Here is a 65,282-nt window from a genome sequence, read left to right as displayed (position 1 = left end):
ACAGGTGGATAATTGAGGCCTCTCTGTTTTCCCTTTGCTCACCATCTGTGGGCTCTGTCCTGGACTGGCCTGTGGAGGGGAGAGCATGCTACCCCAGCATCTCCCTCTCCTGGGTCCATCCTGGCAGGGGTAAAGGTCAGCCTGGCCCCATTTTATCTGCCCCTCTGCCAGCACGCTTGGACCTTCCATCTGTGCCAACGTGTCCAAGGGCACTGCCCAGCAGGGGTTCCCAGTGTTGATGGTGCCCGGAACCACTGGGACCCTCAAATGGTTATTCCAGCAAGAAGGAGCCCGAGAAGGGGCCAGCCACTCCCCATCATGGAAGTTCTCTTCTTAACGTTCTGGCCTCACCAGGAGAAGTGAAACATGTACAAATTCAGAACCTGACTCAAGTGCTCTACGCCTCTTTCTACTTGCTCAAAATCCCAGCGCTCATTGGCTCCGTGCTGGGGGCAAGTCACCTCACCTCTCAGTGCTTTGGTTCTCCTGTATGTAAAATGGGGCTGATAATGGCACCAGCCCCAGAGCATTCTTTGAAGATTACATGAATTACTTGCTAGAACGTGCGGTATAAATGCTAGCTCTTGTTCCACCAAGCCCTACGCATCTCCAGGGCTTGAAGAGCGTTTGCAGGCAAAAAGCTCATGGTCTCAAGAAGGAAACAGGGTGGGTTGGCTCTCTGAGCCCGAGGACATGCCTTCTCCTGGGGGTCTTACCCTCCCACGGCCCACACAGTTTGCTCAGGAGGTGGGCGTGGCAATCCCCAATCCCTCTGCACGCCTGAGAGCCTGGCGTCTCGCCAGCAGGGTCTTGGGTCCTGAGCTCTGGCGTGGGAGGCTGTGGCGCCAGAAGGCAGGTGTGTGGGGGGCTGTGGTGCCGGAAGGCAGATATAGAGGGTAGGGGCGGGGGTGAAGAAAAGAGAATGTCTTAGTGAAGGCTTTCAGTTGCAAGTAATAGGAACCACTGAAGCCAGTGTAAGCCAAAAAGTGACTGTGTGGGGGCACCTGGGTGGCTCAATCGGTTAAGCATCTGACTCTTGATTTCAGCTCAGGTCATGATCTTGAGGTTCGTGGGATTGAGCCCCATGTCGGGCTCTGCGCTGATGGCATAGAGCCTGCTTGGGATTCTTTCTTTGCCTCTCTCTGCCCCTCCCTGGCTTGTGCATGCACGCTCTCTCTCTCAAAAATAAATAAACATTAAAAAAAAAAGTGACTTTGTGGGAAGGATACAAGGGATGTCATGTAGCTCAGGATGGCTGAGGCTCTAGTCCTGGGACTCTAGTGGGAAAGGCACTGAGGGCCAGGGCCCATCAGACCCTCCCTCCTCTCTGCTTCTCTCTGTTGTCCCCCTGCAGCTCTGCCCTCTTTGCTTTATCACACTCAGTTAGGTCGGCCCTCAGGCAGAGAGGTTCACTGTAGTTTTGGAGCCCCTGCTAGATTCCTGAGAGAATGAATCGGCTTGACCCGGCTTGGGCCAGGCATCCACCCCAGGCCCTATCAGGTGTGGCTAATTGTGGCTGCCCAGCCACGCCCTGGGAAGGGGACACCATTCTCAGACACGGGGTATGTGATCCGAGCTATGCCCACTCCTGGGAGACCACACTGGAGGAACAGAAGCACACCGGTGTGGCAGAAACAAGCCCAGGGGAGGCAGGTTAAACCCAAGGACGAGACAGAGGCTCTCAGAGACGTACAATATTCACTTAACAAATGATAACACAGCTCCATTTCTGGGCCAGTCTTGGACACAGCCAGGCTTCAGAGAACTCAATGTTTGGTGATTTTCCTTCCAGGACTTGGCCAAGCATCCTGGTTATGAGTGGATGCCAGGGCTGTGGAACACTCCAGGTGTCCTCTTGAGCCATCCCCAGATGCCTGACCATGTCTAAACCCCCCTCGCAATGACAACAAAGCTCTGGACTCTGAATCTGGACCCTCCGGGGCCCTAGCACCACTCAGTGCTGTCCGAGGTGGATAGTGAGCTGAGGCCTGGCTGGCAGGCCCAAGGGATCTCCAGTCTTTGTGTTTAAGAGAAACGGCTACATCCTGTCCCCTAGCTTGAGCTGTTCTCCTGGCCAAGCCAGGCCCAGTTGCTCCCTGGGTCCTATAGCAACATCCAGAATCTATCCCTAAACCCACCAGGAAGGGGCTGCCTCTTGCCTGGACATGGACTTTTAAACCACCTTTTTCTGAGCTGCCTCAAAACAAAGCAAGGCATCTTGGTGGAGGGTAGCATCGTCTGGGTACCCTAGAAGCACCTACGGTCTTTACATTCTGTAGGCTAGGGCTTCGGAGGCTGGGCCTCGGTGTTGAGCCTTCTCTTCCTGCTGCTGTCTGCCATCTGCTCTCAGGCTTCTGAGCTGGAAGGTTGGCCCCTGCTGGGCAAAACACCTTCTTTTCCGAGCCTGGCTCTGTGCAGGAGGTGGGTTATTGTGCTTTAGTGATCTTCCTTAGGGCTTGGGCACCTGCTGCTAGTTCCCCGGACTCTGCTGGGTGCATCTGGGCTCCAGAACTGTGGCAGGGACCCGGGCACGTGGTCAGTGCTGGGGCTGTGGCTGTGGACTCCGGCCTGGATCAGCTGGGTGCCCCAGATGTCATGGCAACCCCTATCTTGAGATGCCCGTGCTGCTGGCGGGCAGAGGAGGTTTGCCAGCTGTAGAATGGCTGTGAAGCCTTGCCTGGGGCATTCGTCCAGCTTCAGCAAAGGATCCAGAGGGTGTGGGAGGTGTGGGATAATTGACCTAAGCTGGGGACCCACCAGGTCAAGGGCTGCTTGGGCTGTGCCAATGGGGCAGGTGCTCCTAGGGGTCACGGCTACGTCCTCTGGCAGCCTCGTCCTCCACTTGGCAGAGAGGAACGACCCTTGCCCTACCCCTGGCTCTGGAGACTCTGCTTTGAGGCTGAGCTCCCCATACAGGTAACACCCCAGTGGGGTCATAGCAGTGTGGGGCAGGCGACACTATTGGCTGTGTGACATTGCACAAGCTGCCTAGCCTCTCTGTGCCTAATTTCTTTTTCTGTATAGTGGAGATAGTAATCCTAATTTCAGTTTCATAGGGTGTGTGCGGGTCAAGGGAAACGATACATGTGAAGGCAGTTTGTGAACAACTTTCAGGAGAACAAGGTCATTGGCAGCACGTTGAAATCATGCTGCCTGAAGCTGCCTTTTGCTGCAGCAACTCGGCCTGGCAAGATGCAGCCTAAGGGCAGAGAGGAAGCGGGTGGCCAGGAAGTGAATCTCAAGGACCCTCCCCTGAGCTTTGCATGCCTCGTGGCCCCTCCCTCTCCCAAGGTCTGGATGGGGCAGCGAGAGAGGCTGAATGACCGTGTAATGGCCATATCTGTCAGCACTGGCCAAATGGTTTTTCCAGGAGTCAGCGAGCTAATGGCCCCGCAGCCTGGAGAGAGTTTCTCCTAAGTGGATCACTTTATCTACCGGGGAACATAAGAGCAGCATGGCCCCAGGCCGCCGGGATTCGGAGAACAGCTGCTCCTCTGGCAGCCTTGAATTAGCGCCCTGTCCCCACCGGCTTGTCTCGCACCTGCTGCCACATGCCAGCCTGCAGGTGGCAGCTGAGGTGGCCAGTAGGGGGGCATGGGAACCCAACTGGGGGTGTCATCAGACCTGTCCTTGAATCCAAACCACGGCCGGCTTTGGGACCTTGGCAAGTCCCTTGTCCCCCCCCCCCCCCACCAAGCCTCAGTTTCCTCATCTAAAAAGCAGAGACAGTGAAGATTAGGCGGGATGAGAAGATGCTGGGCACTATGTCTGGCACTTGGGGGTTACTGCTGCAAAGGGGGACCATAAGCTCTTCTAGGTGATGATGATGATGAAGAGATTCAGACTGAAGAGGGAGAAGGACCCTGTGGTCTGAGGGAGAAGCCCTGGTAGGTGGAAGGGGATGCAAGAGTGCCGTGAACCTGGGGCGCCAAGAATGCTGTGTCGACAGGCCTTGATTTCTCCCCGAGTGCACCTCAGAGGGCACGAACGTCCTGCAGACAGAGGTCAATGGCCACTTACACCTTATAGAATGGGCTCTGTCTCCAGAGACCTACATGGTATCACAAATTCTTCAAATATTGGGTGCATATTTTTGAAAAAGTCCTTTTACTGTAAAATAATTTCAGATTTGCATGCAAGTTGCAAAACCAGTAGAGTTCCCATGTACCTGTCACCCATTTTACCCCAAAGCCACAGTTCACATAACCTTAGTGATCAAAACCAGGACATTGACATTGGTGCAATATTATAAACTACAGGCCTGACCTGGATTTCCTCAGGTTTTCCATGTGCTAATTTTTTTTGGGGGGGGGGGGAGGGTGGATATTGAAATCTGATCTATATCTCCCTATAACCATACTACAGTCAGGGTACAGAACTGCTTCACTCCAGAGATTGTCCCCCTACCCCCGACCCCACCCCTAACCCCTGCAACCACGGATGTTTGCTATCGCTATATTTTTCTCATTTCAAAACCTCTACACAACATAGAATCACAGAGCGAGTGCATGTGTTTTAAAAAGGGAGTGTGAAACACGATGCGGTATTCATGATGATTTAAAACATTACATAGAGAGTAAACATTAACTATATACAACGTGACTTCTAAGGGGCTCTGTCAGATAACATGTGGTGACATTTATGAGACGGAGGAAATTTATTTTTATTAACTTACTTTTCATTGTGGTTAAATACACGTTAACGTAAAATTTATCGTCTTAACCACTTTTAAGCGCACAGTTCAATCGTTGTAAGCATATTCACATATTCTTAACATATCGTTGTGCGAACCATCACCAGAAGTGTTTCATTTTGCACAGCTGAAGCTCTATGCCCGTTAAGCAACCACCTCCCATATCCCCCCTTCCCTCAGCCCCTGGCACCCACCAGTCTATTTTCTGTTTCTGAGTCTGACTACTCTGGGTATTTCGTATAAGTGGAGGCATGTGGTATTTACCCCTTTGTGGCCAGCTTACTTCACTTAATACCCTCAAGGTTCATCCATATTGTAGATGTAGCAGTATGTATCAGAATTTCCTCCCCTTGAAGGCTGAATAATATTCCATGGTAGGCATCCATCACATTTTACCCATCGATCGATGGACACTTGGGTTGCTTCCACTTTTTGGCAACCATTATGGTGACTAATGCTGCTATGAATACGGCTGTTCAAATATCTTAGCAGGACCCTGCTTGCAATTTATTTATTTATTTATTTATTTGGGCTCCACGCCCAGTGCGGGACTTGAACTCACAGCCCCAATTTCAAGAGTTGCATATTCTACCCAACTAAGCCAGCCAGGCGGCTCTCAATCCTTTTACATGTACATCCAGAATGGGATGTTGGATCATAGGGTAGTTCCAGGTTGAACTTTTTGAGGAGCTTCCGTATCGTTTTCCACAGCGGCTCCTCCATTTTGCATTCCCTCCACCAGTGCGCAGGGGTTGCAATTTCTCCAGGGCGTCGCCAACACTTGTTAATTTGTTTAATTGATGGTGGCCATCCTAACAGGTGTGAGCTGGTATCTCATTGTGGTTTGGATTTGCATTTCCCTAATGACCAGTGATCTGGAGCATCTTTTCATGTGCTTGCTGGAGGAAATTATCTTTAATGTGAAAAAGGCTTCCTTGCTGATAGGGATCCTGAAAAGGATTGAGCAGGAGAATGTGAAGTTGACTTTGGTGATGTTTTATTAACTTCTCGGAATGATTGTCCAGAGAAGATGGAATGCCAGCCTGTTTGTCTTGACCGAGGAATCTGTAAGCTGTAAACATATGGATGCATGGATCTTTTCTGCATTTGGATCGTTATATTACAACCTACAATCACATGGTAAAAGAAAAAGGAAGTGAGGTAAATTATACTTTCTCCCCATTGCTGACTTTTCCTCTTCAGTTTGTCTCTCTAGAGATGCCCACTGCTACCTGGCTCTGTGTATCCATCCAGAGATGTGCATGTACTTCTTTTCACATAAATGGTTGTGTATCACACACACACTGTTAATCTGTGCATTTTTTTCCTCTTAAATGCATATTTTGGGGAGGGTGTTATATTAGTGTATATGGTTCTGCTTGTGGAATGCTCTTCCGAAGATAATTCTTAACCCGCATGTCTGCCTTCCCTCCATCTATGTTTCCTTCCCGAGGCTGGCCAGTAATCTTCTACTGGTTTATTCCTGGCACAGATGGACACCCACAGCCTAGACCTGCTTGATGAACATCCATATGAAAGTAGAGTTTTGTTGGTAGCATCTGATTTGGATCTTACCCTGTTCTGTTTTAATTCCAGTGAGAAACTTGATTTCTCCCCTTTACACCTTGTCTTTTTGAGGCTAAGGGCCAGTATTCCAGGATAATACAAATACTGCTATATTGATAAATATGTTGATACCCAATTACTGGCTATTTAGATTAAAATATCCATTCATCAACTGATGGTCCAAAGCCCTACGTTCGGCAGGAGAAAGTTGATTTGGAGGTTGCAATATAATGTCTGAAAATTCTGCTTATGGGAGAGTTGAGGTATTCTTGTCAAGAATCAATGTAGTCCCAAGAGAGAAGAGCAAAGCCAGGAAGGACTGGGGTGTTGGGAGAGGAGCAGAGAACACAGGCTGGGGGCCGACTGGACAGGCCTTGTGAGACAGGATCAGCTTTACCCTGGCAGGGATGCAGGGAAGTCTTGGCATCTGAATGGTTGTTGGGTTGACTTTGTCTTTTATTTTATTTATTTATTTATTTATTTATTTATTTATTTATTTATTTATTTTTAAAGTTTATCTGTTTATTTTTTTTTGGGGGGGAGAGAGAGAGAGAGCAAGTGTATGTCAGCAGGAGGGGGACAGAGAGAGAGAGAGAGAGAGAGAGAGGAGAGAAAGAGAATCCCAAGCAGGCTCTGCACTGTCAGTGCAGAGCCTGATGCGGGGCTTGAACCCACAAACTGTGAGATCATGACCTGAGCCGAAGGAAGCTTAACCAACGGAGCCACCCAGGCACCCCTGTCTTTTATTTTAAAAATAACGATTGCTGATGGATACCATCTCTGGGCCAGGCGTTCTACCAGATGCTCCTCACGTATTATTTCTAATGCTCGCATGAATTCATGAGGCTGGTTTGTTCTTCTCACTTTATATCTGGAAAAAGCAAGGCTGGGAGGGTTTAAGTGACATCTCCAGTGTCAAAGAGCTCGTGATTGGTGGAGTCAGATTTTTCACGTGGGGTCATCGACGCCAAAGCCCTGGCTTTTTACCTTTCGCCGCACTTCCTTTCCTACTCTTGCTGTCTCAAAGTGAAGGCATGTTCCGTGGTGAACACCAAGCTGTTATGAGCCCTCCTGTCTGGTTGGAGGCAGGAGAGTGTCCTGCTGACTGCAGTGCTGGCCAGTGGATTGGGTGGTGCACTTTCCCTTGGCTTCCAAATAGAGGCGGGCCCTCAGCCCCTGTCCACTTCAAGGCAGAGAGCTTGATTCCCTGTCTTCGGGCAGAGTAACCAGGCATCCCACTTCCCATCCCTCCAAGGCTGCTGTGGGGCTCATGCCCTCCCTGTGAGCAAGCTGCGTGTCCCAAGCATGGAGCTGGAGAGAGCTTCCCAGAGTGTGGGCATTGCACACGGACCCCAGCCTGTGAGGCAGCCAGACACCTCTGCACAGCCATCAGATCTGCCTGGCTGGCTCAGCCCCTGGTCACCAGAGCATTCCTCCCCTCTGTCCAGTTATCACTCCTGCCTTATCTCCACCAGCTCCCAGCTCTTGGCAGATTCTAGCCCATCTCTAGCAGTCAGGGTCCAGCAGGCACCCTCCCATGGGTGATGGAGGAGATCTTAAGAGATGGACTGTTTTCAGGGATGTAGGTGGGGTAAAGATGGTAAAGCCCCGAAGGATTGGTAATGGTGGGAGCCATTCCCATCCCTGAACCCGATGGGAGGGCACTAGAACCAGTAGGCTCTGTCCCTTGGAGAGGGACATCAGGGAGAGGAATCTAGACACTTCCAGCCCTCAGCCTTCCACCAAGAGAGTCAGGGGAGTACATATTCTTGACCCACTTTCCTCCTGCCCTAATTCCTGACAGTTGTCCATTGGTCAAACAGAAGCCAGAGGGCAAGGAAGCTCCTTGATGCAGCTGAGTGGGCAGAGGGGACATGGGGAGGGATTGGAGGCCAGCTACACACCATCGCTCCGGTGCCTTTGGGACATGAGTCTGATTCAGTCTTCCACTGTCCTGGCTGGGCCTCCTGCCGTTCCCCCACCACAGTGAGGAAAACTTGACCCTACTCTGCCCTTCCCCGGGCTTCCTGGGAGGTGCGTGAGTAGGTAGCAGAATGAGGACAAGACGTGGAAGAAAATGTGAGAGTCCTTAGGAGGTCCTGAACAGAGTAACAAGGGCCTTTGGGGCCCCTCTGTCCTGTCTCGGGGAGCACACTGAGGCTGTCCACCACCCTGGCTCTGTTGGTTTCCGGAGCTCCAGCTCTGCCCTTCCTGACAGTTTAAGTGGTCATCAATTACTCATGGAAATGGATGGCATGGCTACTCTCTCACTTTCATTAATGTCTATATCTCTTTCTCCAGATGTCTGTTCAGAGCTGACTCCTCACTGGCAGTCCTGGGCCAGACGCCCATGTTCCTTCTGAGCTCCTTCCTCCCAGGAACCAGGTGGAGCCACAGCCCCTCTGGGGTGAGCCAGTGAGCGGGAGCCCTGAGGACGGAGGGGACCCCAGATGCCATATGAGTTGGGCTAGCTCATCATTGTACTGAAAAGGTGGTGTGTTTCTTGGTTCCTACTTCTCTATGGGCCACCCTCTCTTGTGGGTGCAGGAGGAGTGGGCATGGGTGGAGGGGTCCTGGGAGAGAAGAGGGTGGGTGTGGACCAGCAGGCCTGGGCTGCTGGCCACACCCACTGCCCCATTTTCTCCAAGGATCCCCTTTACTCTCTGTTATTTGGAATCTGCATCAGCATGTTTATGGGGGAATTAAGGAGCAGATGTGGGGTTAACACAAATCTTAAATTCCTTGTTACTTTCATTACATCTTGTACCGCTGGGGGAAATGTAACACAACTTGGGGAGAAAATATCACATCTTGTATGAACTTCCTCCACCTCCCTCCCTGTCTCCCTCCTTCTTTCCCTGCCTCCCTCCCTCCATTCTTCCTTCTCTCCCTCTCCTTTACCTACTTTGGCTCTCTGGCTTCCTCTCAGCCGGCAGGCTCCTCTGACCATCAGCCCCATCTTTTCACCCCACTCACCCACATGTAGTGAGTGTGGCATGCAGCTTCTAAAATGACCCCCGATGATGCCCACCTCCCATTTAATCCCCTTCCCTTGAGCAGGGTCTGGATTTTGTAACTCATTTCTTTTTTTTAAAGTATTTAAAATATATATATATTTATTATTTATTTATTTATATATAATTTATTATTATGTTTATTTAATATTTATTTATTTTTGAGAGAGAGACAGAGTGAGAACAGGGAAGGAGCAGAGAGAGAGAGAGGGAGACACAGCATCTGAAGCAGGCTCCAGGCTCCGAGCTGTCAGCACAATGCCCGACGTGGGGCTCAAACCCACGAACTGTGAGATCATGACCCGAGCTGAAGTCGGATGCTCAACTGACTGAGCCAGCCAGGCGCCCCTAACTCACTTCTAATGAATAGAAGTTATGGGATGCGTTTTGGTTTGTGTCTTTTTTCCCGCATTGTTCACTCGTTTTGTTTCTCAAATTCCACGTATGAGTGTAGTCATGTGGTATTTGTGTTTATCTGACTGACTTATTTCACTTTGCATATACTCTCTATTTCCATCCATGTTGTTGCAAATGGCAAGGCTTCATTCTGTTTTATGACTGAATAATATTCCTGTGTGTGTGTGTGTGTGTGTGTGTGTGTATCTCACATCTTCTTTATTCATTCATCTATCGATGGACACTTGGGCTGGGATGTGGCTTCTCAGATTTGGCTATGAAAAGACGGTGGTTTCCATCTCGGGGACCGCTCACTCAGGGTTTGTGTGTGTGTAAGGAAGCCAGATGATGAGTCATGAAGCCATCCTGTGGAGAGGCCACATGAAAAGACATTGAGGGAGGCCTCAAGTGAGCAGCTTCAAGGATCAGAAGCCCGTCATGTCAGCTTGCAAAAACCCTTCCCCAGAAGTCTTCAGATAAGACCGCAGCCCGGCGAACAGCTTGGTGGCAACCTCATGAGACACCCTGAGCCAGATATCGGCCAAGCCATGCCCAATTCCTGACGCACAGAACTGTGAGACAGTAAATGTTTTGAACTGTTGAGTTTTGGGATAATTTGTTGTGCAAATAGTTGGGAGGCTCATTAAAGCATGGCAAGGAGGGGCTGGACCCAAATGTAAGTTGACAGTGGGATCGTGCGAGTCCTGCCTGCTCTCAGGAGCAGGAGAAAGGGAGCTGGGTGTCTCTCCATGGCTGTGGCATCGTCTGACAGCCTCACCAGTCTTGGAGCTGATATCAGCTAGAGCTCAATGCCAAGGTTGAGGGACAGTGGGTGACTTTATTGGGGTGGGGAAGGCTGGGGTTCCTTTCCTTTTATTATTGACGGAGCTCAGTGTCTATTTTATTAACAATACGTGACTTGTGGTGATGCCTGTGAATGAATGTTTGTCTCCCACATCTAATTGTTCTGTCGGGCGTCCCTCCTGTAGATTTGTCATTCAGTCTTTTCTTTATTCGGTAGTTTTCTTGCCAGTGACTAGTAATGGCAGCAGTTGGAGTCCCTCTTTATGGGAAAGAGTCATCTCTGTTTACTAATGGGATGAACCTGGAACGAGGAGGCCAGGGGGCCTTGAGTCATAACACCCCTGAGCTCCCCTTCCTGCCCCTCCCTCAGCACCATCTTGTAACATCACACTCTCGGCAGACTTTTCGAGCTGGAGAGATGTCCCTGCTGCAGACCTGGAGGTGTGGGCCACTCACTGCCGCCACCAGACAGTGTGAGATCCCCCTACTGCCGGACCCACTATTGCTGTCTGACATAGGTTGCTACGTGCCAGGATGGAGCTTTCTAACTTTGAGTGAACTTGACCTTCTGTTGCAGTGCCCTTGATGGCAACCATGCCTCCAGGCATGGCCCCAAACCTGCAGGACTCAAGGCCAGGGTTTAAGTGAGGTTCTCATTCCTGGTATGACCTGCCTATGTACGATGCATCTTTCCTGCTGCACCTGTTCCCTGTCTGATTTCTGAGAGCTAAATGGGCTATGAAGTGAACCTCTTCTGCGTTTATGGAGAAGGTGGAGAGCTGCAGGGGTGAAGCAGTTGACAGTGAGAGGTTTGTCGGGAGCCATCCATTTCTGTGGATGGATGTAGTTATGCCTCGTGAGGAAAGTGGCTCCAGCCGTTGTGCAGCGCACTGACCTCTCCGAGGCTGGCTCCTCCCAGGGCGTCCAGTTGCCCTTTCAAGGCTCCTTCTGATCCCCTCCTGCACTGGTTTGGGCTGCACAGCATGGCTGGGCTCTTCCTTGCAGAGACACGGAGTTGGCGGAGCAGGTCTGGCTCGCAGTTGGACAAACCTGGGGTTTGGATCCCAGCTCAGCTCCGTGCATGCACTGAACTGTTTGGACCTTAGATTTTTCTTCATCAAAATGTAGAGAATAACAGCTTACCTGTAAAGGAGCTCCCCAGGCTCCTATAGGGTGAGCCGTGCTCCTTGAGGAAAGGAGGGGTGGCTGGCTAGAGCTTATAGCCTGAATGTCTGCCTTGGAGATTTCCCTTGCTGCTGTGGTACTGACCAGCTGCCTCCCCCATGCTGGCTAAGGGATGCGTCTCCTTTAACCCAGTCACAGATACCCCATCTTTCCCTATTTTCTATTCCTTCCTTCCCTTCTTCCTTCCTCCCTTCCTTCTTCCCTTCTGTCTTCAACACATACTCACATATACTATGCATTCAGGCATCTACTGTGTTTTAGCTTCTTTGGATACAGATAGAGATCCCTGTTCTGTGGGTTATCTTATCACAGAGGGCAAAGAGACAATAAGGAATAGGCATGATTCAATCCTAAATTATGTAGTATGTTAGCAGGTGATGTGCATGTGGAAAAAGTACCAAAGAGGAATAAGGGAGGGGAGCCTGGCATGAGGTGGGCAGTGGGTAGGTTTTGGCAGTCAGAGTAGGCCTGATCCAGAAGATGAAGCCTTGAAGGAAGGGAATGAAAGAGCCAGGGGACAGTCTGGGGAAGACCATTCATAGCAAAGGAAACAGCCACTGCGGCCAGTGCAAAGGCCCTGGGGCTGCAGCATTAGAGGAGCAACAAGAGGTCAGAGTGGCTAGGGAGACTGTAGAAGTGCAAGGAGACAAGGTTAGAGAGTGACATCAAGGACTGAGGAGCCCTTGTGGGTGGGGTGGGGGGGCTGGTGGGAGCCTAAATCCTTCTGGCATCTGGCTTTTCTCACACCAGGCACTGCAAAGTCCAGGGCCTGCCCCAGGAGCTCCGTGCAGCGTATCAGCCTTCCTTCCTCAGTGAACACTTCTCAGAGGGAGCTCAAGGGAGTTCTCTGCCTGGGGTCCGAGTTCGAGCCCAGGACACCGTCCCAGAAGAGCTCTGGCCGGGCCACAGATCAGACAGTGTCTCCGATTCTGCCTCAGGAGCAAGGCCGCTCTGGGAGGCCGTGGCCGCTCCTGCCATGCTTGCTTCTCAGATTCTGGTCCTGGGGTCGGCCCGAGGAAGGAGGGAGTAACTTTTTTCCAATTAAGCCGCGTCCGCTTTGTCATCTGAATCCAATTCCCCTTCAGTCTCTCAGTCCAGGAATTATCCTTTATTAAACCCGGGCCTTTCCTGCGTGTGCAAGGCTCCAGCTGCCACCGCAGCAGAATCCAGAGCGGTCCCCCAGGTGCCGCGGGGCCCTGCACTCCTGGAGGTTTGCCTCTCGCCGCTTTTCCAGGCCTGCTTGGTGGAAGGAAGCCAGCGGATGAATGAGCTCAGCGTCCCGGAATGGGCGCTGTGGCTGGGGCAGGCAGGACCTAGCCCCTGGCCCCGTCCGGAGGGGTCGTCTGTAGCCAGGCTGCCACCAGACTGTGAGGCGTCTGCTGAGCGGTGAGGGGTTACGGCGGAGGGAACCAGACGGATGAGCACGTCGTGGGTGTTGGGCACTGGGCTGAGTGCTTTGCAGACACTCACTCACCTAATCCTTACTGCCGTCACATAAGGCTGGGGTTAGAATGATCTCTGTCTTACGGATGAAGACATCGAGGGTCAGAGTGACCGGCTCAGTCACTGAGGAAGTGGTCCAGTAGGGATGCGAACCCAGGCAGCCTGATTCCAGGCCTGGGCCTGAGCTCCTTACAGGTGGGGCGTCTTCTCTGATGTCCAACTAAGGGTCGGGTCACTGCTTTCACTGCAGGTCTTCAGGCTTCCCTTCTGGGGCGGGGAGAGACCTCTACCTCCCCTCAGACTCCTCGGCTCAGGAAGGCCAGATGAACGTAGCCCTAACAGACATCCCGACTCACTTGCAGGAGAGGCCTGCGGCTAAGCCACGTCTTAGCTCCCGCACGCGTGACCCATGGTATTCAGTGTGAACACAAACCTTTGTGGTTTTAAGCCACGAAGGCTGGTGGTATTTCATCCCACATCAACAGGTAACTGACAGTGTGTGTACGAGTTTGCATTCTCACAAGCAGCCTGTGGGACCTGCCATTGTTCTGTGTCCTTGCCAACACTTGGGATTGCTGGAATTTATTATTCTGCCGATCCTGTGGGGAGGGGATGCTAGTTCACCGTGACTTCAATTTGCTTCATTTACTTTAGAGTGCTGTTATTAGATGCAGGCCCATTTGGGATTGTGATGTCTTCCTGATTAATGGGCCCCTTTATGATGACGAAAGGGTCCCTATTTATTCCTCATTCTAGAATCTGCTCCGATTGGTATGAATATTACCACTCCAGTTTTCTTTTTCTTTTTTTTTTTTTTTTACATTTTTTATTCTTCTGCCACTTTGAGTTTATGCCTGTGAACGTTAAATCAGTAAGCCGTCCGTGTTTCTGTGTGTAATTTAAATCTGTTCACGTTTCTTGCCACGTGATATTCATTCATCTTACTCTGCTATTGGCTTCTTAACTATATCTCCTTTGATTTTTAGTGGCTGCTTGAAGGTTTGCGGTTCAGACTCTAACTTGTAATAATAAGATTATCCTGCTTTTTCCATAGCTATGCTATAGAGCCTGACAACAGCTTTCTTTCTTTCTTTCACCTTTCTCCATCCTCTGCTTTATTGTGGACATATATTTTACTTCTGCTTATGCTCTGCACCCCACCCCACATTGCCACTATTTTTGCTTTAAACAAGTACCTCTTAAATCTATTAATTACAAGGAAAAGTCTTTTAAATTTACCCACATAGTTATCATTTTTAGGGCTCACAACTCTTCAGTGGAAACCCAGATTCCCAGATTTCCATCTGGCATCATTTTCCTCCTGCTTAAAGAACTAGGATTTTTATGTTAAAGTTTATTTAATTATTTTGAGAGAGACAGAGCGAGAGGAAGAGAGAGTCCCAGGCAGGCTCCACATGCTCAGTGCAGAGCTCCAGAGCCCGATGCGGGGCTCGAACTCACGAACCGTGAGATCATGACCTGACCTGAAATCAAGAGTCAGATAACTTAACCGACGGAGCCACCCAGGTGTCCCAGACTCTTAACTATGGAGAAGAAAGTGATGATTAACAGAGGGGACGTGGGCGGGGGATGGGTGAAATAGGTGATGGGGATTAAGGAATGCGCTTGCTGTGATGAGCACGGGGTAATGTGTGGAAGTGTTGAATCACTACATTGTACACCTGAAACTAATGTTACACTGTATGTTAACTATACTGGAATTAGAATAAAAAAAAAAAAAACCTTGGTTGGCATGGTTTTCTTTCTACTAATTCTACTTGAGATTTGTTGAATCTATTGGATCTTTGGGCTTACAATTATTACCAAATTTGGAATAAAGAAGTCATTATTCCTTTAATGCTTTTCTCCCCCGTCTTCTCTTTTTTAAAAAAATTCACTTAAATGTATCGTAAACCTCTTGATACTGTCCCACAAGTTGCCGATGCCCTGTTAATTTTTTAAAGTCTTTTTATGTGTCTTATTTTGTAGTTTCTATTGCTGTATCTTCTAGTGCAGTAATATTTTCTTCTGGTTATACAATCTGCTTTTCATCTCATCCAGTGTACTTTTCATTTGAACTACTGTATTTTTATCAGAATTTTTTTTCTTTCATTTGTTTATTTTTGATAGAGACAGAACACAAGTTGGGGAGGGGCAGAGAGAGAAGGAGACACAGAATCAGAAGCAGGCTCCAGGCTTCTAGCACAGAGCCCGACGCGGGGCTTGAACCCACAAACCATGAGATCATGACCTGAGCCGAAGTCGTACACTTAACCGGCTGAACCACCCAGGTGCCCCTGAGCTACTGTATTTTTAAACCCTAGAAGATCCATTGGGTAATTTTTTACATCTGACATCTCCTTCCCCATTACGCTCATGTTTTCCTCTGCATTCTGGAGTACACTTAATATATTTAGAATAGCTGCTTTAGCTCCTCATCTGCTCATCCATTCCTCCTTTTATTTCAGAGACTGTTTCTAGTGAATGGTCCCCCACCCCTGACACCCCTGTAATGAATCTTATCTTCTTGCTGTTTTGCATGCCTGGTAATATATGATTGGCTGGTGAACATTGTGATTTTTATATTGCTGGTTGCCTGGATTTTATTGCATTCCTTTAAGTGGAGTTGGGTTTTGTCTGATAAGCAACTCAGTTACTTGGAATCTGTTGGATCCTTTAGAACTTGATGAGGAAACGTTCTAGAATCTGTGCTGTTCAAAATGGTAGGCACTACTTACATGTGGCTCTTGAGCACTTAAATGGCTCATGCATAGTATTGAATAGCCATGTTTGGCAGTGGCTACCATATTGGACACTGGAGCTTTAGAGGCTTGAGCTTGCCTTCCAGCTTTTTAAAGGCAGATGTAGTGAATTTTTTTAAGTTTATTTATTTTGAGAGAGACAGAGAGAGCGGGGGAGGGGCAGATGGTCGGGGTAGAGAGAGAATCCCAAGCAGGCTCCACACTATCAATGTGGAGCTCGATGTGGGGCTTGAACTCATGAACCATGAGATCGTGATCTGAGCTGAAACCAAGACACTTAACCGACTGAGCCACTCAGGTGCCCCAGAGCTTTTATTCTAAGATTTATTTAGCTCCACTACTAAGGGGATGGTTAGTAGTGGAGATTCTACCTAATTCCCTGTGTCTTAGGAGGCATTTAAATCCTAATTAGTGGGAGATGAACTATTCTCAACTTTGTAATAGCCTGCAAATTGTTCCATCTATGCATTTTCTGGTGATTTTTTTCCCCAGCATTGGTGGTTTCCTCTCAAACATATGCATATTTATACTTGGCCAAAGACTCGAGGGGATCCCTTTTCCAAATTTCCAGAGCTCACCTTCTGTAAAACCCCTCATCTCTAATACTGTGCCCTGAAAATTCTGGTATTCTTGGCCTCTTGAAATTCTAATCTCTGTATCTACAAAGCCAGACTGCTGGGCTCTGTTTGGGTTCCCCTCCCTGGACGGTGGCCTGGAAATTGCCTCCAGACAATAAGCTGGTGAAATCATGGGGCTCACCTTATCTGCTTTCCTTCTCTTCAGGATCACAGTTCTATGCTGCTTGTTGTCCAGTGTCTAAAACTTGTTTAATGTGTAAGAAGCCAAGAGGGGAAGCAGAAGAAGCAATGCTTTCACCACATGTAGTTAAGTAGTGATAAAGGTTAATTTCAATGTTTGGTAAATTCAGTTAGGAGATCATTCATGAAATATGATAAAATTTATTATTATTATTATTTTAAATTTTGGAGAGAGAGCAAGCAGAGGATAGGGGCAGAGGGGGAGAGAGAGAGAGAGAGAGAGAGAGAGAGAGAGAGAGAGAGAATCTTAAGCAGGCTCCATGCTCAGTGTGGACCCCAATGCAGGGCTCGATCCCATGACCCTGAGCCAAAATGAAGAGTTCGATGCTCAACTGACTGGGCCACCCAGGCACCCTGATAAAATTATTATCTTTTCTTTTTTAAAAAATGTTTATTTATTTTTGAGAGAAAGGGAGAGTGAGACACGGAGCATGAGCTAGAGGGGGCAGAGAGCGAGACGCAGAATCTGAAACAGGCTCCAGGCTCTGGGCTGTCAGCACAGAGCCTGACTCAGGGCTGGAACTCACAAACTGAGATCATGACTTGAGCTGAAGTTGGACGCTTAACCAACTGAGTCACCCAAGCGCCCCCTGATAAAATTATTTTTTAAGACAATTTCTGTTGATACCGAGTTTCCATGAAAAATCCCAAAGACTCTTAAATAAAAATGGCCAAATTGGATGGGCCTACTGATGTCACCTTGGAGGGACAGATCTCTTCTGGTTTTCTGGAGTCCCTGCTCAGGTGACAGAGAGAAGGGAGTTGCCCTGAGTGTATTTTGGACCTAGCAAATCTTCTCCAGGGCCAGCAACAACGGACTCAGAGTTACTTAGAAAAACCCTTTCTCTTAGCATTTTCTGCCAAAGCTTGGAGGATTCAGATTAGATTCAAATATGTTATGGGAATTTTTGGAGGGGAGAGCATGTCTTTTCCTTTCCTTCCTCCTGCTTTTGGTGGCTTCTGCCCTGTTCCCTCCCTCACTGCTATGCAGAGCGCAGATTCGGGGGAAAGATCTCTCCCTGGGCTGGGTGGGCCGGCCCTGTTAGCATGAAACATGCTCTGGGAAGATGGTGTGGTCAGGGGTCCTTTAACAAATGTTCTTAGCTGCGGTCTTCTAATTTTAAGTTCTTGAAGACTCCTCAAGAACACACTCAAAGGGAGCGGTTGGAACTTTTAGGGACATCTTAGTGGCTGATTTGACTTCCCAAGAAACTTGAGAATCACGCGGTCTCAAAAACTCATAGAGAAGCTGAGATGTGAAGATGTCAAGCAGTGTCTCCTCTTGGACTTTCTAAAGCTCTTCCATGCTTGATAATATTCAAATACTACCTACAGAGTTAAACTAGATGTGTGGCCCCCTGAGGTAGTGATGCTGTTTATCTTTTAAAGCCATTTTCCCCTGTAATAATATTTATTTCTCCATCCGTGGAACTCAAATCTGGCAGTATCATTGGATTGAGGGGAAGCGAGGAGAGGACGACAGCTAAATTTACCCTCCTTATCCCGAAAGAGAGCAGCCTTAATTTTCTTTGGGTGACCTAAGAGTTAAACCCCATCTGTACCAGCCTGGCCTTCCCACCTGGTAGCCAAACATGATGAAATGCTTTGGAAGACAGCGGTCTGATGCCAAGCCCTCCCATGGCAAGAAACACAGAATTCAGGTTCATTCGCAACTTTCACCTAATACAATTTGTCTAACGTCCTCATTATTTCCCTCATCGCCAAACCAAATAACTCATTTCTAATTTGGGTTTTGCACATCGTTGTGAGTGCGGGGCAAGTCTTTGGCCTCCTTTGGTCGGCAGGTGTGAGTTTCTCAGCAAAGAACATTAGATAAATGTGAATGCTGACTTATGGGGTCCACTGTGGGACATCTGTTCCTGGGCCTCAGGTCCCTGAGACCCCATGTGTGGGGCCACAGCCTGCCTGGCTGCCCATGATACAGGGGCAGGGGAGCGGAGTGCCTGCTCTGGTTAGGGATGGGGTTGACTCATCTACATGCTGGCAACAGCTAGGTGGGAAAATGAGGAAATAAGGTCAAAATGGCGTTAGTCGCTTTCCCAAAATATCCCTTTTACTGGCTTCAACTCTTCCATTTAAAGTAAGAATCCCACTGAATTCAATGATGTTTGCCTGTTGCCCACCTTGGATCTTGCACTGTGCTAGCCACTGGGGATGCAGCGATTATGTGGACAGGCAAGATGCCTCTTTCCCAAACTGGCCATTGAGTAGGTGAGGGAGACAGTTAAATAGGCAGTTAAAATATGTGCTGTGATGGCAGGAGCACACATCATGGCGGACGTGAGGTGCATGGTCAGGAGCATGGCGTCTAAGCTGGGGCATCTTAGGGTAACAGGAGTTAGACAAGAGGAGGGTGGCAGGGAGAGGGTGAGAGTTGACAGGGAATGGAGGCTGACAGAAAGAGAGAGCTCTGGTCACCTCTTGCTCTGTCACCAGCTACTCTGAAGCTTAATGGCTTAAAATAACAGCAACCGCTTTATTATCTCTCACGGTTTTATGGGGCAAGAATCTGGGAATGGCTTGGTGAGGTGGTTCTGGCTCAGGAGCAGGAGCCAGAAGCAGGAGCTGGAACGGGAGGACCATGGTCTCTCCCTTTCCATATGGTCTCAGGGCCTCTCCAGACCATTTGAATATGGGCCTGTGTTGGTTTCTTTACAGCAGAGTGAGCCAGGGTACATGGATGGCTCCGTGGCAGCTGGGGACTTGAGGAGTGTATTTTCCAGGGACTGGTGATTGTGGCATGGAGTTTTTTGACCTGACCTTGGCACACCAACTCTATCCTGTTGGGCACACACCAGTGGCCAAGGAGGCACAGGCCCAACCTCCTGTGGAGGGGTCAAAGAATGTGGAGGGGGTCAAAGAATGTGCAAAGGGCTGGAAATGGCCCATTTGGTCAACTCAAAGACGCCCAGGACAACTGAATTCTAAGGAGGCAGGTGATGAGGCCATTGAGATCCAAGGTCCCAGTGTGTGGAGGCATGTCTTCCTCTGGAGCTGGCTCTTTGCTGAGGTGAGCAGGAAGTCCAGGAAGATTCTGGATCAGGGTGGGGCATTAGGTCTTTGGATTCCCTGTGGGGAGGGTGGTTTGGAAGGGGTTTGTGTGAGGAGTGGGGGCAGAGAGGGGGCTCTAATAGCAGTCAGGGTGAGGGGTAGTGGTGGGGCGCTGACAAATGGTGCATATTGACAGAGGCCTGGAGATAGAGTGGATGGGTTTGAGGTCTGACTGAATTGGGGGCAGGAGATTGGGAGCAGTGAGGATGGGGCCTGTGGCTTGGGCCACCAGGAAGTCGGCAATGTGGCTCTAAGCTGGGGAGGCAGGAATGGGGAGAGCCCTGGAGTTTTTTCTTCATCCATTTTTCTCTTTGGAGTCAGGGATAGTTGCACTGCTATCGTCAGAGTGTGGGTCTGAGTGGGCTCCCATCCTTTCAAGATTTGGGCCACAGTCCCAAATTCTGCCTTCTCTGGTCCTGTGCCTTTGTCTCCAGGAGAAGGTGGAGCCCAGTCTGTTCTTGTCCCCATGAGGGGCATGGTTTCCTTTAAATTCCATCGCTGTTCTGGGGCCTCAAGGTGAATGGGATGTCTGTGCTGGTCAAGAGGCTTTATGTTTTTGTTCTGTTCTTTAATCCATGACAAAATATACACACCATCACATTTACCATTTTAACCATTTTTAAGTGTACATTTAAGTACATTCACCACCAACCATCTCCAGACCTTTTTGATCCTCCCCAGCTGGAACTCTGCAGCCAATAAACATCAACTCCCCATCCTCCCTCCCCCAGCTCCTGGCAACCGCCATGCTACTTTCTGCCTCTATGAATTTGATTATTCAGGGGCCTCATAAAAGTGGAATCATACAGTATTTGTCCATTTGTGACTGGCTTCTTACACTTGCATAATGTCTTCAAGGTTCATCCTTATAGGCTGTATCAGAATTTCTTTCCTTTTTAAGGCTGAATAATATTCCATTGTATGGATATACTACATTTTGTCCATCTGTTGACTGACATTTGGGTTGCTTCTAGCTTTCGGCTATTGTGAATAAAGCTGCTATGAACATGAGTATGCAAATATCTGTTTGTGTCCTTGCTTTCAATTCTTTTGTGCATATGCCTGAGAGTGGAATTTCTAGATCATCTGGTAATTCTATGTTTAGCTTTTTGAGTAACCTTCATTCTGTTTTGTTTTGTGTTTTACTGGGGCCACGCCATTTTACATTCCTACAAGCAATGGACAAGGGTTCCAATTTTTCCACAGCCTTGCCAATGCCTTTTTTTTTTTAATATTAGCAATCCTAAGGGATATGATGTGATACCTCTTTGTAGTTTTGATTTACACTTTCCTCAAGAATAGTGATGTTGAGCATTGGTCAAAAGATTTCCATCAGAAGGTATCCACGTTCTGGGAAATCAGCAAACTTGGCAGAAGAGATATGGTGGATGTATGGGGGTCACGACAGGTGGGGAGGCCATGGAAATCACATTGCCTGGTGCAGTGACTGTCTGGCTGGACAGAGGGCCCTCCATATACTCCTAACACAGCACACAACTGGCTAGCAGCTCAAGGAAGAGCAAGATGGGGGCTCCACTAATGGCAGTGTTGACTAAGAGTCTCTGCTAGAAGCAGACCATTTGGTTAGTTCTTGACTTGGCTTGCTGGCACTTTCCATTTTGATCAGCAGGGAAGAAAGAGCTGCTGAACGCACAGCAATGCAGAGTGAGACTGACCATGTCATCTAGAGTTTGTAAATGTGAAAGAAGAGTACATCAGCCCCAAATTTTCCAAATCCAGAGGAAAATATAGGACTGACCACAGAAGACAGGATGGCAGGCACCAACAATGTCACTTGGCAAATTATGAAGGGGGGGAGTGGTGAGAGGGCTCTAAAGAGAGCAAGGGGCATCTCCGAGCTCAGGAAGATTGGCAACGAGAGATGGAGGTCAGGGCTGGGACCCAGGAGGAGCTTGAGAACAATGTTGGGACAGTGAAAGGGCTTACAGATGAAACTGCATTTGGATGAATGATGAACACAGCAAGGCTGGCTTTGCTTGGGGGTGATAATGTGCATAGCGCCTTAATCCTCCATTATCTCCTTGTGTAGTGAGGTCTCTGGCTCCACCATGCTGGAAGGGAGCCCTCGCTCCCCACAATGCCCCTCTTCCTCTCTTCTGAGCAGATCAGTCCATGGCTGCCTTTCAGAGCTTCAGGGCTGGGCCTGGCTCTGGGCAGGGCTGGTGGCTGCATGGACAGTGCTAGAACCGGCTGTGTCTTTGCCTGTCCGGAGTTTTCCACTTGGAGGAGTGTCTCTGTGTCCTCCCTGCCCATAGGCAAACCCAGATGTGTCCTTCCTCCTCAGATTCCTCCACTGAAGGGTCTCCACTGGCTGGAACTCTGGGCCTGGGCAGCTCCAGGCCATTCGTGTGGGAAACCTGCGTTTATAAATCAGGGTATAGCAGAATCTCCTGGGGAGCTTCTCCATTTACAACTGTCCTTTTCCCACACGTAGAGTGTCCGATGAGGGGAGTCAGCAGTGGAGCCGGAACTGTCTGGCTAACGGCTGCCTGGGTGATGGAAAAGCCCAGACAGGCTTAGGCTTCCTTCCTGAGAGCCGGCAGGTGAGGGAGAGAAGCACTACCAGAATGCAGTGATGGATCCATGTGGAGTCCCAGTGCAGGGAGGAGGCCTCTGCTCGGATGGCCCTGCTACGGTGGTACTAAGGACAGGTAAGCAGATGGTGACAGGCTCCGGTGACACGGCCCGGAGCTCTCTCTGCTTAACTGGGACTACATATCCGCATGGTGTAGAAGGTCCACGCAAGACAACTGTGTGTAACATTGTGGTGTTATCTGGGCCAAAGCGCTTTCCACATGCGTAGAATTTGGGTTTCGCCTACAGCTCCTCTTGCAAATGCCAAAGTCTCACTCATATCTTTCCCTCCTGGGGGCACCCCCTGTTTAGACTTTAGACTCATGACATTGTTATACGGGAGCCCCACATGCAGCCTGCGGTCTCAAAAGATGTCGTTAGGACCCGTCTGACATTGAATCCATCCCTGTCTTAGAAAAGGGTTCGCTAGCTTCTGTGGCACATTTCCGGTGACGGGGGGGCTTTGTGCCCCCCAAGCCACTCTAACCATGTGGAGGCTGTAGTTAGGAGACATGCCCTTCATGTAGTGGGTGTGAACCAGCCTCCCTGCAACTCTCCCACCTGACGTGTAAGGCTCTCTTCCCGTGCCCATGGCAAAGTTGTAGATATGAGGGCCTGGATGCATGTCCCTGAAATCTTTCCTTTCTGGGCCAGAGGCTCCTAGCACTTTTCAAATTTTAATGTGCAAATGAATAACCGGGGAATCTCGTGGAAATGCAGACCGAGATTCTGGGTTTCTAACAAGCTCCCTGGTAATGTGGAGACTGCCAATCCATTGGCCACACTTAGAGAAGCGTGAGTGGGGTGTCCACTCAGTGAGAGTGAGAGTGACCTGAGTTCCTGGCTTGGCTCCCTCCCTCAGTGACTGTGTGACTTTGGGAAGTTACTCAACATCTCAGTGCCTTTGCTTCCTTTATGGTAATATGAGGTTAATGAGGGTACCTCTTCTAGGTCTGTTGAGGATGAAGGCCAGTCTCAAAGCTCCTGGCTCCAGGGCTGGCACATGCCATGTGGTTGACAATGTGAACCCTTGGTCACTTTCCACTGAGTAGCCCCAGGACCTTTGATTGTTCCCTTGAGGTACTCTATATCTGTGTACCTTTACCAGAAACACGTAGAGGGGCCAAAACTCAAAGGAGGGCCCATGCACTAAATAGAAGATGTAAGCATGGCCTTGACCCACAAGTTCTACAAATAATATGTTTTCACAGTTCTCACCACTGCTCTATTAAACACAGTGGTAGAAATAATGGTTTTTCTGGGCAACTCAGAGGAGTGAAATATTAATTCAGAAGCTGAAGGGACATATCAACAAAGGTCTATCCTCTGAGGCTACACTGGTTTCATTCCCATGTTGGTTAAAAATGCTAAGTAACAATTAGCTAAATCATTGTACGTTGGTGTGGTAAGGCAAATCTATTAGTATTTAACAAATGTCATCTTTGTTTGCTAGATAACAACTGGGAAGTTCTGGTGTCTTCAAAAGCTGATGTATTACTTGGTGTTTCCTAACTCAGTGTAGGTGCCGTTTCCTGTAGGAAACCCCTTTTCTTCCCAGGCTGAGTTAAGTGCTCCTCAGACCACCTTATTAAATTACTTACCACACTGGACTATAATTATCTTTCTTCTCTGTTAGATTTTACCAGATCTTATTACCATGGTATATCTTTAGTGTCCAGTGAAGTGCCTGGCATAGGGTGGGAACTCTAAAAATGTCTGTAAAAGGGGGGCGGGAGGAAAATAGAAAGAGAGATAGAGAAAAGGAAGGAAGGGAGGAAGAGAGGGGAAAAGAAAGGAAGAGAGGGAAGGAGGGAGGGAGGAAGGAAAGAGGAGAATGGCATTTACAACTGAGTTGGTCTTCATTGACTTTTGTCCCTCGGAAGCATTACCTGCTTCTTAGCAATATAGGCACCTTGCTGTAAGTGATGGAGGCCCTCCTTCTGGCTGACCTGCTGGGGAGCCAGGTGTCCAAGGAACCCCTGCTCTCTGTGTGCATGTTGCATGCTGCCGGACGCCCTGTTCCTTTTGTGCATTCATAGGGAAGTTGACCTTGATCTCTAAATATCTACCTTTATGCTTTTAGCTCCATCAGTAGCTCTGCTTATATTGTTTCTAAGACAGAAGATGGCTGCCTCGCCAAACATAAGCTCCCCTTGAGAAAAGTATGTTTTTCCTTGTGGGGACGTCGTTACTACCACTATGGTTGTTTTTTAATTAAGGGACTCTACTTTTTGGGGCAATTCTTTCCCTGGACCCTGAGAATTCTAAGATGAGGCATCACTTTCCAGGTTTGAGTAAGAGGAAAGCAAGGTGAGGGGATGCTTGGCCCTGGTGCAGAGCCAAGACTGCAGCTCATTCTTCTCACTGGCATCCCAGTGGGTGACTCCTGGGAACCACACTTCTCGGACAGCGGCCTGCCTGTGTCCCTGCCTAAGCATCTGGTTGACTCACCGCGGCCCTGAGCTGGGGGACTTGTGTAGTATTTGCCCAGTGAAATTAAGGTGTGGCCGTACTTATTGGGAAAACAAACGGGTATAATAAGATCCCGAGTCCAAATCGTGATCAGGAATATGCTCAGGGTCCTTGTATCTGTGCGAGTCCGGGACTTGGTGAGTTCTGCGCCTTCCCGTCTGTTTCCAGCCCGGAAACAGCTATCTTTGCCAAAAGAACCAGGATGATGCGTTTTGTGGGGTCCCCTGGGACGTGGGCAGCATAGTCCCGACAGCTGCCTCGACAGCTGTCCTTTCTAAACAGAGAGGGAGACGTGTTTGCTCCCGTATTTCCCATAGCACAAGAATTACATTGCTTCAGCAGATGCCCTGGGTGGAAGCCTGTGGGGACAGGCCTGCTTTCCTTCTTAGTACAGTTGCCCGCAGTGGGCATCGGCTCACAGACTCTCTCTATTCTCAGAAGTACAGAGACGGTTATTGTATTTTGCTCCCCTGACCTGATTCACATACTTCCCTCCACATCCCCAAAGGCCAGGGAGTCGGGAAAATGCAATTTCCTTTTGAGTACAGGGCACAGGCACTGGTCACTAGATTGGGACAGCTAGGGCCTGACTCAGTTCCTTGGGCCAGCCTTGATGGTGGGCTTGGGTCTTCCTCCTCTTTGTCTCCCAACAGGAATGGAGAGCCTGGCCCCGAGACGGCATGGACAGGTGCTGAGGGCTCAAGGAGAGACACCGGGACCGTGGTGGGTGCCAGGGCTGCTCTGTTCAGACACGAAGCCCCTGCATCCCAGTGGTGATGGAAGGCCTGGAAGACACTTTACTCACCGGTGGAGACCCACCCGGACCCAGAGAAGAGAGACAGGAGTCCAGGACAGAATCACATCTGCAAACGTGTTTCACTTTTTAAAAGGTAGCCTTTTGTCGATCAGAAAATAGCCTTCAGAGGAAAGCTTCCTCAGTAAAGAAAACCCATTCTATCCAGATAAACATTTCTGCAAGATTGCCTTGGGTCAGTCCTCAGCCATCTCTGCCTGCCGTGAGCTGGAAATGGCTGCTGCGTTGGAGCGAGGGTGGAGTTGTCGTCTATACCACGCTGGACCTGGAGGGGCTGGGCTGGGTGGTCTGCTTGCGGGCAGGGCTCAGCTCAGCGCAGTGCAGCGATTCTGGGGGCCTGGGGAGTTTGCTCACTGCATGAGCCAGCCCTTGAGAAGAAGAAGGTGGGCAGCTGGGGCAGAGCAGCCATTAGGAGTCCTCTGATCCCGCCCCAGGGGCATAGCCAGAGGAGGCCAGGGAGTAAGGGAGGGGAAGAGAGAGGGGGTCAGTGGAGCAGATCCAGGATCTGGGAAGGGGCTTGGGAGGGACCCGGTCATGCAAATAGCACCTTCCCAGGGAGAGAAGCCCTTCAAGTGGGGTTTTCTCAGAATTCCTACTTCCTTTGGGAATTTAGGGATCTCACATGGCTAAGTATGTGTTGGTGTGTGTGTGTGTGTGTGTGTGTGTGTGTGTGTATTGTTTTGGGGAAAGGGGAAGTAAGTTCTTCTGGGTTTATCTGGGGGCGGGGAGGTTAATCAGACGCAATTCTCAAGAAATGCCTTCTGTGGCGAAGTCCTCTAGGTCGTTGGTGGAGATGATGCCCAGGCGTGGGGCATCTCCCCCCTCTTCCCCCAGGCTTGGGGAAGGAGCATCAGGGCGCTGGCCTGCGGAGTGCCGGGTGGGGTCGCCTCGAGCCCTAGGGCCCAGCTGGAGCTGCAGGCTGGCCTCGCGGGCCCTCCGGGGCCCGGGCCCAGCTGCCTCGGGGGTGTGAGGGCCCTGACTTAGGAAGGTGGGGGCAGACAGCTGAGAGGAGCAGCGCAGAGGCATCAAGGCCGTCACGGGCAGGGGCCGGAAGTGGGGGTACAGCATGTAGGGAGCATCCGGAGTATCTGGCGGGGGTGGCTCCGGGGAGCCCCCCTCCGAGGTTGGGATGGAGACCTTGACGTATTTGCCCGTCTCGGGGTCATAGAAGGTCTTGATTCTCACCTGGAGTGGCAGATCGAAGACAAAGTACTCTCCAGATTGGGGGTCTTGGAGAACCTTCTGGGTGGCAGGGTAAGGGGGCAGGGGAGTAAGGGACTGGGATCCCCCAGGCTGCCTCCTGATGGGCTCTGAGAAGGCAGACACTGAGTGGCGGTGGATGGGAGGGGGCAGGGAGCGGACCCCGGGGCACCTGGGTCGGGGCCTCTCTCCAGGGGCTGGTGGCCCTCGTTCAAGGTCCTCCAGGCACGGCTTTTCTTCCAGGGGTTCTCCATGCTTTTCTTGCAGTTGGTCGGTCTTCCTCCTCTTGCTGGCCAGCTTTTTTGCCCGCCGCAGGGCCTTCTCTGTTTTGGGTGGGACTGCAGGAGGCTTGCTGGCGGCCCTCTCCAGCGGGGCGGGAAGTTCTGGTTTCTCAGGGAGGCCTGCTGAGCCGGCGGCCGCGTCCAGCACCAAGCCTCTTGGAGAAAGTGTCCTGAGGTCTTCTGCAGGTGGCTCAAGTTGGGGGTCCGAGCCAGCCTCCCACGTGAGGGCGTGGGTCAGGTCCTCCCTGCGGGCCACCCTGGCAGAGTAGGGGCTGGCCCAGGGACTGGTGTGGGGAGGCTCCCCCGGCAGCAGGCCCGGCTCGCTGGGGGCCTGGGAGGCATCGTCCCAGACGCTGCTGGCGGCAGGGGAGCACGCGCTGCTCTCATCCGGGGAGCTGGCATTGGGGGAAGTTGCCATCTCACCGGGGACCAGTCTTCTCCCCGGGGGCCCCGCTCGGGGTGTAGACAATAAGTGACTTTTGAAATCTTGTGTGTGCTCTTCCCAGCAGGTTCCCGGCTGCGGTGGGGGTGGCTGGTCTTCCGGGTCGCCCTCAGGCAAAGCGATGGTGGGGATGCACCTTGGAGCATCTAGCTTCCCCTGGACTGTGCAGCTGTTCTTGCCATTGTTTGCCACAACTCGACGTGCAGCCTCTGGGGGTGGCTTCAGCCCTTCAGCCTCCGCCACGAGTGGAGGAGATGCGATGTTCCCCGTCGGGGCTGGCACCTGCCCGTGGTCCTCTGTGCTCTCCCAGGCCATGTGCTTCAAGTGTGTGCCCTGCGTGTTAGCGGCTGTAGGCGTGTTGGCCACTTCCTGGCTCGCAGGGCCACAAAGACCAGCCTCTTCTCCCCAGCCTGGCTTTGGCAGGTCTTCCTCTTTGTGGCCGCTGCCCAGAGGGTCCTCTGATGACATGGCCCTCAGGAGGGGCAACATGATGGGTTTTATCACGGGGGTGGCCCTGAGGGTGTTGTCTTTAATTGCAAACAGTTTGTGCTTGTTCATAGTGGAAGATGGCGAGGGGGTAGGGTCTCTGGTTGTATCCTTACTTCCCGCGATCCAAGTGCCTCTGAAGTTAGCTTCCTCTCTCGATGCCTTCCTGGGTCTACATCCAGACGAGCTTTCCCCTTCTCCTTGCGACGATGCCCCCTGGCTGTGCTCCTGCACGCACACCTGCCCGTTACTTAAGGCACCGTGCTGTGTCTCATCTTTCCCTATTGCTTTCTCCTTCTCGTCCTTCTGACTGTCACCTGCACTTACGTCATTCCTCCTGTCTTCCTGCTGGCTCTCCATGAACCACGTCTTCTGCTGGTCCTCAAAGGAGGCAAAGGACTGGTCTGAAGAGCTGGTGCTGAATTTGGCCTTACTTTTGAAGCATGGCATGAAATCCGATTGGCTGTCACTGTAAAACACATCTTCTTCCTCGGGAGAGAGAGGCCCTGGGGAGAATTTCTGGTTGAAGTTTGGATTCTGAAGTCCTGCCTCTCTCTCGGGTTCTGTCTCTTGAGACACGGATCTCAAGAACCCCTTTTCTAGGCTGGGGGTCTTTGGTTTCTCTGCAGCCTTCCCTGCCTCAGGCTCTCTACTGCAAAGCCGCAGAGACAGGTGCTTCCTGGGGCACTGTTCCCTGGACTCTGGACACTTCCCAGACCTGGTGGTGCCCATTTCCGGTTCTCCATCGTCCTTCTCATAGCTGTTTCTGTCAGCTCCCTCCCCATTGACGGAGAAGGGGGCTTGGGTGATGGCTGGAGGTGAGTTAAGAGTTAGATAGTTGTCCACAGAGGCTGTACCAGGGTCCGCTTTAGGGTCCATCTGGGGACTGATGTGTGACACAGAAGGGGCATCAGCTGCCCTTTCCTTAGAAAGCTCATTTGGAGGGCTCTCCTCAAGCCCATTGGGAAGGATGATCCCATTGCTCACGGGTTCTTGCTTGCCCCTGGTTTTCTCCTCGAGGCTTTTCGAGAGAGGTGAGGGACTATATGTGCTCTTGACACGCTTCCGTACATCCTTCAGGTTGAACAGCAGGCTAGGGGCTTTGGATTTGTAGCTGTCCCGAGACTGACATTCACTGGGTTCCTTCTCTTGGTACCCGTTTAGCTGTCCTGAGGGTGATGGGGTTATCTCCACCGGCTGGCTGTCAGATGGCTCCAGGATATTCTTGGTGGGTATGATGGGGGTCAGAAGCTTACTGATGTTGAAAGGAGGGCTGTAATGCTCGTTGGGGTCCATGGGCATGTCGAGAGCCTCGTTTTCTGGAAACTGTCCCTGGGGATTGTGCTTTGTGTACAAGGCTGGGCCTCTTCTGGTGGCCTGCTTCTTCTCTTCCGATGCATCTTGTAGACTTTCCTTCTTTCCTTTGCTGGACTTTGGTTTCCTCCATGGTGGCTGGGTGGGCTTCCCCTGAAGGTCGGGCTGGGAGCTAGAATTTCCCTCTGTACTGAATACCTGGGGCCCCGAATCCCGAGGTCCCCAGGGTCCCGATGCAGAGAGAGCTCCTGCTGCCAGCCTGCTCTCCTCCTGACTGCAGCTGGCCCGGGCCTGGCAGGGGGAGACTTTGTGCTCAGAGGCCGGGGGCTCTTTTAACAAGGGCGTGTTCTCGTAACGCTTGGGGGCTTTGCTTTCTGGGACAGGGTCAGCAGCCTCCTTTCTCTCGGGCAGCCGCGGTTGGTGGGCATTCCACGACTCAAAAGCACTGTTTTCACTATGAAGAAAGGTCCCTTTGCGAGGCCACTCCTTACCTCTTCCAGACTCGCCCTTGGATGGCTTGTGGGGAGGAGAGGGGAACTTTGACTCGAACGCCTTGGCCGTGTTTTCAGGTGTTGGGAGGAAGCTGCTGGAGCTGTGACAGGCCATCTCGGGGTTCTTGGGGGACTCCTGCTCTCCGTGCTTCTTGCCAGGCTGGTGGCTACTCTGATGGGCTCCAGAGACTTCAGCGGGCACCCTCCTGACAGTCAGAAAGGCAGAATCGAAGCAGAAGTTGACGCCACTTTCTGGAAGAGGAGCAAATTTGGGGGGGTTCTTGAGAGCCGGGGGCTTACTGGTTGGGGGCCTGCTGTCACAGCGTTGGCTCTCAGTCCTGTCAAAGGATTTAATTAGCGATGACACTTTAGAAACAGGCTTGTTGCTGCTCCTCAGGCCGGAAACTGGCACCTCCAGTCTCCTCTGGGCTGGCGTCAGTGGGGGGCTGCTTTTGGGATACTTCTCCTCCCCTTGAACGTACTTGGGTAGCTGCTGGAACGTGGCTGCCCAGCCCGCATGCTCGGTGCCTTGTGACGGTAACTGGCTCCAAATACCGCTTTTCCTGTGGGTGTGGCTCACCGTTCCCTGGTGAAGACTCCCAAACACCTGGCGGGTGATATCCGGGGACAGGGTCAGGTCGGAGTCGTGGAAGGATGTGTCCTCTGAGATGCACAAGCTTCGGAACGCCCGGTCTGTGAGGCTGCTCACCTCCCTGTCTGCATCGTCCAGCACACTGCCGATGCTCGAGGAGTCGCTGAACCCGTCCGTGCACTTCTTATTCCCCTGCATCGTCCGCCAGCTAGGAAGACTGTCCCCGGGTCAGCCAGCGGGTGCCTCTGGGTGACGGTTCTAGAGGGGTTAGATGCAGCCCTCTTTCCACAAAACTAGAGCTTCCTGGTGACCAGACGCAAATTGCAAAGTGGGATTTTTTTTTTTTTTTCCTCTGCAAAAGAAAGACGTGCAGGGTGTGAACAGGCTATCCGATTTAGCGGCTCCCTGTGAGAGCTACACACTGGTCCAGATGGGTAATGGTGCTTGTGGTGGTTAATTTTATGTGTCATCTTGGCTGGGCCCTTGTGCCCAGTTTTTGGTTAAACACATCTAGATGTTGCTATGAAAGTAATTTTAAGATGTAATTAACATTTAAATCAATAGACCTTAGGAAAGGCAGATTACTTACTCTCCATGCTGCGGGTGAGCGGCATCTCAAAGACTGAGCTCCCCAGAGGAAGGGAGGATTCAGCCCCCAGTCCTTGGACTGCAGCTGCAACACTGACTCCCCCCTGGGTCTCCAGCCTGCCCCGCAGATGTCAGACCTGCCAGCCCCCATCACTGCAAGAGCCAGGTCCTTAAAATAAATCTCTTTCTGGATGTGCACATCCTATTGGTTCCGCTCCTCTGGGGAACCCTGCCCAAGACAATGTCTAAAGTTAAGATGGGTCATTTTTGCAGAGAGGTCTTCCCTGACATTCCATGGGGGTGTCCCCTCCCCACTTTCTCCCACTGTACCTGGTTCATCCTCTTGGTGGTATTGAGCATAATCTAAAGTTAAGTTGCCCATCCCATCATTATACTGTAAGAGCCAGGAGCTCAGGAGTCGCTAGACTGTCTGTCTGCTCATTGAACTTGTCCTGGAGCCACCCCAAGAGGGCACAATCCCCAAGAGCCTGCATCACCTGGGCCCCTCAACTCTCTAAATTGCCCTTGGGTGTGACCATTGGGAGATGCTGGGTGCAGCCTGGAAAGACCTAGAATCCCTGGCATTTCTCCCCGATCCCTGATTCTGGCTACGGTGTGGGGTCTTGGCAATTCTTGGCCCTTGCTATGGCCCCTCCCCTGGCCTCAGTCTCTTTCTGGGCCCAGCAACACTGCTCCCCTTCTCCCTGGGGGCTCCCGGGGGCGGGGGGGGGATGTCTCCCATTCCTCCTGAATAGCTCCACGTGCTGGGGTCTCCCGAATTCTTATGGCCCGTTATGGTCCCTTCATTAGATTTTTCTTCTTTTTTAAAAAAAATTGTGGTGAAATATACAGGACATAAAATTTATCAACGTAAGCACTCTAAGTGCACAGTTCAGTAGTATTAAGTACGTTCATACTGGTGCAACCACCATTCCTCTCCAGAACTTTTTACAACATCCCAGACTGAAACTCTGTACCCGTTAAACACCAACTCCACTCCCCACTCCCCCCTACTGCCGACCTCAGCCCTGGCAGCCACTGTCTACTTTCTATGAATTCGATTACTCTAGGCACCTCATACGAGTGGAATCACACCATATTTGGTTTTTTATGGCTGGCTGATTCACTTAGCAGAATGTCCTCAAGGATCATCCATTTCCATCCTGTTTCCCTGCCTTTTTAAGGCTGAATAGTATTCCCGTGTCATCACATCCTTGCCAGCACTTGTTATTTTCTGTCTCTCTCTCTCTCTCTCTTTTTTTTTTGTAGTAGCCATCCTAATGGGTGTGGGGCTGTACCTTGCATTTCCTTCTGGGTCCTGTCTGAGATGCTGCTTCCGCTGGGGACCCTGGCTGCTTCTCCCGAGGTACTTACGCTGCCTGGAACAGGCCTGGCCCAGGCAGGAGAAAAGTCAAGGAGCACATGACAAGTCAGCTAAAGTAGCAAGTGTAGACCCTAGCATGGGCCCAAGTGGTGGGCGTTTGGGGCGGTGAACATCTGGCAGGGTGCTCTGAGTCAGCTGACAGATGACACTATCACACAGTGGCTTCCTTCCCATCGGCAGTAGAAGATGGCAAGGCTGAATTCTTCCCTCCTTGGCTGGCTGGTCCGAAGGATAACACTGCCAGGGCTTTAGGGGACGGAACATGAAGATGCTTCCATCAGGGAGGTAGGGTCTGCACACCTTGTGTCCCTGTCCTGTCCTGGCCCCACATGGGGGACAGCGCACGAGGTGTCCTGCCCAGGCCTGAGGCCGCTGGGCCAGCAGCATTGTGTTTCAGTCCTGGAGGCCAGCCTTCTTTGGGGCTTTTTGTTTCCTGTGTCTCGACCACAGCCCTCCGGTGGGTTTCCAGTGTTGACTCATTGGCAGGCAGACCTGGTTTTATGAATGGGAGAACAGAGCGGGCTGTGCTGGAGAGAGGAAGGACCACAGATTTTAGCAAACCCCCAATGCACTCTGCAAAAGCCTCTAATGACGTGCTCCTCAGCCCTGCCCTGAAAATCAGGGCTGCTTCTCCCAGAAAGCATATTACAGGCCTTTTAGGGGGCAGAGGACATCAGCTTCAGCCCTCGGGCCCTGCTGGCTGGCCAGCCTCACTCCCTTCCTCACGGGCTTCCCCTTCTAGGCGCCACGCCTCTGGTCACAGGGGTGGGAGCATTTGGATGTCAGGGAAAGTTCTGGCCTTTCTGATCAAAGGAACAATCCCTGTGGTCTCCGCCCTGTTGACGCCCTCTCTTCCTGCTTCGCACGGGGACACAAATCCTGGAATGGAGTGTGTTTGTTTGCTAGAGCTGACACAACGAAGTACCACAAAGTGCTGGCTTACACAACAGAAAGTATCTCCTGGTGCTAGAGGCTGGAAGTCCCAGATCGAGGTGTCAGTCGGGTTAAGTCCTTTTGCAGGCTGCAAGGAAAGGGTCTGTTCCAAGCCGTTCTTCTTGGTTTGTAGATGCCCATCTTCTGTGTCTTCTCACCGTCTTTCCTGTGTTTCTCTCTGTCCAAACTTCCCCTTTGTATAAAAGCATCAATCCTTTAGGATTAGAGCCCACCCTAATGATCTCATCTTAACTAATTACAGCTGCCATGACCCTATTTCCAAGTAAGATCTCATTCTGAGGTCCTGGGGGTTAGGACTTCAACATGTGAAAATTTGGGGAATACAACTCAGCTCACAACACCGAGGCCTTCAGTTTGCAATCTTGAGGAACGAGCAATGACAATTAAAGACCAATATGCTGAGGACGACCTGGTGGGCAGGACAGTCCTGGGTCATCAATGACATGGCTGAGCGGTGAGTCTGTGCCAGAACTACCTGCTCTGGATTTGTGTGATTGGGGTGGGGCGGGGGACTTTAGTGGCTTCGACCACGGTGGGTCAAGTTTTCTGGATCTTGAGGTCCTGCCAATACAGTCAGGGAGGCTTCTGGCATCCTGAATGCTGGGGTCTTGGTCTTGGCAATGGCTGTGCTCCGTAATGGTAATACTGGGGTTTCCATACTTCCACATTTACGTGAAAATAGGACAGTAGAGATTTAAATTTAGAGTCTTAAAGTAAGCAACTCCCAGCCAATTAAATACCACCCCCATTAGCAGATATTTGTTATTTTTTGAACACTCAGCTTCCATCCATCTCCTCTGAGTAAAAGCACTTGATAACTTTGGGACAATTTCCTGTCTCCGCTGGGTTACTCTTGGTGGGATTGAAAGTTCAAGGTGCCTGCCGAGATCTCCCCGGGTCCAGAGCAGACGTGAGACCCAGGCCAGGTCCTTTGTACTGTTTCTTCTAAAGTGATGCCAGGATGGAAATGTGCTCGAACGTTCTTTCCAGCGGCAGAGCTGTCTGCTCACTCTTGCCCAGGCTGGGACTTCACCATTCACCTGGAGTCTGCAAGGGCTCCATTTTCCTTTTAATACTCATCTATTTCAGCTGAATTTGCCCAGTTTCTGTTTCTGTTGTGCATGGCCAAAGAACTCTAATTGATTTTGGGTTGTGTCGTAATTCCACACACTAATAAAAGATGTTCACTGATATTTGGAGTATTCAGAAAATACAGTAGTTTCCCCTTATCCATGAGGGATACATTCCAAGACCCCCAGTGGATGGCTGAAAACTGTGGGTGGTAATATCGAACCCTGTCCATACTATGTTTAACCTATGATAAAGCTTACTTTATAAATCAGATGCAGGAAGAGATGAACAACAATACAATAGTATACAATAGTAAATAGAACAATTATCACAATACAATAGTATACAATAATAAGTAGAACAATTATCACAATATACTATAATAGAAGTTATGTGAATGTGGTCTCTCTCTCTCAAAATCTGACTGTACTGTACTTACCTTTCTCGTGATGATGTGAGATGATAAAATGTCTATGTGAGGAGATGGCAGGGAGTGAATGACGTGGGCACCGTGAAGTAGGGTTAGGCTATTACTGACCTTCTGACTGTATGTCAGAAAGAAGGACCATACATGCTTCCAGACCGTGGTTGACTGCAGGTGACTGAAATCGCAAAAAAGCAAAACCATGGATAAGGGGGAGCTACTGTAACCACATTTCTCCTGCGTTGGGAAGAAGAGAGGCCTTTATTCAGATAACTTCTTCAATTCTGATTTGATTTCCCTGGCTTCAGATGGGACAGTCATAAATTTGGTTTCACCCTCCACCTCTCCCTCTCGTCTCCCGATGTCCAGTGGAGCCAGCACAGCGGCTGACAACCGAAAGTGTTTCCTTGGGTTGGTTCCATACCTGTTATGGCAGTGGGGACTGCAGGTGCCTGCCTCGCTGGGTTTTAGGGTCTGTAGTTTTAAAACTTCTTCTCATGCTTGCATTCACTGTTATCATTGCCCCATCTAGAAAGAAGAAAAATAATATTAGTGGACCCAACTGACCAACTGGTCAAGCACATACTGGGTGCAAAAGATGTCTTTAAATGTCAGTAAGACACTTGGCTTTGAAAGCGAACTGTCTTACTGACATTTAAAGACATATATATATATATATATATTATATATGTCTATATAACATATGCATATATATGTGTATATATATACTATACATGTCATAATTATATTATATATTATATAATTATATATATAATATATTATATAATATCTAAATATATTATAATTATATTATATAATATATTATATAATATATATGTATATATATAAATACACATGTATACGTATATATTTAATCTGAACTTGAGATTAAATATTATATATTATAAAATATTATATTATAATATATAATATAAATGTATTATATATTATTATATATTATAATTATAATATACAATATATATATGCATATATATGTATATATATAAATACACATATATATGTATATATTTAATCTACACTGGAGCTCAACAAAATTCCAGACATAGGCATTTTTGGTGAAAAACAATATAGGGCCAGTATCTATACCTTCCAATATTCATTAATTCATCTCTGGTCCAAGGAATCTTCAGGAACCTGTACTAAGCTGTTGGGATTTCTAATATGATTGGCGCAGTCGTGAATTATTTTTTGCTAGTCATATCTGACCAAAGGCCCTTTCCCATGTGGATTCATAACTCAGGTTTTGCAGTAAAGAGAATTGGAGTAGTAGAACTTGAATCCACTCAGCAAGCTGTAGCACAGTGTTCGATTTATTGTTGGCAGGAGGCTTGAGTATCTATTTTGACAGCTAAAAGAACCAAAAAGCTGCCCAGGAGAATTCGAAGAGTGTACAGAATAAAGTGTAAGCTAATTAAAATAAATCCATTATGCAAATTTTAAATGCAGACCATTGGGGCTTCCTCAAGACCTTCCACACCTCACAGCTCCTGGATAATTGATCTGGTCCGTGGTAGTTTATTAATAATATTAATAATCATACTAACTCAGATTTGTGGAGTACATTTCTTTGGAGGCTCACAGAGGGCTTTGTGTCTACCACCATCTGTCTGGCCTCATCCCTGACTCCTAGGCTGTCCTTTGTCCTCACACCACGCCGGGTTCCCTATTTCAAGCTCATGCCGTATTGTCACAGGTCACATATCATAAGCCACATATCCCGGGAATTGATGGTAGCTTCATTTTCTTCTCAACTAGAAAGAAAATCCCCTGAACCCAGAAAAGAAATCTTACTTGCCTTTGTGGACTGAGCTTGTCAACATGGAAGCAATGCTCAAACTAGGCATAGAAAAGAAGGAATAAGAATGAAGGAGACATTCCCCTGGAATGGAGAAGGACTGCTGACCTTGGATATTAAGACCATCTGAAAAATTCAGATTGACCCTTTTGTGTCACTAGATAGTTGGTCCATTTCATTGCCTGCCACTCCACTGAGATGCAGCTCAGAGATAAGGACGAAATCAGTCCATGTGGCATGTGGCCGAGACGTAGATGTAGAAGGATGTGGTGACGTTTATTTTGTGAACATTTAGGGACACTATCACTCTGTGCTTGGATTCATGGACTCACTGTCATTGCTGCTGAAACACACTCTTTAGAGGCTGACAAATCTGCCCCACTCACTGCTTTGGGGACTCCCTTGGGCTAGGCAACATTCATTCTCAGCACCGCATTCAGGAACAGCTTGTAAAACTCAGATCTGTTCATGTCAGCCTCTTTATTAGAACCCCTCAATGGTTTCCCAGTTTTCAAGAGTGAAAATCGGCCTCCTTAACAAAAAGCCTTCCTTTCCATCTTCCTCTTGAACTATTTCCCCCCCTTGGCTTTCCAGAGTGTGCCTCAGAGCCTTTGCACACATTGTTCCCTCTCCCTGGAATAATTTACTTTCACCTTTTCCCTATTACCTGCTTAACTCTTACATATGCTTCCGAACCCAGCTCACGGGACCCTTCAATAAGGCAGCTTCTTCAGGCTATTTTAAGTCTCCCTGTTATACGCTTTCATATCTGGCCATACCCACTCCTTTGCACTAGTTAATATAATTGTACTTAAGTAGTTACCTGGGCGATTATTATTTAATGTTTGTCTTTACTGATAACCTGGGCGCTTCTCTGTGGCTGTGTCCCTGTCTGGCTGGCTCTCCAGGCTACCCTCAGGGAGCATAGCGCACAGCGCAGGAAACATCTGGTAAATGAGTGAGCAAATCATTTTACCTCTGTCATATTATTCACACTGCTGACTGGCTCAGCAGGACTTATTTCATGGGAAGTCAATTATAATTTGATTAATTCCAGAATTATCACAAATCTCAAATTAGTGAATTTGAATTCAAGTGGACTTAATTTACTTTTCGATTCCCAGCCCTAAAATATGTAAAGTCTGCCTGTGGTAAGAGGTGGGAACAGGTGGAAGAGCTGCCTTAGAGACGGCTCCCAGGCTGGCACGCTGGAAGGCGTCCATTTGCACCATGGCATATACCATTTAAGTTAGGATTGAGTTTCAGGTTAATCCGGGAGAAGTAAAGAAGCAACTTCATGACCTCTCCATTTTCCCATTTGTCTTGTTAATTGCACTCAGGGCTCCAGTTGGGGGATGACTTTGATTCCCTCCGGAGGGCCAGCATCCAGTAAATATTTGTTGAGCACATTAACTGGGGTGTTGTTTACGGTCACATCACAAATAGTCATTAACTGATACATTATCTAAATCGTGGGTGCCAGCCGATGACATGTTGGCCTCTGCCCTGTGTTGTACAGGCCATCCTGGAGAACACCCACAGCACTCTGTTTTCTGGTCCTCCCGACACTCCGCCTGCTGATGCCAGATGCTGGGAAAGCTGGCATCGGGTAGAGTGGGTTCTGCAAAGCATCAGGATGCACAAGGGGTTTGGGATACCCCGGCAGGAAGTAGTGGACTAGACTTTCCCGTTCAGCCGCTGGGGTGGGGTAAAGGGGCTGGTGACACATCCATCTTGAAGACTTGCTTGGTGGGGGAACTGGGGGCATGTCTGCACCCCTGTGGCCTTCAGCCTGGGAGAGTTAACACTTGAGGATGTATTTTGTTTTTTCCTTATTGCCAGGGTCATCTTTTGGGGTCAGAATACCTATCAGACAAACCACATCTGAGTGTGCATCCTCACGAATCAGCTTTTTATCCTGACGTGCAGCTAAATGCCCTCTGCACAGTCATCACTAGGTTCTGTCTCTTCTGAAATGTTTTCTCGTGTGGTGCTGTTTTCTGTGCCACACTGCAGGATGCTGTCGAACCATCGTGCACTGGAATATGCCGACTTCTGCAGATACAGTTTCCTCTCTTCTGGTCCCTTACAAATGCCTCTGCGTGACCCCAAAGGCCCTCTTGGTGGCAGAGCTGGGGCTCTCCCCATGCTCGCCTCTCTCCAGGCCTGCGGTGCACTGATGAAGGAGCAGTAGGCCCAGGTGGCTCTTGGCTTGGCTCCTTGGAGTCCTACCCTCGCTGCTGGCCATGTCTGTTTGTGTCCCCCGGCCACCGACTGCTGACTGCTTCCTCCTCAGCTCTCCTCTTCCTTGTAGAGTTTTTTTTGTTTTTTTAACGGCTTTATTCCACTGTATCTGCTGTAAATCCATCTTTCCAACAAGGTCTTGAGCTCCTTGGAGTGAGAGCCCCGACCTGCTTCGTCTTTGACCGAGAGGATCGCCGGTGCATGGTGGTCACTCGGCACTGTTTTCAGCTGCTGCAGCTGAACGCGCTCCCTGGCTCGTAAGGGTGTGAGGACCGAGGCTTGCTGCAAGTGTGTGGTGTGGTCGCAGGAGGGCCGAAAGCTCTGCCACCCCGCGGTCTCCTCGCCTCCCACCGGGCTCCTGGCTGGAGCCCGCCCAGGCCTGAGACGACACGCAGCCCGACTTCTGCTGGTCTGTCCCAGGCACTGTGGACAGGAGGTGGCTGGAGGAGGGGACTCGTACCCCTCGCCCTCTGCACGCCCTTCTCCAGACGCCCTACATACCGCTACTCATCCCAGCCCCGCGGCTGAAGAAGTGTGACAGGCCCCCAGAACCGGGGCCCTGCTCGGAGGCCCCAGCTCCAGCACCAGACTCGTCCGGGTGGCTGTGTGCCATCGGCTTCGTTTCCGAGATGAGACCATGGAGCCTCAGAGAGGTGAAGCGAATATTCCCTGCCACACGGCTGGTGAGCGACAGAGCTGGGCGTAGGACCCAGGCCTGTGTGTTCCTAGAGTCGGACACAGAAAGGGAGGGAGGAACTGCCAGTTTGTCATGGCTGGGTTGCCAGACTGAGCTGATTAAAAATACAGGACACCCAGGGAATTTGAATTCCAGGTAAACAACCGGCTTAGTACGAACGCGTCCCGTGTAATCGTTGGGATACACTTTGTATCAGAGTTCTCCGTAAAATTGATCATCGCATACTTAGGTTAAAAACACGTGTTCATTGTTTATCTGAAATTCAAATTTCACAGGACATCCTGTTTTTTATCTGGCAACCCGAGGTCCTCACGACTTTTGGAACCCAGAGCGGGTCACCCTCGGCGGAGGCCAACGCAGTGAGTCAATACAGGATGACTCATGTCTGCACGTCACCCTGCAGTTCGGGACACATGTGTTTGATTCCCATCATCTCTATGAGGTGGGGTGAGCGGGCCTGAACTGTCACCATTTTCTACGTGGAGAAGGAAAGACACAGAGAGGTGCAGAACGTTGTTCGGTGTCACACAGCCTGTAAAGAAGAGAACCGAGGCTGGGATTCAGCTCAGGCTCACCATCACTCCGCGCCTCCTCCAGGAAGCAGTCTTGACCCTCTGGTCCCTGGGCTCGGGCGCAGATGGGCGTGTCTTGGGCTCGTGGGCTGCAGTTCAAGGGGGGATCGAGGGCCGGGATGGAGAAGAGGAGGGTTTTTGTTTCTCATCACCTCCCACGGATCTTCTCAGCTCCAGTTTTCGTGAGAACCACAGGAATGGCCGTGCTGATTCAGCTGGTGAGCAGAGGTCCTCCCTGTCGGGGAAGGCGGACGGCAGGCAGGTTCAGGTGGGCCTTGCAGAGCCGGGAGGGATGCTCTCCAGCTGCTAAGAAGGCCGTTTCGTTCTCCTCTGGTTCCTGTCTTTGCACAGGAAGCCACTGGGGTTTGCTTTGCTGCTGGGTTTGACCACTTGCCTGTAGTGTGGTTTTTTTGAGCCCTGGCTCTTTGGGTGGATTTAATTACCTTAATTGAATGGTGTTTTCACTTCTCAGCAAAGTGGAAGCAGGAAGCTGGTGGAGATGACAAGGGTTGGCTTTATCACACCCAGAAGGCCCTAACAAATTGGAATTGATTCTTCTTGGTATTCTTTCTGGGTGGTTTTTTGAGATGTTGAGGTAGGCATGCCTTGAGGAGCAGTTCAGCGTAGCGAACACGACAGCCCCGTCTGTGTGCTCACGGGCCTTGTTCTAGTCTGTGAATGCACAGACGGCCCACAGGCAGCCTTCCCCACCCACCCCACACCAGGCCAGTGCCTTGCTCTGGACCCCTGCCCAGAGCCAAGCTCTTTGACCTCCCTGTGCCATTGCCAACAGCCCTCCCGCTTGGCAGTTTCCGAGAGAATGCCCTTGTCTACATCGTATATTTTACAAGGTGAACGAGGGTGGCAAAATCGACTTCCTCAGTTGGGGTCCTTCGGAAGGGGGAGCAGGGCACGTGCCTGTGTTCACTCATTCCTCACTAAAACCCATCATCCCGCGCCCTACAGGTGAGGGAACTGAGGCTACCTGGGTTACTCGCTGTGTCCTAGGGAGTGCTGGAGCTGGGATTGCGAATCTTTTCTCCAGGGCCCTGCTTCCTGGCCCCATGATGATTCCTCCTCGGCTATCCCCAGTGCGATGACTGCTCTGTCCTTTTAACTTTTGGAAATTAGAAATTTCAAGGTCTTTACATTGTGCCGGAAGAAAACATGGGCTCTCATAAAGCAAACTTGAAGGTCTTTCGTGCAATCATTCGCTTGACAACTATCCCCAGCGCCCTACTGTGTGCCACCCTGTTCTGGAGCTGGGGATACGGCGGTGGTAGGACTGACCTGGGCTCTGCCTTGTGGAACTCAGGTGAATCTCCAAGGACACGGGGCCACATATACCTCAGATTGCCTCAGATTGGCTCATGCATGGAAAATGCAGCTTTGATTTGTACACGGGTCATTGTGCATCTGGTTTGGCCATTTTGGTTCCACTGGTCTGGAGTGAGCAGGGGAAGAGGGTGGGCCTACATCCTGGCCTGGTTGAATGGCCCCAGCCTAGGAACTAGACCTGGAAAAACAAAGGCTCTCAGACTGACCCCACTCTCTTGTGCCCTGGGAGAGGACAAGCCTGGCTTCCTCCAGCCCCAGGAATACAGTGTACAGGAATGCACCAGGGGCCCCAACGGCAGCACTGGCCTGGCCCGTGTCTGAATCTCCCCTGAATCGCATCACATGTGCGAGGGGTTTCCAAGCCCTGAAACATGTAGGAGTCCAGGAATCGCAAGGAATGTGGCTGGAGGAACCAGCTTGGCCAGGCTCGTTGGACTCACAGAGCCAGTTGTGAGCAGGTGAGCACAGCTACTGTGGGCATTCTGCTGCCCTCAGGAGATAGCAAGGGAGGAGAGAGGCTTTCTCCCTGGAGCTCAGCTCAGTCTGAATCGCATTTCCTTCCTGGGTCACCAGTCTCCCGGGTGTCTGGACGGGACATTTCCTCAGGGGCCTCTGAGCATTACCCATGTCTGCAGCTAGAGGTCAGGGAGCCTGGCATAAGGAAGGCCAGGCCTGGTCTGAGTTCCCCACACGCCCAGTGGAGCTCCCAGTCACAGGATAATGGGGGAGAAGCAAGATATAGAGGCCAGGGGAGGAACGAGAGAGGTGGAGAGAGGGGCTGAGTTCAAAGACCCAGCAACTTGACCCTGCTGGCTCCTGTTTTGTTCCCTGGTTGTGTGACCGGGGGGCTGAGTAATGTTTAACAACTGGCTGTCCAGGGCAAAGTTCCTGCTTTGTAGCACCGGCTGATTTCAGTGGCTGACGCCCAACTGCTGACCCAGTATTGTGGCAGTTGGCCTGACATACAGATAGTGGACCATCCCATGTACGGGGGCTCCGGGAGCCTCTGGATTCTCACTTTGATAAGGATCCTTGGGCAGGGGTCTCGCAGCCCTGTTTCTGACCATTTCTGGTGGCCGGCCACTGTCGGGGAACACTCCTTGGAGTTCCCAGTGGCCAGATGTGCTAGACTCAGCCAGAGCTGTTTTTGGACACCCCCTTCCACCAGCAAGGAGATCAGGCCTGGCATCGCTGGGCTTTGAGAAGCGGATCCACCAGGTGCTCTCGGCAGATGGCCTCAGTGGACAGACCAAACCCAAACTCCAGGGGCTATACTGACCATCAGGCCAGGGCAGGGCAGTCTCTGGAAGGGGGACACACAGCTCTTTCAGAAACACAGGGGCCACCAAAATGGTGGGTCCACCTGGGTCTGGTCCAGGCTCTGGTGCTCGTCTACATGCCCTGGGTATAACCTCGGCTAAATTACAGCAAGTCTTTGAGCCTCAGTTTTCTCATCTGTAAAATGGAGCCCATGTTATGCACCTGTGTATAAATAACGGGGGTTCTCAACCTTGGCACTATTTGCTGAAGTTCCCTGGGGCAGATTCGGCACTGGCTGAGAACTGCTGTTGTGGAATCAAGGAGAAAACATTAGCCCAGCCACTGGAACATCATTTGTTCATTCATTCATTCATCCATTCATTCATTCATACCTTCCACATTTCCAAGAACATCTTGCCCTGAATTCTGGAAACGGTAAGAACTAAAATGAGCTAGCAATCGAATAGGCAGTTCTGGACAGTAGAAAGAGCTGGAGGCCTGGTACCAGGGCAGGGTTGTTCTTGAGCAAGTCACTTAACTTCTACCTACTGGTAAAACAGGAACCATAAGAAACAAACTGGCTCCGCCCATCCTCTTTGGGCTGCTCCCCACGCTGGAGAGAGCTGAGGAAAGAAAGCGTCCTGAAATTGGTCCCTGAGGCAGTCACTACCTGAGTCCCCAGGTGATTAGTGCCGCCCGACTCCCCAGGTCCTGGGTCCTTCCCCGGCCAGGGGGACACCGCCCCAGGAAGAGGCCCAGTGAGCCCCAGCCACCACAGAACTGTGTTCTACCTTTTGGCCGCTGGGCATAAAGGGAGCTATGTGCGTGCCTTTCTCCACATGTCTCCCAAGAGTGGAGGTCTTTGACACCTGCTTGTTTTTTCACTCAACACGGAATAGGAAATACACTTCCTTCACAGCACAGAACCTGCTCAGAGACGTATACAGTTGACCTTTGAGCAACATGGGTCCACTTATACGCGGCTTTTTCCATAAATACAGTACAGTACCATACATGTGTTTCCTCTTCCTTATGCTTTTCTTAATAACATTTTATTTTTTCTAGCTTCTTTTATTGTAATAATAGAGTACGGGCTATATATGTATTCGACTGTTTATGTTATCAGTAGTTAAGTTCTGGGGGAGTCAAAATACACGGACTTTTGACTGCATGGGGTGGACATTGGTGCCCCTCACCGCCTCGTTATTCGAGGGCCAACTGTAGATCAAGGAAAATTCAGGAAGCAAAATTCACTCTGCTTATCTGTACTACTCTGATACCTTCTGTTCTATCCTTCTATTTAAAAGAAAACCTATTTGCAATTTGGTAAGTGATTTTTATACCCAATAATGAGTTCTGATCTGCAGTGTGTTTTATAAACTACTCTGGATCAGTAATTTCAGGCATTCCGGGTTAGGCTCAATTGTAGTGACGTTGGGCCTTCCTTTGGATGGAGAGGTGGAGAGCTGAGGCACTTGCCGTGCCTGGCAAGGTCTGCCCAGATGCATGTGGGGGAGGGGAGGAGACCATCTCAGGTGGTAGGTTTATAGGCCAGGCCTTGCCCTTGCTTCAGCACTGTGTCCCCAGTCCGTGCACAGTGCCTGGGCCTTTGTCAAAGGAGCAAATGAATCAATGAATAAGAGACATCCCCCTGTACTAAGTGCCTGGCATAGGATAAGTACTTCATATACCCCAATATTATTGACTGTTTATTATTATGTAATTAATATTTGCAACAACCTTGAAAAGCGGCAATTACTCTCGTTCCTTACAGAGGAGGAACCTGGAGTCTAGAGGGGTTTACTGCCTGAGGGTGTGGGGTTTGAACCCAAGGCTGTTGGGAAGGAGAGAGTGCCTACAACCGGCATTTAAAAGGGGTTCCTCCAGGAGCTTCTGAAATGCCTCATGGAGGCTGAGGAGTTCTGCTCAGGACCATCCCACCCCTGGCCACCCGCAGCCCCCACTCTCCTGGTTCTTGCCCTCAGGTCTCCTGGGAGCTCATCTCACGACCTTGGGTCACAGGATGTCCTATTGCCAGCACCCCATCACACCTGAGATTCTGTGTATGGTGCAAAGGCTGTGAAAGCCTGCCGTGCCCCTTACTGGCAAGCATGGCTCTCTTGTTATGAGCTGTGGAGTCAGGCACACCAATAACCTGATTATACCCAATAACCTGAACTCCACCTTGGGGAGCCTTGTCCAGAGAGGAGGCCCCTTCAGCGGCTCCCAGAGAAAAAAACACTTGGATTTGTTGGGAGGAGGGTGTCCCTTGGCACCCATCCTGTCTCCAGCCCCTGGGAAGAGAACCAGGAAATTTGGGAGAGGGCACCCCATGAAAGCATCCCTGGAGCATTCCAGGTTTGGGCAGGAGAGGAGGTTCTGGGCAGGGCACCCAGACCATGGGGTCAGGGGTGCTGCAGCGTTCACCCATCTGTAAGTCGGAGCCATGGGGCTGGGTGGCAGAGGCAGAGAGGCAGAGCTGGGAGAGCCTTCTGTGAGCATCAGCACCCTGCTGGACAGTTCCAGGCATCTGCCCCATTTATGCAGCTCCTGCTACCCACCACACAGTTGGTATCCACGGTCTTGCTCAGTGGTCACAACCAGAGGCAAGCTAGGCAGGGTTCATGCCAAAGGAATCTGAGGTGGGAAAATTGAGGGTCAGAGAGGCTGAGGAACTTGCTCAAGGTCACACAGCGAGAGAGCACCAGAGTTGGGATTCAGACTCAGGTGTCTGTGCTACCTGACTCTGCCCTTCCTATGCAGCCAAGGCAGAGAGAGTCTTTGGGTTTCTGGGGGCTTCCATCTGCCATGGTGTCCATGCAGAGTGGGGAGTGGCAGCAAGCTTCTCTCTTAGCACCTTCTCTTCTACCTTCTATGGCCCTCCTCTTCCCATCAGGGAGCATCTGCTTTGGCAAAGCTAGACCTGGCTGTCCTTCAGGGAGCATACTGGAGGGTGCCATATTCCCTGTCCCTGCACAGCCAGGAAGGCATGACTTTATGGGATGGGGGAGGGGCCTTGCCTGGAGAATCAGGAAGTCTTAAACCCAGGAATTCCTAAACCCTTAAACCCCATGCGCACGTGCACACACACACACACACACGTATACACACACACCAGAGCCTGGCTGTCTCTGGCCTTCTCGCTTCCTGCTGGAGGTTGGAAGTAGATGGCAGATGCCTGTTTGGTAGATGACAGCTGTCCTTTCTCCCAGGGGCGTGGCAGTGGAGAGCCCAGCTCCTCCAGGGAAGGAGAGACAACTTCCTTGCCATGAGGGACTGACAACCATCCCGCCTTCTTCATGGAATCCCTCATGGGATGCTTTACAGTGGCAAGAAAAAGAATTCAGATGTGGCCACCCAGGTGATCCTTCTAAACATGAACCCTGAAAAATGTTCTTCAGACAAAGTTATTTAAAACCACAGCTCCAGTCGATGTGAAAAGATCAGCTTCTTGGAGCATTTCCTACCATGTTTGAGAACAACGTGGGGACCTTGTCCCCTTTCCTTCCGTAAGGCAGGGGTCCTTCTCAGGGCCCCAGAAGGCTTGTTGGAGTGCTGGGCCCCAACCGGGAGATGTCGACTCGGGAGGTGGGGGTGGGGGTGGGGCACTGGGGATGCTGGTGCTGCTGGTCTTGGGACACTAGGGGCACCGCTGCCCTAAGCTGGAGGCTGTGCCCTTTCTGGGAGGTTGTGTTGATAAGTCATAGCTCTTGGGCCACTAGGGCCACATGGGTGTCAACCCCTGAGGTTTGGACTGCGTATGCCTCGCTCTAGGCCCTGCTCTGGGGAGGCTGTGCCTGTGTGGGGTGCAGAGATGAATCAGAAACACTGCCCTCCTCAAGGGACCATCCCCTGTGAGGGGAGAGCAGGCAGAGGTGAGTGTGAGCTGCCCGTCCAGGAGGTGGAAGGAAAGAGGTCTCACCAGGCGGGGCTTGCATGCAGGCAGCCGCGAGAAAGCTTTGGCTGCCAGTGTGTGTGTGTGTGAGCACCCACCCGGGTCCCGCCTGGGCACACAGCAGAGGGTGGTGGAAAGTGCCCGAGATTGAGAGTCAGACCAGGGCTCCCCTTTCCTAGTCCTGTGTGACCTCGACAAGTTACCTCCCCTCTCTGAGCCTCCGATCCTTCATCCGCAACAATAGCTACCTCACCGGGTGGTTGTGAAGGGCGGGGGTGAAAACATATCAAGAGCCCCGAGGACACTTACGCAGCATAAGGACTCAATACATGGAAGCTACCGTCACTGAGATCTTGGGCTTTTGAAAGCGCGGAGAAGGAATCCCCTATCTACCACTGCGTAACACCCGCCGACAGGATTGCCGAGTGCGTTAAATGAACACGTGTGTGTAAAGCACATAGTAGGTGCTCACTAAATGCCAGCTGGCATCATTTCTAATCTCCAGAGGGGGGCAGTATAACATAATGGGAAGGGCAGACACTGATGCCAGGCCCCCTTGGACATGGCTCCTGGTTATGGCAGCTGTGAGTGGCCCTCTGCAAATTATGAACCCTGTTTGTGCCTCAGTTTCCTCATCTGTAAAATGAAACTAACAGTAGTACTTGCCTCATGGGGTCGTTGTGAGGACCCAGTGAATTCACGTCTGTGAGGTGGCTGGCAGCTAGGAACGATCTGTAAATGTCGCTATCACCCCCACCACGCATCCTGCCTAACCTAGGGCCGGGACATGGTGGTCACTAGGACAACATTGCCTTTCCCCAACGTAAAAGGGAGAGAGAAGCAAGGCAGTGACTGACCAGCGTGCCCAGGGGGCTTCCCTGTCCTGGGATCCACCCCCAGGTGTGCTCTGTCTGCCCGGTTTCTCTGCCTTAGTAAACCACTCCGCTCCCTCATTCTTAGACTGGATCTTGGCTGACCTTGCACAGCATTGGCGCTTGTAGGGTGTTCCCCTTAAACAGCGCATCTGCAGCTCCTGGGCAGGCCCCCAAAGCAATTTGGGGAAACCTTCCACGCTCAATGACAATTTGGACTCCCGCCCTTGCCCTTGAGATTTAAATTAAGATGAGGTAAATTTACATTAGGTAAAATCAAGGAAAGTTTTACCCTCCTTTCTCCCCCTCGGGAGGGGCTGGTGGGGCAGAGCAGGGCGTCCTGGCTGATGATGGTGTGCACGGAGTGGTCCAGATGCTGCCCACGTTGCCTTGTGGGTGGGAACATCACTTCCCTCTGGGGCTGAGTCCTCCACCCCACGTGCTAAAAGGTGCACAGACCCAGGACACAATTTGGTATGAGAGGGAAGGTAATAATGACGTGTGAATGTCCAGTGGTCACTGTGAGGATGGGTCAGTGCTCCATGGTGCCAGCTGCTCTACAGCCGAGCAATGAACATGAATCAGCTGAGCCCTGATTCATTGGGGTTTCTCTTTCGTGACCTCTGGAAGGAAAAGATCCAAGTTGCAGTTTAAGCAGGAGAGAAACAAATTGACAAAGAGGGCAGTTGCGGAAACAGTCGTCATATTTATTGTGTGCCTGGTACTTTTCATATGTTTGCTCAGTTAATGCACGAAGGAGCCTTTGAGATGGGTTCCCATTGGTTGGTAGTCCCATTTTACAGAGGAGGAAGTTGAGGCCCAGGGGCTTGCTAAGAAAGGTGGAGCCAGACTGAATCTAGATTTGCCCCACCCCAAAGCCCCTGCTGAGCACCTCCAGCAGGGCTGCTCCGAGTAGCAGGGAACTTCTGAGGCTCTAAGGGAGGAGCCTGTCTGGGCTGCAGGGCTTCTCTGAGGAAGGTTTTGACTCTGGTGAGTGGACTGGCCTCCTCATAAAGACTCATTTGGGTGTGGAAAAGACATGGGCTTTGGACTCGGGTCCCAGGTTTGCATCTCAGCACCTTATTAGCTGTGCATCCTGGGACAAGTTACTGAGCGTCTCTAAGCTTTGCAAAGGGGATCCTGAAACCTACCATACTGGGCGACCTTGGCAGTAAAACCCGGACAAGCTTTGTAAGTGCTTTGCACGTGGGAGGAAGGCAGCCAGGGATGAAAATGGTGGGCGCCCAGGGAGAGAAGTCGTTCACAGCTGGCGGGTTTAGCCCAGCGGGTTTGAATTCTGACCCCTTGACCTCCGCGGCCTTTAGGCTTGATCTGCCTCAGAGAAGGGCCGACAGGGCCAGGTGAGGGACCAGCTAGTGGTCCTGCATGTGGCCAGGCTGCCCCAGGAGACGGCAGACCAAGGGGAGGCTCCAGCATGACCTGGCTGTCGCAGGCGGGGCTCAGGGCCACGAGGCCTGAAAGGAGCCTCCACAGTCAGCAGGGAGTGCGGAAAGCACTGGGCCACTCAAGCAAATCTCGGTTTCCTCTCCCCCTTGCTTTCCGTCAGCTTCAGGTGAAGGCTTGCAATCCCTCCGTTAGCTCAACCTTGTAGCCTTGCGTAAGCTCAAGCCCATCCTGGAAGGGGCTCCTGAGGGACAGAAGGGGCCAACTGAGGCAGGCACCAGCATCCAGGCTGTGGAGCCCCCGGGCTCTTGCAGGCATCTCTGTGGGATTTGGAAGCTCTTCTAGGCCCTAGGCGCCTGCACTGTGCTCATCCTCTCTGGGCCAGAGCCTTAAGGGACGACCACGCAGAGAACAGAGGACACAGGGAAGGTGTCCTCACTTTCACGTGCCGTGGTCCAGAAAGGTCCCTTGTCCTTTCCTACTAGGAAAGGGAGGTCTGTCTGTCAAGTCCTGGGGAGAAAGCCACAATTGGTTGACCCTCTTGCTGTCAGATTCCCAAACATTCTGACTGCCGTCAAGCTCTCCAAGGCTGACGGATGCAGGCTTGGAAAGGAATGCACTGGGCACCAAGCGGTCTTCTGTCTCCCACCTGAGAACCGAGGTCAGCCGACAACTGCTTTGCCTCCACCTTGAACAGGAGACGTGCAGCCCCCTCCAGGGAACGCGCCCTAATGATACCGATGACTTACGTTGGGGGTGACACATCTCAGCGGTGCTCCACGTTCTCCACGTACCTTGATGGATCCCCTGTCCTCTCCCCCTCCATCTGTTCTCACTAGCTTGTGCAACCCCTGGGAACCAAGTAGAAATGAAGAGGTATTTGGGGTCCTCTCGACCCACTGAATGAAACATACAATCGAGTTGTAGGGTTACAGATTGGCTGGCTTCGGTGAAATGTGGTTTAAACCCTCAAATGGAAATAAAACCAAGACCCTCTGTAGCCTGTTGGGAAATGTCAGCTCTGATGTCTCCGTGAGGGCCACCTTTCTCTTGAAGCCCTTTGCATCTCTCCAGCAACCCTGCGCAGACGGAGTGAAATCCCAAGAGCCAGTGAGGAAGATGGCCCAGCCCTGTCTCCACTGGCTGGCAGGTTTCAGTTACTGAGATTTCTGGCATAGGCTGGAGGAAAAGGGCTATTTCCAGACTCAGGGTTTCCCCTTTCTGTAAGGGTCTCTAAGGCTTCTTTAGGGTCAGGGACAAAGAAGCAGAAGATGCCAAGACACTTGCCTGCACACTGGTGAAAAGACACCGAGGTGGGTGCATTCACCTTCTGAGGACTGGTAGCCTTCTGTAGCCTTCCTTGCCTCCTCCCCACACCCCCTCTCCCCAGGTTTCCAGGGGATCCAAGCCCCTGTTTCCAGGACCCAACATCCCACCAGCCCTCTTCCTCCCAGTAGACACAGTTGCTCCCATCCCAACTGGCTTCTGGTCACCAAACAGCAGGCACGATTGTTCTCCTCCCAAAGACCCAGGGGCAGAAACACGCTGGACTCGGGTCACCCGGAGGTGTCTATTTATAAACCATCCTGATAAGCACAATCTGCCCTGCTCAGCCCAGGCCACACTCCACAGCAAAGCTAACCTCCCAATGGTAAACCGAACATTTTCTTTACCAGCCAGACTGGAAAAACCAGCCCTGAGGAGGGGCTGGGGCTCCAGAGCTGGCCACTGGTCCTGAAGGGTCGGTCCAGCTTACAGGCTGTTTTAACAGCTGGAAATTTCCCTCCTTTTTTTTTTGGTGTGGGTACCAGATCAGCCCATCTCAGGAGTGTTCTCATACAGCAGGGGTCAGCAAACTTTTTCTGTAAAGGGCTGCATAGTAAATGTTTTCCTCGTTGCTGGCCATATGGCCTCAGCCTTGGTAGCCATGGGCAAAATGGAAATGAACAAGTGTGGCTGTGTGCCAATAAAACTTTATTTACAAACCAGGTGTCTGGCCCACAGCCGTGGTTTACCAACCACTGTTGTAGAGGAAGCTGGAATGCTGGCAAATTAAACGTGTGTTTAATCTACTTTCCAGGATTCTTATACTTATAGTCTTTAAAACTATTACTTCAAATAGAGTTCATTATAATTGGGTTAGATGCATTGAGAGAAATGGCCTATAATTTAGTTTCAAAAAATAACTTGTATTTACTAGAGGAGTTTTAGGTTAACAGCAAAACTGAGCAATTTAGTGAAAGGTATAGAGATTTCTCATATATTCCGTGCCTGCCTCCAACCCCCCCCCCCCCCCCCCCCCGCGATATACATGGCCTCATCCATGATCAACAACCATGGGAGGGGTTTATAATCCTAAATAATAATTTAAAAAAATTTTTTAATGTTTATTTATTCTTGAGAGAGAGACAGACAGAGACAGAGTGTGAGTGGGGGAGGGTCAGAGAGAGAGGAAGACACAGAATCTGAAGCAGGCTCCAGATTTGGAGCTGAGCTGTCAGCGCAGAGCCCGACGTGGGGCTCGAACTCACAAACCGTGAGATCATGACCTGAGCTGAAGTCGGACGCTTAACAGACTGAGCCACCCAGGCGCCCCTAATTAATAATTTTTGAAGGCTGTCTAGTTTTCCACACAGATTCAGTATTTACTCTCCTCAGCGATCAATTCTTCTTCCGGAGAAAAGAGAGATATGACTTTAAACATGGCCAAGCGTGAGTCTGGTCGAGGACCCCCAGGGTGTGGGAGAACACTGTGGGGGTTTCCACGTTCGGGAGACACACACTCTCAGAGTCCACGGGCCAGAAACGTCCCAGTGCACACTCGTCCTGGCAATGCACGACCTGGGTTCATCCACAGGCTTGTGCCTGCTCAACCCTGCGAGAGCAAAGTGCCCAGACACACGCACGTAAGGACGAAGTCACACACATCCATCTGCACCCTGAACGGTGTACCCCTCATGGTCCACACGGAAATCCAGCACCCCGCTGAGAACCTCAGCCCCCAGCGTGCCCTTCCCACTCACACCGCCCTGCCCGGCGCCCGGACACAGAGCTCCAGCCCCGACGGTGCCCGTGGCCCAGAGCAAATGTCCCTGCTGCGGGGAGCGTGAGCCTCCCTGCCCACGCCAAGAAACCAGACAAGTGTCTGCGCCCTACCTTCCGCTCTCCGCGTGTCCCAGCTGCTTGCTCTCCGGCCTCCCCAGGAACGGGGGACAACCCTGACTCTTCCAGCAGCCCGGCTCTGCCCGGCAGCCGGAACTTCTTCCCTCGTTCGCTGGCTGCCCAAAGACGAGAGGGCCACGGATGCAAGACCCAGACCTCTTATCTTTTTCACAAACCCGCCCACCTGAGGAAAATCAGTGGCCAGAAGTCGTCCAGCCACTGGAAGTTCATGAAGTGTGCCTACATAGAGACCCAGCCGGGGGAAACCAAATGGTGTTCTTGGTGGGGAAGGAGGCAAACAGTCCGCACAGCAACACCCGCGTGGTGTCAGGTAACAGTCAGATTAAACAAACAGCCTCACCAGCTATTTTTACATCCAGATCGGCCACTGGTAATAGATAACTTGGGGAGTGAGAAATTGCTTGCCGCTGAGCTGGACCCTAACCATGATTCCAACTTCAATCCAGAATGATTTCTAAAGCTATTTCAGCACCCAGGTTCAAATACAAAGATCCCAGGGTGCGAAGGAAAACATTTGTCTAGGGAAACGTTAAAAACACGATAGTGTGAGCCTTGGAGCCAGCGCCCGGAGGCCTGCTGATGTCCCGGGGGCAGAAATAGCCCGTTTCATCATCGCCTCGGAGGACCGCAGCCTGCATTCCTCGAGTAAGGAGCCGCGCTCTGCTGTGCTTTTGGAGCAAAATAACACGCCCAGCTGCAGGCTGGGGGACGGCCAGGCTGGGATTTCAGGGTGAGAGTTTCAGAAGGATGGGAAATAATCAGGGAAGAGGCAAGGTAAGTGCCCACTTGGTGAGCCTGGCCGGGGCAGGCCTCGTGGCGTGTAGGGTCCAAGTGCTGGTGGATGGGTCTCGTTCTGCAGCTGAGAGCTCCCCTTCTCCGTCTCTGGGAGGGGCTGGCCCAATGGCCACTTTCAGTCTTGGCCCCGGGTTCCCTGCTCTCCAAACTGCCTGCAGACCCCCAGACATCTTCCAACCCCTTTGCATTTGTTCATGCTGTTCCAACACCTGGGAGCCCTCCCCTTCCCTACCCTCCCCAAGTTGGCCCTGTGACAGTCTGCTCACTGTTAGGATTTAAAGCAAGAGCTCTTGTCTTTCTTTTCAAGAGCGTTTTTTCGTGCTCCCCTGCCTGTGGACTGGGAAACCCCAGGGGCTGGTCCCCACCAGGTGCCCTGCTATTTGAGGTGCTCAAAGCCCCCGAAAGTCTGCACCACACTGTATCTCTGTATCTATTTGTGGACTGCCTCCCGTCCACCCCGCCCCTGTGGGCTCCTCACAGCCAGCAACCTCTGTCCCAGCCCTAACTCAGGGCCTGGCACCACCTCCAGCCTTGAATCTGCTGGTGGCCAGGGTCACAGGGACCTGGGTCTGTGAACGTCAGTTGGAACCAAGTCCGAAAGACTTGGTTGCCCTGCAGGTGGAGGGGTCTGACCACTAACAGCAGGGTTATCCAGCCCCCTTTCCTCCCCAGAGCCTTAAAACTTACTTGCCTTTTGCCCTGGGGACTTAGGACCCGACTGCAGGGACACCTGCTCACTGATCAGTATTCAGAGATGGCTTAAGGGAGACTCAAAGCGAGCCCCTTGATTTTACCCGCCCCACCCGCCTCCCCTGCTTGCCAAAACCAACACTAGCCAACCTGGCCAATGAAAAGAATCAACTTGAAATGTGAGCCAGCATTAAAACCAAAGCAAAGCAAACGAAACAACACAGCACAGCACAACACAAGAGACTCAGAGCCCTGGCCCCTTGTATTTCCCAGCTATTTGACACCAACCAAATCCCTTAACCTCTCTGTGCCTCAGTTTATTCATCTTTAAGATGGACAGACTGCCTATGTTCTGTTGGGTTGAAGATCAAATCAATTTGTGTACATGTATACGCTTGTATACGGCAAAGCTTCTCAAATGTTAATCATTTTTTGGGACGATTTTGTCATGCCTTCAACCACCCGTACCATCACTTGTTATATTTTTGTAAAGAGAATTCAAATCGACTTTAAAACAAACAAACAAACAAACCAGAGCTTTGTGGTGAATAACAATACCTGTAACATCATGGGTTTGACGTTCTAGTTCCTTTTTTTCCCCTATTACACATTCAAGCACGATTCACAGCCAGTTCGCACGCTATGTGTGTATGACCCAGATCATTTTGTTCCAGATTTTAGGGAAGCCTGCATCACGAAATCTCGTTTTATGAGGGGGGTTTGCTTTGGGGTGTGAGTAACAGGAGGCAAAGCAGGGCCCTGGCCTTCCTAACCCGCTTTCCTCCCGCTTCTCAGCATGTTTCTTCCCCAGCTTACTTTTAATTCTTCCCAGGTGGACAGCATGACCGCATGTCTGGTTTGGAGTCTTAGAAGCGGTGAGGTTTGCAGTGTGGCAGGACCTGGCGGTGTTTGCTTCAAGTGGCTGCCTGAGAAAAGAAAGACATGAGGGTGACCCAGGGAACTTTCAGGGGGCAGGACAGTGGCTGGCAGCCTTGTTAGCGTCAGCAGGAGGGGTCAGGAGAGAACAATAAAACACAGTTGACCTGGCAAGAGCCCGGGCTGGGAGCAGAAACCCTCAGAGCTTGGCTGGGGGCCCCATCCGGCTAGCCTGACCACAGCTGACCGCTGTAGAATCCCATTTCTCCCAGAATGGGCCCTACCTGCCCTGGGCCATGGATTCCACATCTGGTTCAGGTCATGGTGGGCACACCGGCGTGGACCACCCCAGCCCAGAGCACAGCCAGAGAACTCGGCCCAAACTCTGGACCAGGAGCTCGAGGTGAGCTGGCATCTTCCCAGGGGACGGGCCCAGGCAAAAGTAACCACTCTCTTCCAGTCCAGGAGCCGTGAGCTGCGTGGAAAGAATGTGAATGAAGACACAATTCTAAATGTAGAACCGCGGACGCTATGTGAGCTGGCTCCCTAATCAGCCAGAAAAACAAGGCCTGCATGTACATTCTGCAAGAGCATAAATAAAGCTGTCCTCAGGCGGCGTGCTACGGCATCCCATCCTTGCGGTGACGTCGTTGGCCCCCACTCTCAGCAGAACCTCTGGGACATTGTGGGAGGTGCCCAGCTGCCTGACTGCATGGATGAAAATGGCCTTGCTCTTGCCCGGACACACGCGATGCTCGCTGACCTAACCCTGCAGCAAAATGACTCTGGCCTGCCTCTGTGTTCTTCAGAAATGTTCAAAAGCTGCTAATGAGGACAGTGCAGAATTTCTGGTTCTGGGTGTTTGAAGTCACATCCCTGCAAATGGCATGAGGCAACTCCCTCATTTCTTCCACCATTGTGGTTATACTGGACCGCTTGTCAGGAAGTTTTCTTCACTAGTGCTCAGCCTTCTTCTTCTTTTTTTTTTTTTTTTTGATTTTTTAACGTTTATTTATTTTTGAGACAGAGAGAGACAGAGGGTGAGCAGGGGAAGGGCAGAGAGAGAGAGGGAGACACAGAATCCCAAGCAGCCTCCAAGCTCTGAGCTGTCAGCACAGAACCCGACACGGGGCTTGAACTCACGAACCGCGAGATCATGACCTGAGCCGAAGTCGGATGCTGAACCGACGGACCCACCCAGGTGCCTCTTCTCAGCCTTCTTTAGGAGTTGTTCAAATAAACTTCTTCAGAAGGGTGGAGCATTTCCTGGGCTTAATGATAACAAGATAATAATGTTAGATAACGCTTATAAAACCTTTACTCGGTGCCCTGCACTGTTTTGAGTCTTCACCCAATTGAACCTATACACTGTATACTCTTTATCTCTGGGCCCGGCACCATTTTGTTTGATCCCCACGGACTGCTACCTGCCAGGGAGCTAAGCAAAGACACGATGAGGAAACCAGTATTTCCTGAGCACGCATAATGTGCCAGGCACTGCCTGTGCGTTCTTTCACTAAATCCTCACGCTCTCCTAGTGTGATGTCTGTTCATACTCGCTCTTTACAGATGGGCAAACTGAGGCTTGCAGAGATCCTGGATGTCGTTCAGCTAACATTGGCACTGAGGTTGCAGATGAAGGTTTGTCTGTCCGCCTGTCCAGTCTGTATATCTCTGTTGCACCCGCCCCCCCCAACCCCCAACACAAGCACTCTCCCAGCCCAAGTCCGGGGAACATGGCTTCCTTCCATCCACCTGTTTTCCTTGCTTCTCTCTGGTGAGAGAGCAAAGTCTGGCCAGGGCACCTCCTTAGCTACTGATTTGTTATGGGAACCGAGGGGATTCTGTGCCTCAGGGTTGGCACAGTGGAAGTATATCCTCAGGGCTGATGGCAGGATGGGTCGTCACTGTAAGGAGCATACTTCTAGAGCTCAGGCCCCACTGAGCTGCTCACCTGCTGAGGGGCCTGAGCACTCAGACCCCTCCTTTCGAATGGATTTTCTTACCGGGAACTCTGGCTTGGCTCCTTTGTGAAGGGTTGTTACTTGATAATGCATGTCTGGTGCCTAGCTCAGAGGGGTTGGATTTATCGAGGCGCGTGTTTGGGGGGACCCTGTTTACGGCCCACAGCTGGAAAACAGTCCACTGGCTAAGTTTTCGGGTACACCCCACCCTTCTCCCCCCCACTCCACCCCATCCGCTGCTCTCCTGGCCTAACCAGCCCGGTGCCAGGATGGTGGTATCATAGTCACCTGAGAGCCACCTGGGTTGGAGGGGCTCTCCTTAAGGCCTTCCCCTCGGAATTCTTTGCTTAGGAGTTTCCAGTGAAAGATTTCAATGTAAGAAATAGAACCTGTGCTGTGAAATGAAGTAAATCCAGTTTATGAAAATGCTACCAAACACCAACAAAATCATGGTGGCCTAGCTGAGAGGTCGGCCACCAGTGCCTCTGGAGTCTATGTAAGTCACCTCTCCACACGGAAGGATCTGGCAGTCTAGAGTCAGGAGGAGTTGGGGGAGGTGTGCTCTCCTGTCTAACATATGGATCCACAGACTTTTTTGGTAAAAGGCTAAAGTAAATGTTTTCAGCTCTGCAGAAGCCGCATGGTTTTTGTCACAACCGCTGAGCTGGGCCATGGAAAGTGGTCAGAAATGATCTGTAGACAAATGGGTATGGCTGTGTTCCAATAAAACTTTATTTATGGACACACAAATATGAACTGTATATCCTTTTCACGTATCATAAAATATTCTTGTTTTGATTGTTTCATTTAAATAGGCAAAAGTCATTTTTAGCGTATGAGACTACACAAAACCACGGGCAGGACAGATTGGCTCAGAGGTCCCACGTGCCAACCCTTGAGCCACTCTGTCCGCTTCAGCCACCACCAAGCCCATGTGGCTAATGAGCACTTGAAACCTGGCTAGTCCAAACTGAGACATGCTGTAAGTGTGTAAATGCACCCTGGATTTCCAAAGCAATGACAAAGAAAATAAGAAAAGTGTAAAAGATCTCCTTTCTAATGCTCTGTGTTGAACGGTGTATTGAATCTTGGGCTGATATGATGATACTTTGCATATTGTGGCTTTAATAAAATATTATTATTAAGATTGTTTTCACATGTTTCTTTTCACTCTTTTAATGTGGCTACTGGCAAATTTCAAAGGACACATGTGGCTCACGCCATACCTCTAGTGGGCGGTGCTGGGCTGCTTGTCTCCTGGCTGTGACCCTGCCCCTCACTGCCGCCTACATCCACGAGGCCAGTCTGTCCTGGGATCAAGGCTGATGTGCTCCAGGTGAAAATGTCTGAATTTCTCCATCGTCAGTTGCTCTGCCCTCAGAAGATAAGCAAGAAATGTGTATTCATAGTTCACCAGTATTATTATTATTTGGTTCTTCCATTATCTGTAAAATATTGAAACTTAAGAAATAAAACTTTCTGCTGATGAAGAAAAATGGGGAGAGTTGCCATTTTCCAAGCACCTACTGGATACTGGGTTAACTGTCTCATAGCCAGCGTATATTTTAATTTTTACAATAACCCTTGGAAGTGGGGGGGTGGGAATCATTCCTGTCTTCATTTCCAGATGCAGAACAAAGTCAAAGAGGTAAAAGTCCCTTGCCCCAAATTGTATAATTGATGGCAGAGCTGGTTTCAAAGTCTGGTCACCCTGTCTCCCCAGACTGAGTATTTTCCTGGTGCCATAATCACTAAAGTGTCTATAGAAGCAGGGCCTCCTGGAAGAATTTCTTCTCCTTACAGTATAGAGAGGTGGTGGATGGATCACACAGAGCAGCCGGGCTATGAGGGGAGAGGATCTCAAGGCAGGGCTGGGGTGCAAAGCCAAAGCACACTCTTTTGCTGCTCTGCACCCCCAGACATTGCCTGCTCTGTCTGCCAGCTGCAGCTGGGGAGGAAGGCCTTTGTTTCTTGGTTCCATACCCATCTCTGACCCAGAAGTCAGATTGTTCTGACGTCAGAGAGGGACCAATATAAGCACCTCTTCTCTCAGTCTGGTTCTAGCCATACTGGCTCCTTGCTCCCCTTCATGTATGTAGCTCCATCCTGCCTCCGGGCCTTTGTACCTGCTGATCCTCTGCTAGAAGCACTCGCTCTGTCCCTGATATTTACAAGGCTGCCTCCTTCTCCCCGTTCAAATGCCAGCTCAAGTGTCACTTGCTCAGACAGACCTTTCCTGACCATCCCATCTAAAGACTCTCACTCTTAGCCTCAGTCAGCCTCCATCACACCACTTTGTTTATATCCTTCATGGCATTAATCCCTAACAGGACCATCTCCTTCTTTGGTCATGGATTTATGTTCTGTCTAATGCAAGCTCCAGGAGGACTTTTACTCTGTCTGCCTTCTCCTCCCCTGCTCCTAAGCTGTGCTAGTGGATGAATGGGAGGGCAGTGAAGGGAAGGGGGCCCATTACTACCTTGTGTCTCTCCCCACCAGTAAGAACTCAGAGTGTTGACTTAATGTTGGAGCAGTGGTTCTCAAGTCAGCTGGCAGGCTGGTGAAAGCACAGATTGCCCCGCCCTCCCTCTGAGTGTGTATTTCTAGCAAGTTCCCAGGTGGTGCTTACCCTGCTGGTCCAAGGACCATCCTTGGGGAAGAAGGAGCTGCTGCTGGACAACAAGGCCCCTTCCTCACTGTTGCTCCTGGTGATTTTCCAGAAGCTGCTGCTTCTGAGTGGCTTCCTACGCAAGGTGAAGCTTTATCCTCACTGCATCCCCGGGGTAGATTGACAGGTAAGAGAGCTGAGACAGGAGTTAAATAAGTAGGAGATGAATTGAATTCAGGGGTTCCGGCACTCAGCCTAGGTGGGCTCCCACCCACCTTGCCGCCTCTCTGGAGGCCTTCGGAGGTGAGTCCTGGGTGCCAGGTAGATCCAGCCACCTATTTCCCCTTGTAATCTTTGTGATGCTTGGCGGCACTTGGCAGAACTTGGGGAGGCACAGCTGGGAGAGTCTGTGGAGCTGCGTGGCTAAGATTGTAGATTCTGGCCTCAGAGATAGGCAGGTTCATTCCCAGATCTACCAACACCCGCCATGTGCCCTTTGGCCTGTGATTTGACTTCTCCAAACCCCAATCTGGTCATTGCAAATAGTTAACAGGAGGATACGAGAGCCGGGCGCTGGTAACTGCTCACGGATAGTACAACAGGCTGATGCCGCTCTCGTGGCGTCATTCTGATCCCCTTGGCTAGATCGGGTCAGGCAGGAGAGGGACAGCAGCTCGGCACCTGTTGAGAAACCTGGGAGCCTGGGTGAGGAGGTGGTGAGTGGAGGACCAAGAGCTGGGCTACACCTCGCAGTGGAGTACTGTGCAGCTGTGGGAAAGAACCAGGGCACCTCTCCATCGTTCCCAGGGCAAGGGGAAGACTCACGGGATCGTACGCTATCCATTTACTCAAAAAGAAGAGCATACAAATGTGTGGGTATTTATATGTGTTTGCTTATATTAAAGGAAAGCAATAGGAGAAATAAGAACCCAGAAAAGTTACTTGCGGGGAAGGGAAGGCACAGGTGGTGGGAATGGGAGGAGGAGCTGGGCTTCTCTGAGTCTAACCTTGTTTGGTAGATTTAATGCGGGGCCATGTGAGTGCCTGACAGATTATAAGGCTAGATCAGTCCAAACACTTAAAAAAAAAGGCAGTCCCTAAAAATTAGAGCAAAGTGAAACAAATGAACTTAATGTGTAGGTGTGGCAAGATTTCACAGAGGGGAATTACTTCAAGTGACTTTAAAATACACTGATTTGACTTAGCATCCATAATCAGGGTACAGACTAACACCAAATTGACTGTGAAGTAAAATCTTAAACTGTTCTCAAAAATATAGGTAGATAGATCTGGAAAAAGCAAATTAGTAAGTATGTTAATGTCGTTAGAAAGCCAAGTTGTTTTAGAGAAAACAGATGCAAATATAAAATCGAAATGGCCAGTAAGACCCAGTACTTGTATATTTGAATGTCAATATGAGGAGAGCGTGTAACTATCAAGAACTATATAGAAACTATAAAGAGATCAAATGTGAAATCAATATAAAGGGAAAGTATATCAAATTTTGTCTTAAAAAAGAAAAGTATTTCCTAATAAAAAGGCAGTACCATAGTAGCTAGCATAATAGCAATGAGTCTCCTTGGCACCAAGATTTTTGTCTCTAAACATGATTTCTCACTAAAAAGAACAAGCATTCTCTGAGCTGAGGCAGAAAACGTAGGAGAAAGAGTATGAAATTCCTTGTCACACTGAAAAGCAGGCAGGCTAAGAAACCCCCCTGGGAGGATATCAAAAGAACACAGCGCCAACTTGAATTGGTTCCCACCAGTGAAAAGTGGCACAGTGTGTTTATCAGTAAGAATGAAAACCACGATGTGCTGAAACATACTGAATTTGCTTGAACCCAGGAGCTATAATCATACTGAAAAAAACAAAACAAAACAAAACAAAACAAAAAAAACCTCAAGCCACCTTCCGTGGTCCCCTGGGCAGGTGTAGGGGGTGGCTTTCTTCTTTTGAAAAGTGGAGCAGGGTTGAGTACCTCACCTGACTTTCCTGTATGAGCTGTACAAAATAGTTCAGGGACCCAAAGGATGGATGAAGGAAAGTTTCTCTAATAAGGAGGGAAGGGTAGAACTAAATATTATCATTTTCAAACCCCTGGCAGAATAGTAGGTCAAGATGACAATCCTCCATGGGGCCCCCAAAGAAAATACATATTGCCCAGGAAGTATTCTTGCCAAAAAAACCCCAAGCCTAAATCCGAACAAGTCTCTAACTCTGGATTTAACCACCAGATTAAAGGAATACCAGGGACAGAGAAAATCATTAAATGACACCGTGAGGAAGCACAGAGAAAAATCTGGGGTATAGAAAACTCTACAGGGCAAGTGACCAATTTCTTTTACACCTAAACCATTGAAATCGAGGCAAGTAGAATCACTTGATTAAAGGACACTAAAAAGACACACCAATTAAATGCCACATTTAGACTCATTTGGGATTCTGATTCCAACAAATACAGCAAACATTCATAAAACTTGAAAATTTTGAGTGTTGCCTGGGTATTTGATGGTATTCAGGGATTGCAGTAATGTTTTAGGCATGACCATGGTATGTTAAAGAACGAAGCTTTATTATTTAGCAAGACCCGCACTAATATTTATGAATGAAATGAGATGGTATCTGGGACTTACTTCTAAGTAATGCAGTATATGGGGTCATGGATCGGAGTACGTGAAACATGATTTTTGGCGTTGGGCATTTGCTATACTATCTTTTGAACTTTTGTATACATTTGGAAAGTCCCGTAATTAAAAAAAGAAACAGAAAATTCTCTGGGGCAGGGAGGAGAGGAAGAGTGGAAAGAGAGGGTCAGGGTGAGCTGGGGGGGAGGTGGGAGCTCCGGGGAAGGAGAGAGACGCTGCAGGGAAGTCAGAGAAATCGGCAGTCAGGAGGCTCTGTGGGAGCCAGGGTGAGATCTGAGACTGTCCCTGGGGCCACGTGGCACAGGAGGTGGCACCCGGGTCTGCCTGGCCCATCCCGTAGACTCCAGTCTGTCTGGTAACCTCACTTAGGGTTATTTGATATAAAGTAGCTTCAAGAAGGCCAACATCTCTACAAATGTTGGCAGGTGTACAAAACATCAGAAACAATTAAATGTTCACTTTTAGAGTTTGGTTGGCTCAGCCTATGCTTAAAAATTGAAGGCTTAAAATAGAAGAAAGTATTTATGGTAGATTGTTAAGTAACCAAGTAAAAATGTGTATGTTCAAGGAAAGAAAAAAAAAACCCTGTAAAAAGGTAGCTATGTAAAAAAAGTTCCCCAGTAATGTATCACTAAGCATTAGGTATAAAAGATACCTAAAACCAACAGATGCTGTTTCATAAGTGGAATATGTGTGTGTTGATTTTTTCTTTTTAAAAATCACGCTAATGCATTTTTCACTGAGATGATTTGCAGCAGGGTGAAGAAAACCTGTTCCTACTTTTGACAAGAGATCATAGTTGGACCAACTTGCAGGAAACTTGAGTCCAGAGTTTTAGTGGGGCACCTTCAGTTCCCCCACCCCACTAGCCTTGCTGGAGCCACCTTCCCCTGGCAAAGGTGAGTGGCTAATTTCACCCATGATGTTAACACCCCTGGAATGGCTATATGGGATGGTGGGGCTAAAAATACCCCGGTGCAGGAGGAGTTTCTCTAGAAAGCCCGTAGCTGTCTACTTTCTCCCAAGGGCTGGGGAGGTCACTCCCCTGCGGGCAGTGCTGTGATGTGATGACCGTGTCTGAGGCAGATACTGTTTCCTGGACGCTTGCATATCCCAAAGTCCCCAGGGCATTGCCTTTGCTGCAGAGGGTCCCAGGAAGGAGGTGGGGGGTGCTCACAACCACAGATGGGCTGCCCAGCTCATATACTTTTAATCTAGTTTCCTGTTGGGGGGGAAAGAGGACACCAAGACTTCATTCAGGCACCTCAGCTCCACCAGAGGAGGTTCATTTGCATTCTCCTATCCACTTTTAGGGCACAGAGAAGGAAGAGGACAGCCACAGTGGGACAGGGACTGACTCAAGCAACTTGCAAGGTGGAGACAGGGTCAATCTGTACACTCTCAGACGACTGGCTTTGCAGGTTACCGTTTCCCCTCCAGCTTCCCTAACTGGGACATTTTGATCCCCAAACCCCAAGACAAGTTTCCAGAAGCTTCCCGAGGCTTCCAGAGGCCAGACTTCAGGGAACTCTCTCACAGCTTCCCGGCATCCACTAGTCACCGTTCTGTTGGCACCAGTGGGGCTGTCTGGTCTGCAGAATGCTCCCCCATCACTTTATGGGATGCTGGTTCTTAGTGCAGCCCTTTGAAGAAGGCTCTGCCACCTTGTGACCCTTCACTTTCCAGCAGAGGGAGGAGGGTCTTAGGGATTTATGGAAGTCACATGACTGATAGAGCAGATAACAGAGGTAGTACAGACCTCAGGTGCTCAACAATTAAGGTGGGTGATTTCTGGCTCTTTCCTGACCTTCGTGGAGCGACCAGCATATACCTTTGCTTGCACATCCCTGGCTCTTAGCTCTAAGCCCCAGATTTGCCTAGAGTGGTCCATGGCCGGATGTGGCCCAGAAGGCTGTGGGAGGGTTTTGTTCTAACAGAATCTGGATCGGTTAGTGGCTTTTAAAGACCAGGAGATTTTTGTGGCAAGAGCAGCATTTCTGGTTCTTTTTAACGGAAGATTGGGCACCACTGGGTAGCATTCATGCGTGGGAGGAGGTGCTGGGGCTGAGGCTGCCCCTTCAGATAAGGCACACACCCTCCTACCATCCATCAGGTAACTTCACTCCTTTACCTAACCTGTCAGGATGAAGATTTTGGTGTTTGCAATTGCTTTCTAAGCAGGGGATGGTTTAGACGGTGTTGGAGAGGGATGGCTGATCGCAGCAGAGCTAGCCTGTCTCAATGTCTCCCCTAAAACCAGGGCCCCGAACCCCCAGCTCCGCCACCCTCTTTGCTGCTGGACACCGTCGAATACTTGCAGAACCGGGAGCCGTGTTGTGTTGAATTAAACCTTGACTAGGACATAAACCAGGACGTGTCCTACCGGCATTAATACTAAATAAGGCTTATCTTCAGAAGCATGTACCTGCTGTGAGCAGATATGTCTTCATGAAATATGAAATCCACCCAAATTTATTAAAACTGCCTGCGAAGTGGTGGGAACTCAAACTGAGCAGCGCTCCGTGAGAGCTTCATTATTATTATGACATTATTTATTTATATCCCACCCTAAGACAGACATGATGTAATCCAGTAATTAAGATTGTTATGATTGAATATTTATTAAGCACCTACAATAAGCCAGTCACTGATCCACATAAAATGAGTCTTTACCCTCAAGAGCTCCCATCTCGCTGCCACGGGGAGCTCAGTGCCTCTCATAGGGGAGCAGGCGGGTAGTTTAATGGATTTTGTCTTCTCTGAGCAAGCCTGAGAAATGACACTGATCAGAAATTGGACTCAGTTTAGTCTTGCTGTTCATTCCGAATGAAATGAAAACAATCCATCGCTGGCTTAGAGAAGAGAGAGTTGTGCAGAGGCGCTGTCCCTCCGAAATGTCTCGGATGGGTAGTGAGGCCTCCCAGCACCCCACGGTGGGTGGGCAGGGCCTCCTCTGTCTCTCCCGCCGACCTCCACCCAGGCCAAGAGGCATGCGCAGCTTGGGCTGCTTTTTAAACTCATTCCCAGGCCCAGATCAGGTGGCATTTTTGTGCTTCTCATAAAATTAGCCCTGCTCTGGGGTGCCTGGGTGGCTCAGTCGGTTGGGCATCCGACTTTGGTTCAGGTCATGATCTCACGGTCCGTGGGTTCGAGCCCTGTGTCAGGCTCTGTGCTGACAGCTCAGAGCCTGGAGACTTCTTCAGATTCCGTGTCTCCCTCTCTCTCTGAGGAGCCTCCCTGGCTCACACTCTGTCTGTCTCTCTCTCTCAAAAATAAATGAACACTTAAAAAAATTAAAAAAAAAATTAGCCCTGCTCTGACACGTCATAAGACGACATTTGCTGGGTCCCTCCTGTGTGCTGGGGGATGGGCACCAGATACAGCCTAGGGCCTCCTGGAAGCCTTGTCCCCAGACAAGGCTCCACAGGGAACTTTCTCCATCTGTTTCCCTTCAATCGTTCCACTGCAGCCTGTGAGAGCTTCCATGGCTCTCCTGTCTCCGGTCCTCCCTTACTTGTCCTCTTCCTTCGTGCCCCTCCCTGGCCCACTTCTCCCCAAA

At 50.4% G+C, this 65,282-nt stretch overlaps 1 protein-coding gene across 6 annotated transcripts; it reads right to left on the bottom strand.

The window, feature by feature from the left end:
• Positions 1 to 25,665: 25,665 nt before the first annotated feature.
• On the bottom strand, positions 25,666 to 54,924 carry CD2H10orf71 (chromosome D2 C10orf71 homolog). Of its 6 annotated transcripts, none has more exons than XM_045040313.1 (4): positions 54,788 to 54,924; positions 54,444 to 54,553; positions 35,286 to 35,389; positions 25,666 to 30,792 (listed from the first exon to the last, which is right to left on the bottom strand). In XM_045040313.1, the coding sequence occupies exon 4, from the start codon at positions 30,636 to 30,638 to the stop codon at positions 26,382 to 26,384; it is 4,257 nt and encodes a 1,418-aa protein (XP_044896248.1). In that variant the 5' UTR covers positions 30,639 to 30,792; positions 35,286 to 35,389; positions 54,444 to 54,553; positions 54,788 to 54,924; the 3' UTR covers positions 25,666 to 26,381. The 6 variants fall into 6 exon arrangements, 5 of the variants coding, with proteins under 5 accessions (XP_044896248.1, XP_044896250.1, XP_044896249.1 ...); XM_045040315.1 differs by lacking the exons at positions 54,444 to 54,553; positions 54,788 to 54,924 and adding exons at positions 41,481 to 49,810; positions 52,116 to 52,252; XM_045040314.1 differs by lacking the exons at positions 54,444 to 54,553; positions 54,788 to 54,924 and adding exons at positions 31,540 to 31,542; positions 52,116 to 52,248.
• Between the last annotated feature and the right edge of the window lie 10,358 nt (positions 54,925 to 65,282).

This window comes from Felis catus, chromosome D2, assembly GCF_018350175.1.
Source record: "Felis catus isolate Fca126 chromosome D2, F.catus_Fca126_mat1.0, whole genome shotgun sequence".
Taxonomy (NCBI): Eukaryota; Metazoa; Chordata; class Mammalia; order Carnivora; family Felidae; genus Felis; species Felis catus.
The sequence above is the reverse complement of the archived record's forward strand: the minus strand, read 5'-3'. Positions and strand labels throughout refer to the sequence as shown.

Excerpts from the sequence above, each read along its gene's own strand:
- CD2H10orf71 (XM_045040313.1), bottom strand. The coding sequence starts at position 30,638 with ATGCAGGGGAATAAGAAGTGCACGGACGGGTTCAGCGACTCCTCGAGC.